Raw genomic sequence first — 72,089 nt, 5'->3', positions numbered from 1 at the left:
CAATACCTTGGCATTTATTTTTCAAAAATTCCAAGATAATTCTGATATGCATCTGGATTTTAAAAAATGATTACAGTTTTTCTATTAAATGGTAGTTTTAGTGACATACACTTCTATTATTTTCTGTTGACCAATCATGATATGATGATATTAGGTGAATAATAGTTACATAATTACAATAGTAAGTGATGTGTATCAGTTCTCACAATTAATAGCCGGACAAGAAATAAAAGATAATTACAACTGCAAGTCATAATGGAAACACAGTTAACCTAACAATATAAAATAATTACATACAATATGGGGTGTTAAGTAGTGATGTGGTAAGTGGAAGTGTATACATGCATATGTTTTCATCTGCTCAGTCAGTCTATGTCTTTTGGTTGGTACATTTAATCCAATTACATTTTAAGGGATTATCAATATGTATGATCCTATTACCATTTTCTTAATCGTTTTGGGTTTATTTTCTTCAGGTAGCATTCTTGCTTCTCTTGTTTCCTGCCTAAAGTTCCTTTAGCACTTGTTGTAAACCTGGTTTGGTGGTACTGAACTCTCTTAACTTCTGCTTGTCTGGAAAGCTGTGGATTTCTCTGTCAAATCTGAATGAGAGTCTTGCTGGATAGAGTATTCTTGGTTGTAGTTTCTTCCATTTTCTCACTTTAAATATAGCAAGCCATTCCCTTCTGGCTTGTAGAGTTTCTATTGATAAATCAATTGATAACCTTATGGGAGTTCCCTTATAAGTGGCATCTTCCCTAGCTGATTTTAATATTTTATCTTTGTCTTTAATTTTGTCAGTTTGATTACTATGAGTCTCTTTGTGTTCCTCTGGGGTTTATCCTGCCTGGGACTCTCTGTGCTGCCAGGATTTGACTGACTCTTTCCTTTCCCGTGTTAAGGAAGTTTTCAGCTATTATCTCTTCAAATATTTTCTCAGGTTCTTTATCTCTCTCTTCTCCTTTAGGGACCCCTATAATGGTGAATGTTGGCACATTCACTTTGGTTCCAGAGGTCTCTAGGGCTGTCTTCATTTGTTTTCTCGATTCTTTTTTCTATATTCTGTTTTGCACCATTTCCACCATTCTGTCTTCCAGGTCACTTATCCATTTTTCTACTTCAGTTATTCTACTACTGATTGTTCATCTCTGTTTTTTGTTTGTTTGTTTGTTTGTTTTCTCTTTAGTTCTTCTAGGTCTCTGGTAAACATTTCTTGCATCGTCTCCATTCTTTGTCCAAGAACCTGGATCATCTTCACTATTCTTATTCTGAATTGTTTTTCTGGAAGGTTGCCTGTCTCCACTTCATTCAGTTGTTTTTCTGGGGGTTTATCTTATTCTTTCACCTAGGAGCTAGTCCTCTGCCTTTCCCTTTCATTTCACTTTCTGTGGCTCGGGCTTTTGTTCTGGAGGCTGTGGGACTGCGGTTCTCGTTACTTCTGTGTGCCCTGTGGTGGGTGAGGCTGGCAGGAGGGACTGGCAGTTGGAAAAACTGCATCCTGCTCTGGTGTGCAGTGCTCAGTAAAACTTTAATCCGGTTCTCTGATGAGTGGGGTTGCCCTCCCTCCCTCTCAGCGGCTGGCCCGAGCTGATCCAGCCTTGGAGCCTGCGGGCTCCATGGTAGTGTCAATGGTGACTTCCGAGAGGGCTCGCTTGCCAACGGACACCTCCCAGGCCTGCTGCCGCCATTGCTTCTCACCCCATCGTGAGCAGCTGCAGACCCTCCGACCCTAGCAGGTAAGTCGGGCTTGGTGTCCTGTGGGGTTATCGCGCGTTCCCCTTGCGTCCTGGTGCACTCAAGATTTTCTCTGGGCCCTCCAAGAGTGGAGTCTCTGTGTCCCCTCATCCTCTGGAAGTCCTGTAATCAAATCCCGCTGGCCTTCAAAGGCAGGTTCCCTGGGGATTCCGAGTCCCTTTGCCAGATCTCCAAGCTGGGAAGCCTGGTGTAGGGCTCCAAGCCTTCACAACAGTGGGAGAACCTCTTTGGTATTACTGTTCTCCAATTTGTGGGTTTCCCACCCAGCAGGTATGGGATCTGATTTTATCATGATTGCACCCCTCCCACCATCTTGTTGCGGCTTCTCCTTTGTCTTTGGATGTGGGATGTCTTTTAGTTTGGTGGGTTCCAGTGTCTGCCTGTTAATGGCCGTTCAGTAAGTAGTTGTGATTTCGGTGCTGTTGCCCGAGGAGATGAGTACATGTCCTTCTACTCCATCATCTTGATTTGATCAAGAGTTATGTTTTATTCAGTGGGGATTTTTAAGACTTCAAGCCCAGGAGACAGCATCTCAAGTAATCATGAGACAACTGCTCTGAGGAGTCAAAGGGAGGAGCCAGGATATAGAGAAGTTTTGTAACAGAAGTCAAGTAGCCTGGACACCAAAAATTTATTGGTAATTAAAGAAAACTAGATATCTCAATTTAAGGAATTCAGAGCTTTTTTATGGTTCCCTGGTGGGAACTGTGGACAGTGACTGTGGCCACAAAATTAAAAGACACCTGCTCCTTGGAAGAAAAGCAACGACAAACCTAGACAGCATATTGAAAAGCAGAGACATTACTTTGCCTACAAAGCTCCAAATAGTCAAAGCTATGGTTTTTCCAGTAGTCACATATGAATGTGAGAGCTAGACAATAAAAAAGGCTGAGCACTGAAGAACTGATGCCTTCGAATTGTGGTGTTGGAGAAGACTCTTCAGGGTCCCTTGGACAGAAAGGAGATCAAACCAGTGAATCCTAAAGGAAATCAACACTAAATATTCATTGGAAGGACTGATGCTGAAGTTCTAATACTTTGGCCACCTGATGCAAAGAGCCTACTCCTTGGAAAAGACCCCGATGTTAGGAAAAACTAGAGGCAGGAGGAGAAGGTGATGACAGAGGATGAGATGGTTGGATGGCATCACCAACTCAATGGATGTGAGTTTGACGAAACTCCAGAAAGGACAGGGAAGGCTGGCGTGCTGCAGTCCATGGAGTCACAAAGAGTCAGACACAGCTGAATGACTGAGCAACAATCGCTGGTTGAGTTACTGTTACTGTGCTTTTGCTTTCATTTAGTATGGAGTGTTTACTCTGTTTAACTGTCAATCACCACAACATCCTCTCCTTTGCTCTCCCTATTTTCATAGGGTTTCCACCGCTTAGCATCCCAATCAGGCTTTGTCACAAGCACTTGGACAGTAATTCACAGCAGGTTTTGCCCTACTTAGCTTTGCAAAATGGCGTGCTAGTGTCCTCAATTTATTACCCAAGTCTCCCACATTGTCTGCCAGCCCTGAATCTAGCAGAGACAAGTGCACATCCTTCTCTAACCTAAAGTCTTTTCCCACTTTTCTAACTTGAGAGTCAGCCTCTTATGAAGCATCAGTGGCCACCACAGACCTGCTCATAGTTAGAGCCACTCACTGTGTAACCATTCATTCCCCCACTTTGCAGAAGTTCCTCAAGCAAACACATCAAACCAGCTGGGTTTTGGGGGTTGTCCCACACTCATTCAGTGGTCCACAAGCATCTGATATATGGGTCACCCCTCCCCACACAGGGATTGATGACCAATTTGGGATTTCTTCCCACCCCATTTGGTCTCCTGGCTGGATTACGAATTGTTTGGTTTGAAACCTTTGGATCTTCCTGGGTGAAATCTGAAACTGACTTCCCTACATGGAAGGCAGGGACAGACTGAAGAAAGAGGCAGATGGTTTCTGATAGGTAGAATAATAAGCAAGGGAATTTACATAGAAAGGTGTTTTTGGTGTCTGTAAGGTAAGTAAATCTTTGCCCTCACCCACTGGAATCTTAAAAGTTTACATAGAGGCCCTAACTGGGCTCAGTTAAGAAAATTGCCCAGATGATCTCAACAACATATTATCTCTCAAGATCGCATCCTTGAAAAAAAATACATTCTAAGGACAAAGAAAGAGATGAGGAATCTCCCATGGCCCAGGTCAATCTCTGGGGTCATCAGACGTCATGTTTTCTTGATGGTTTCCTCTGACAGCCTGTAAACCTGAATTTGGAAAGAAAGGGACAAAGTGAAATCTTCCTTTCTTGACCAAGCACCTGTTGACTAAAAAAGACACCCAACATGAGAGTTGTGAGTTAAATTTTATTTGGGGCCATATGAAGACTGCAGCCCAGGAGAAAGAACCTCTGACAGCTCTGAGAAACCGTTCCAAGAGGCAGGGGGAAAGGAGCAAATATATGTGATTTTGGTAAAGGGGGAGTACCTGCAATTAAGAGCACATTATTATTATTATTTTTGGAGACAGTTTCTGCTGATCTCGTGAAGCTTCTGCAATTGTCACCATGAAGTATTTTAGTGCTTTTCAAGATAGGAGGAGATATAAGAATTGGCTCATAAAACCAGCTCCTGAAAATATCTAGCTCTCTGAAGACCTGTCCTGCTGGTTTCCCAGAGCACAGAATGCCTCATTTCTGCTCTCCACCTTGAACTCATTCAGGCAGTGTTGAAGGTCAGCAGCTAAAGCAGCACATGATTTAATCCTTGCAGAAACAGACAGCAAGCACTCACGGCAAGTGCCGATTTGTGGTCAACACACCACAGAGAGAAACCTGGGAAGCGTTGGTAAGAATTCTCACTCTTTGCCAGCTTCTGCCAGTTTTCCCACCATAGTAGCTCTGGTATTATTGGGGTGTCCCGGTGTCATCTTTGTCACTATAAACCGTAGAGAAAAAATAATTTTCCCTCCATACTTTGTGGTGAGTGCTTCACTGAGACCCCATTTTCTCTAGTGGTGATGGTTCAGTTGCTAAGTCATGTCCAGCTCTTTGCGACCCCATGGACTGTAGCCCACCAGGCTCCTCTGTCCATAGGATTTTCCAGGCAAGAATACTGGAGTGGGTTGAACTCCTATCTCCTGGATTGCCCATGGCTTCTTTATTTTCTCTAGGGCACCTCATAAATGGGTAAGCTTATCTAGGTTAAAATTTCTCCACTGTGGCTATTGTAATTCAAGATTATCTTTGGTAATTATCTTAAGGTTAATTTGCTTGCTCAGCCTTAAAACAAATTTTTATTTGCCCAAGGCCTTACACCGGATCTGGCTCAACTTAAGCTGTACCTAGTCTGGTTTCTAAGTCAAACACAGTTCAACTCTGGCTGATTTCTGGATCCCGTGCAGAGAAAAAACACTCAAAGTTTTAAGCTCCTAATGTAAAATCTATGGACCTAGCACCTGAGAGGGACTTATCACCTCGAGAAAGAAGTAAACTCAAGGGGCTCAACAAGTACCTGCATCTGGTTAACTCATTGCTCCTGGGGACTGTCAGGGTCATCTGTGGTTCCCTCTTCTGACATCAGAGCTGTTACAAGATAAACTGAAGCATATTAAAGCTTCTGAGTTTATCTGGCAGCATGCAGTCTAGCAGATAGAAAGGAGCTCTGAGGAGCTGTCCAGAATGAAAGAATTTTACAGGCAGAAAGGAGCAGAAACAAGGACCTTGCATAGGCGAAAAGGCAGGTTGGTTATTGGAAGGTTAGTTTCCTTTATGGCATGGCCGGAGTCCATCAGGCAGACCACCTAACTAGTGCTGACCAGGGGCCATCCCTGATCAACTGCTTTAGGATATCATCTCTGGAAAACCCGAGCCTGTAATTAAGTTTTTAGTTTGGTGATATAGGGGTTAGCACAAGATGCTCCATTTGAGGCCTGTTTTCTTGCTTTTAACAGTAAACATGCATAACTTTATGTATATTAAAACTTTGACCCAAGTATTTCTTCCTGTCAGTTCCTCACTGTTGTAGTAAAAACACCATTTTCTTACCTTGTTGTTATTATTATTACTTTAATCTTACATGTTAAAAAGCTTATATTTCTTTTCGTACAGTTTTGCCATAAAATACATGCATGTGTTTTGGTTTTGTATGCATATATTCCCATTTTCATTGCTGTGAACTTTACTGAAGAAGCCCTTGTTAAACGTACCTATGATAGCAGTCGGAATCATTTTAATCCAAATAACAAAATTCAAACTTATATTGGATGACTCTTATCGTTAACTCTTCTAGGAACCCATCCATCAAATTAGAGAGAAAATCAACTCCTTTGGCCTGGCTCCAAAAGTTAGTTTCAAAACTTGATGAGGTATGCATTTGAAATTTATGCCTCTTTCATGTATCTCTAAATTTGGAATTCAGAGTCCTTTTTATTTTAATGCAAACTCTCAAATCCAAGCAAGTTGTGCCACTGGCTATATAATCAGGTCTCTGAAGAATACATGTTTATAGAGTGATACCAAAGGAGTACTATTTATGTAAAGAGAAAAGTAAGGACAGAAATGTAGCTTCAGTATTTTCTTGAGTGATAAATCATTGCTATTTGAATTTTCATCAACTCTTTAACCCATGTTCCCCAAACCTCAGGCATCATTTTTCTTACTCTATTTTTTTTTTTTTGTCAACAATAGCTGTGAAAATGTATTTTCCACGGTGAAAATTTAAGTCTGACCCATGAATTTTAATTTCAGTAACTCTCAAACTAATGGTATGGTCTTGAGAACTCATTTCATCTCTCTGTCTCAGTTTCCTTGCCGGTAAGTTGAAGAGGTAATAGACCATTTTTTAATATGTTGACACAGATTAAGGTGCTTGGCAGGTGGTACTGTGGTAAAGGAAACCACCTGCTAACGCAGAAGACATAGGAAACAGAGGTTCGATCCCTGGCTTGAGAAGATCCCCTGGAGAAGGAAATAGCAAACCACTCCAGTATTCTTGCCTGGAAAATTCCATCAACAGAGGAGCCTAGTGGGCTACAGTCCACAGCTTCGCAGAGTCAGACACATTCGAGCACAACAATAACACGTTTTAAATGTATAGGAATTGATGATCCTTGGGCCATAACTGAATCTTTCCAGGAGACAGAAAGTCTATTTTCTAGTTAAAACACATCTTTTCCTATTTTGAGCTTTCCCAATCCTTATTTCAGTGTTTAATGATCTTCATTTAAAATTAATTTTTTTCTTATAAGCAGAATTTAAATCTTTTTTCCTGCTCTTGCTTTATTGGAGAAAATAAATACACAATGTCTCATCCCATTGCTAAAAAGAGAGATGAGTGTCTCATTCCATTGCTTAGAAAAGACTTAATGACTCAAAGTACTATTAAAACTTGGTGATATTTCACTCTCATGGTACCGTTAGAGCCAAGGATGTTTATGTAAATAATTCGAAGTTAGAAATTGCTCAGAAAAAATATATTTAGTGGGTTTTAATTGTTTGCACATATCTTCTAATCTTTAAAAGGCAATTTTCAATAGTCCCTAACACCACTAGTGCAAATTAACAAGTGAGTTTCTCCACCCTGTGATCTCTTATTGATAGGAAAATGTTGAGATTACTTTGCTTATTTGAAAATCGGCAGAGCACTGCAACAGATGTAAACCTGGAATAATATAGGATATAACACTTCTATTCAAGGAGTTCAAAACAAACCAATGTACTAGGAGTAATCACTGTGACATTACTTTGCCAACAAAAGTCCGTCTAGTCAAGGCTATGGTTTTTCCAGGAGTCATGAGTGGATATGAGAGTTGGACTATAAAGAAAGCTGAGCGCAAAGAATTGATGCTTTTGAATTGTGGTTTGGAGAAGACTCTTGAGAGTCCCTTGGACTGCAAGGAGATCCAACCATTCCATCCTAAAGGAAATCAGTCCTGAATATTCATTGGAAGGACTGATGCTGAAGCTGAAACTCCAATACTTTGGCCACCTGATGTGAAGAGCTGACTCATTGGAAAAGACCCTGATGCTGGGAAAGATTGAGGGCAGGAGGAGAAGGGGACAACAGAGGATGAGATGGTTGGATGGCATCACCGACTGGATGGACATGAGTTTGAGCAAGCTCCGGGAGTTGGTGATGGACAGGGAGGCCTGGCATGCTGCAGTCCTTGGGGTCACAAAGAGTTGGACATGACTGAGTGACTGACCTGAACTGAATCACAGTGATAGAAAAATTGTTTCCTCTAACAAGCTGCAATGACTCCTTTATGCACTATCATGCCCGGAAAGAAGTAACTGACTGGGATCCCAGAAGAGTTGTTGAGCCCAGGAGAGAATCAGATAACTTAAAATTACCTTCTCTTCTTTCTTTTTATCAAATTATAGTGACTTTGGGGCAAAACATAAGTTATTTTTATTTTTTAAAAAACTCTTGAGAGGGAGAGATTTTATTTAGGATGTCATAATTTCTCCCAGTTTCTAAGGAGATCTCCTATCTCCTTAGCAAAAAATACAGATAGCAATAAAATACCCAATATCTAGCATCATTTCTTGCTGAGGAAATTGAGTCTGAGACAGACAAAGCAATTTCTCCCAAGCTACCCTGAGGTTAAATCTTATACTGGGGATAGGAAGTTTCATTCTCTTAAAAAAAAACTTTATTGTCACTATAGAGAATTTGAATCATTTATTAGTCGAGTAAGTGTATGGAAGAGGTGGGTCGTTGTTTCCAGATCCAATCCTTAGGTTCCAGTCTGAACTCTGCTTCTTGTTAACCAATCCTCCACCTATGAATACTAGTTGCTTAAAGTGATTCGTGTGTAACATTAAAATAGATCCAGAGATAAAATAAATCCATACTGCTGAAAATGTCTGCTCTGTGCGGACTGGTTTGAGCCTGATGGAAGTAACATGATAAAGAGGAAAAAACCCTAGTTTGAGTTCAGATATTTGGGTTTAAAATTTGAATTCAACATTTATCACCTTTGTGACTTTGGAAAATTTATTGCATTTCTCTTATGCCTGTTTCCTTGTTGGTAATACAGGGATAATAAGGTTTGCCTAAGCTGTTGAAACATTTCAATGAGACAGTACAAGAGCTTCTGTTGTTCTCTTACTTCTCCTCCTATCTTCCTTATCACACTCAACTAAACTAACATTTGCTGTGTGCTTCCATTGCTCCACAGTCTCTCAATAATCCAGTCTAACTAATAACTTTATTCTAAGACAATTATACAAATCTAACAGTGGAAATTTAAGAACACTATTATATGGCTTTTAAAATCAAGTAAGTGTTTGACTATGTTTTTAAAATAAAATTAGCTGCTATTTTCTCTATTTAATTAAAATGAAAGATGGGCACTTTGGTTATTGGGTAGACTGAAGTGTTGGGAATACTGCTTTTGAAAATTGAACTGTAACTTTGGGTTACATCTAGAGATTCATTTACTAAATAGAAATCATCAACCAAACGTTTGTTTATGGAATTGTTTATACAAAGTGAATTCATACACAGTGTCATATCTTCTGGATAACAATATCTCACTTAATATTTCTGCTATTGGAGAAACTGTTATAAATATACCGCTTTAAATATTCATTATATTTTTCACACAAATTGCTTCTGTTAGCCTACTAAAATGAAGCTTGAGATTGATTTCAAGGATAATCATGTAACTATGAACTTCAAAGATTGTCCACAGCAGATAGTCTTGCGTTTGAGGGAGTAAATGTATGTTTAGAATGTGAAAGGCTTTTACCCTGCTAGACTTAGAAAATTTATTTGAAAGATCTACTTGGCCAATTGATATCATTTCATATAATTATACTGTATTTAGGCTAATATACACTGTCAGATGTACTCCTTTGTGTATGAAAAAAATGTGCATATCTTTTTGGCATTTTAGTAAAATTTCAGTATAAGTAAAAATGTTCCAGTACTTTCATAATGTTCATTTGTTTGAGTAGACTAACAAAGAAAATATATTCACTTGGCATAGATGCGTTCTTTCCACTAAAGCTAATGGGTATCTTTGAAAGAAAGATCAATCTAATGAAAATTCATTTTCCTTTAATCTTATAAATGACTTCCTTGAGTAGCTAGAAAATGTAAATGAACAAATAAATTGCTATGCCTAAACTACTTGAGAAGCCTAACATTAAAATCAGTCATTCTGTTACTTATAATATAGTTAGTTACCAATTATATTTTATCTTCCACTGATTTTTGTTCAACATTAACCTTCAGAAAGGAAAGCAATAATGATTATTTTTTCCTTCTTTTATGCAGAGTCTCTTTGGTAAGAATTTCAAATATTTTGGAGTTCTAGATGTTTCCTTGTTAGTAGTAGCCTTTTCTCAAAATTATTAAAACTTAGTTTTATTTTCAATTCAATATCAAAAGTTTGCTTTGCTTTAAATCACAACTTTATTCACAAACTCTAAAAAATAAATCACCTATTTTACTGCTGCTCATGGATAATGTAAATCTTTATTTACACCAACGAATTCATTGAAAAAACATTTAGGGATAAAAATGTGAGTCAAAATGACTCTTTTCCAAATACTAAAATTTAATATTTCTTATTCATTTTTGTTTCAAAATGGAAGATACTTTCCTGATAATACAAATCATGGTAAAAATTAGGAAACAGAAAACTTCAAAGTTCCCTTCTAATCTCACCTTGTAAACCTATTTACTATTAATGTTTCAGTGTACTTCCATCCTTTAACATTGTACACATAACGTGTATGTGTATATATAATCATAATTATACATATACACATAATATATATTTAAGAATATAAGACGTTTGACTTACATGAATTTCATGGACTTCTTTCCAAGTTAATACAAAAGTGATCTTTATGAGAACTTATTTAACATAATTTACACTTAAAACATTCCATTTGTTCTTTCCTATTGTAATGTTTCAATAAATATCTTTGTACATATGCCTTTATCCTATTATTTCTTTGAGTATATTCACAGAAAATAAATTGCTGAATCAAATAGTATTTAAATTTGAAAAGTACTGAGATGGTTCTCCTGGAAGATATTTTCAAAATACATTTCCATCAAAACCATGTCTATTGTCTCACATCCTTGTTAGCACTATACTGCTTATAGTATTAAACTTCGCCAATCTGATAGGTTAAAAGACAATATAGTCTTATTATTTTTATTTGAATTTTAAAAATCATTAACTGAAATGAGCAGTTTTTCAAATTGCTATTTTTTTCTTTTTTAAGTGTAAAAGCTGCTCAGTAGTGTCTGACTCTTTGCAATCCCATGGACTATACAGCCCATGGAATTCTCCAGGCCAGAATACTAGAGAGGGTAGCCTTTCCCTTCTCCAGGGGATCTTCCCAACCCAGGGATCAAACCCAGGTCTCCCACATTGCAGGTGGATTCTTTACCAGCTGAGCCACAAGGGAAGCCCAAGAATACTGGAGCGGGTAGCCTATCCCTTCTCCAGTGGATCTTCCCAACCCAGTAATCAAACTGGGTCTCCTACATTACAGGCAGATTCTTTTCCAACTGAGCCATTTGGATAAAACTGAAATGTAATTAACATATGTGTGTGCTCCCTTGCTCAGTCGTGTCCAACTCTTTGTGACCCATGGACTGTAGTACAAATTTGGCTCTCTATATAGAATGGACATGGAACAATGGACCAGTTCCAAATTGGGAAAGGAGTACATCAAGGCTCTATATTGTTGTCACCCTGCTTATTTAACTTATATGCAGAGCACATCTTGTGAAATGCCAGGCTGGATGAAGCATAAGTTGAAATCAAGATTTCCAGGAGAAGTATCAGTAACCTCAGATATGCAGATGACACCACCCTTATGGCAGAAAGTGAAGAAGAACTAAAGAACCTCTTGATGAAGGTGAAAGAAGAGAGTGGGAAAAGCTGGCTTAAAACTCAACATTCAAAAAAACAAAGATCATGGCATCCTGTTCCATCACTTCATGGCAAATAGATGTGGAAACAATGGAAACAATGACAGATTTTATTTTCTTGGGCTCCAAAATCACTGCAGATGGTGACTGCAGCCATGAAGTTAAGAGATGCTTGCTCCTTGGAAGAAAAGCTATGACCAACCTAGACAGCATATTAAAAAGCAGAGACATTACTTTGCTGACAAAAGTTCATCTAGTCAGAGCTAAGGTTTTTCCAGTAGTCATGTATGGATGTGAGTGTTGGACCATAAAGAAAACTGAGTGCCAAAGAATTGATGCTTTAGAACTGTGGTGTTGGAGAAGACTCTTGAGAGTCCCTTGCACTGCAAGGAGATCCAACCAGTCCATCTTAAAAGAAATCAGTCCTGAATATTCATTGGAAGGACTGATGCTGAAGCTGGGAAGTTCCAATACTTTGGCCACCTGATGCGAAGAACCGATTCATTTGAAAAGACCCTGATGATGGGAAAGATTGAAGGCAGGAGGAGAAGCAGACGACAGAGGATGAGATGATTAAATGGCATCACCGACTCAATGGACATAAGTTTGAACAAGATCTGGGAGTTGGTGATGGACAGGGAAGCCTGGCGTGCTCCAGTCCATGGGATCGCAAAGAGTAGGACACGACTGAGCAACTGAAATGAACTGAACTGAACTGAACAGATAATCTAGGGACTTTACAAGAGTGGAGAATACTTAAAACAGCTATTGAGGGATATATATATATATAATCTGATATATATATATTATATCAGAACATATAAATGAACTGAGACAAGTTGAGAAACTGTTGCTCAATCACAGTGATATCTCAGCTAAGACCAGAATGGATCATAATACAATGGATTGCACAGTGGTTTTGTTCAATCATGCTCAGATGCCATAGGTTTTATTACAGTAGAGGGCAGAAAGTCCTGATGATACTGGAATGCTTGTATAGATCCACTGAAATGGTTGATCATGGAAGATACATAAAGTCAAAGTCATGTAAATGAAATCAGAAGGAGTTCATGGACTGGGAGAATAAGAAATGAGGCTGCAAAAGCAATGAGAGTGAAAAGCAAGCAGGGAAGAAGTAAAGTTATTCAGGGGTGAAAGACTTGGAGCCATGATAGCAAAAAAGCACAAGGTTTTACCTCATAAATTTAGAATATTTCATATGAATAAGACTATCCAAAGCATAACTTTAAAGATCACTGATTAACATGGAGTATATCAGAGATCATTGTAAGCATTTGTTTAATTAAATGCATATTCTTTGAAAAGAAGTTAAAAAAAATTGTGTGTGTTTATGTCTATGTTTCCAAAAATGAATCGAAATAATTAGGATGAAAATGAAGTTTCCCAGAAAGATGATAGTGAAAAAATTCTAATAAAGCACATCAGTATAAAGTGTAAGTAGTTATTTTTATCTCTCAAAAGGAAATTTTCCCATACTGTTACATATGTGATAGATCTATTTCCAGAACATCAATAAATTTTTTAAAAAGAGACAAGACATATGTCTGGTTAATGATTACTAGTAAGGGAAAATTATTTCTGCATAACCAATAAATATTAAAAAGATTAGAAATAAGATATTTGAACAAATGGACAATCTAAGGGCTTATATATTAATCCAGCTACCTGTAATCCATTAAATGGATTAATTTATAAAATGAATATTGTTTGGGTTATCTAATTGTGTATAATAAGCTACTCCAAAACATAGTTGCTTACAACTACAACAATTATTTTTACCTTTCGTGATTCTGTGGATAGACTGGGGTCCACTGTGTAATTTTTTTGCTTCCTGAATATTGGTAAAGGCTGAAGTCAACTGAACTCTCAACTGGGCTGAAATAGCTAGATCAGATCATTTACTTGGCTGACAATTGGAGCTGTGTGTTGGCTGGAAGCTGACTGGGACTATTGATCAAGATGTCTCTTTTTTCCTCCATGTAGTCTTTCCATATGTTTTGACCTTCTTAAAATACTGTAGTTGGTCTTGAATATTAAGTTTTAGGTAGAAGCTGAAGATTTCTCAATGCCCAGATTTGAAAGTCATGTAGAGTCTCTTCTGTTGCATTTTATTTTTCAAAGAAATCTTCAATCTGGTGGTTCAATTTAGACTGGTAGTATTTTGAAGTGTCTTTTTTAATAAGTCAAAGCAACATATACATACAGTTTTAAAAAATCAAATACTGAGAAAATCTTGTATGAGAAGTAATGATTCTCTATGTGCTTTCAGCTCTCTTATGTCTAGGGATTTTGCAAAGCCAATTGTTTGGAATTATTTTCATTAAAATATGGTATTGACTAAAACGGTTCCTGAATCTCATCTTATTTTTTTTTTTTTTTCATTTATTTGTTTAATTTTCTGGGGCACATTTTCAAGTATTATCCAAAAAGAGGGTACATGAGACAGTTTTCACTCCTTGACTATTTAAAAATATTTTATTCTATAACCACATGATTCATTTTTTGTGTGTGATACAGAATTATAGATTGAAAATGACTTGCCCCCAGATTTCTGAAGGTATTTTTCCAATAATTTTCAACACCAAGATTTACTGTCTAGTTCCAGTCCTGTTCTTTTGTATTACCTAGAATATATATGGAGTGATTTGAACTTGAGGCCAGCTGATTTGCTTTGAAAAATCCTATAGATGTCTGGGACTATCACAGTTTTATTATAATGGAGTGTGAGAATAAGTGGTGGGGCTAAAAAGAATGCTTGGTAAGAAGAAAGGCTCTGTTAAAAATGTCCATACCAGAATCCCAGGAATCTATATGTTACATTATGTGGCAAAGGAACTCTGTAGATGTAATTAAGTTTGTGCTCCTTAAGATAAGAAAATTATCATTGATTATCTGGATCCCATAAAATCACAGGAGTCCTTTAAAAGCAGAGAATGTTCTCTGACTAGAGTTAGAGAGATACAGCACTCTATAGGAAAAGATGGAGAAATGCAAAAGAGGAAAGAGACACAATCTGTTGAGACTGAAGGGGTCCACATGGGAAGAATGAAAATGCAGGCAGCTTCTAGGACTGAAGACCTTTCCCTAGCTGATAGACAGCAAGGAAATGGAGACTTCATTCTTAAAATCACATGAAATTGAATTTAGCCAACACACTCAAATAGGCTGGAAGAATATTTTCTCCAAAGTATCCAATAAAGAATGCAGCACCCATAATATGTATTCAAGGCTGACTTCAGCCTTGTGAGTTCCTAAGCAAGAGGACCCAGCTGAGCCCACCTGGACTTCCGATCTACAGAAGCTGTGAGATCATAAATTTGTGTTAAGTGACTACATTTTGGGGGTTTCCCTGGTAGCTCAGCTGATAAAGAATCTGCCCGCAACATAGGAAGCCTGGGTTTGATCCCTGGGTTGGAAGATCCCCTGGAGGAGGGCATGGCAACCCACTCCAGTATTCTGGCCTGGAGAATCCCTATGGACAGAGGTGCCTGGCAGGCTACAGTCCATGGGGTCTCAAAGAGTCAGATATGACTGAATGACTAAGCACAGCACAGACCACATTTTTGGTGACTTGTTACAGCAGCAATAGAGAGCTAATAGAGAAGGTCATTGAATTAAATCAGTATAAAAAAACAACCTATCCTTTTATCCAACTCTCTACTTGACAGATTAATATCTGTCAGCAGGGTTACTCCCCAGCTCAAGCCAAAAATATATATACATATATGCAAGTATTTCTCTGAAGAAATATAACCATCTGCACTGCTAAAAGTTAAGGCAGATTAGGAGCTTTCATGTTTCAGACTTCTATATTGGTGGTTTAGGGACCCTCCAGACGGTTTTCTACTCTGATGTCCTAAAGTGAAATCTTCCAATCAACAAATCCCAATGAATAAAAATGGTCTTTTGTTGTTGTTGTTAAATAAAATCTAGTGGGAAAAAGACAGGCTGTTCTAACTCACAGCACTTCTGATACTTCTCCTGACACCAAATATGTGATGTCTTCCACCATCACTTCTCCAACTCTCCAGACACCAATTGGCTATCCTATAATACATTTTCATTCTGGCACTAACTAAAAGAGTTAGTATTAGACTCCATAGGTTTATGATCTTAATTTCACAAGAAGGCCCACATTTCAGTTGCCAGCCACAAATATCAAGTCCCCAGGTTATCCTCTTGGTTACAAAACTGAGGGGTTCCCACCACACTCCCACTAATGTTTGATACTTTGTTAGGGCAGCTCATAAACTCCATGAAACACTTTACTGTTACTGGCTGATTATAAAGAATAAATTTGAACAGCCAGCTGGAAGGGTACATAGGGCGAAGTATGGAAGGGTCCCTCATGCAGGAGCTTCTGTCCCTGTGGAGTTTGGGTACATATCCAAGCTCTCTGAATCCTATTGTTCAGATGTTTTTATAAAGCTTCTATCACATAGCCATAATAATTGATTAAATTCTTGGTCCACTGGTTGGCTGAAAGTTTCATATGAATAGTATATGGGTGGTTCTGATCTTGGGTGGCCTCAGCCTGCTGTGGCTTGGAACAGGGTTTTGCTTTCTGGCCAGAGACGTGAAGTCAGTGAAAGTGCTGAATCCTAGCCACTAGACCCCCAAGGACCAGTGGCCAGTGACAAGACTGTGATCTATCACCTATACAGAAAGGAATTTGCACATAGAGACAGAAAGTAGTGAAACAAGTGAAGTGTTTAGTGGGAAGAAAAAGAGTCCATGTGGATAGATGCATGTGCAGACTCAGAGAGAGAGTCACACCCTCAGGGTAGTTTGAATCACTTGTATGGGGAATTTCTTCTGGATTTCTTTTGGCCAATCATCTTGCTTTGCCTGGTTCAGAATCTGTATTTGGCGTATCTCAGAGTTCTCCCATGTGTGTGCATGCATTTCTTAGCCAAGAGAGGTTCTAGTGAAAAAGCCTATGGGTAGGTTGGCATCACTTACTCAGAGGTGATGCTGCCTCCCTTTTGACCTCCAAGGAGCCTTTCTGTGCATATGTAGTCAGGGAGGTCTCCTTGACTTCAAGAATGAGGACTATGTGGTCTTTTATCTACCTGGGCAAAGCTTGTCTTTTCCTCTTTCCTAATATTTTGCAACTCCAGCTGTTTAGCCTGGGGCCAGTCTATCTTCTACCTCATTTCCTCTGGCAACCAACCCCATCCTGAAACTGACTAGGAACAATTATGACTCACCCCCTCATTAACATAAAATTAAGTGTAATTGAAATGGATAAGATGCTATTACCCCATCACTTAGGAGATTCCAAGAATTTTAGAAGTTCCGTGTTAGGACAAGGGACAGAAAAATTAAATATATACATTTATAAATATATATAATATATAAACAGCTATGCTGCTTATACAGTATATATTATACTGTTTATATATAAACTAATATATAAACAGAGAGATTAAATATATACTTATTATGACACAAATTAAACACAGATGAATGCAGATAAAATGGGAAATTTAGTAAAAAGAAAGGAACTTTTAAAGAAAATAAAAGAAAATTAAATGGAAATAACTAATAATAAGCTAAGATAAACCTAGATGGTGTATTAAAAAGCAAAGACATCAATTTGCTGACAAAGGTCCATATAGTCAAGACTATGGTCTTTCCATTAGTCATATATGGATGTGAGAGCTGGGCCATAAAGAAGGCAGAGTGTTGAAGAATTGATGATTCTGAACTGTGGTGTTGGAGAAGACTCTTGAGACTTATTTGGCCAGCAATGAGATCAAACCATTCAGTCTTAAAGGAAATCAACCCTGAATATTCATTGGAAAGACTGTCACTTAAGCTGAAGCTCCAATACTTTGGCCACCTGATGCTTCGAGCCGACACATTGGAAAAGATCTTGATGCTGGGAAAGATTGAATGTAGAAGAAGACGGTGACAGAGGATGAGATGGTTGAATGGCATCACCAATTCAATGGACATAAACTTGGGGAATCTCTGGGAGATGGTGAGGGACAGGGAGGCCTGGCACGCTGCCGTCCATGGGATTTCAAAGAGTCAGACATGACTTGGAGACTGAACAGCAACAACAACCAATAATAGAATACTAATTTGTATTCTGGAGCTATTTTAGAAGATTGCATTGACGATACAAGACTCAGATACTAAATGCAATGAAAATGAAAAATGAAATTAGAAAATATTTTTTAAATCCTCAGGAAAGCAAAATATGATAGTCAAAAGAAAAAAAAAATGGACACTTGGGGAGAAAAGTAGTAAAATCTCCCAGAAAGTTGAGAAAACACATATCATTGGAAAATTTATTAGAAAATATTACATATATATAGGATCAAGACAAGAAACTCAAAATCCAGTTAAAGAGTTTGAGAAAGTGAGAACAGAACAAAGGAAATTTTTAAAGAAATAAAACAGACTGCTTTTTAAAAGTTTCACGAAGGATACGTCTCCAGAGTGAAAGGACAAATATAGGCATATAATTTACCCTTTTTCCCACTCACTTAGGTAGAAAGAATTTCTCTTAGAGATGTGTATGCCCATGTTGCCATGCAGTTCTGCATGACTAGGACTGCTTTTGGGGTAAAGTGGTGAGAAAAAGGAGAGAATACAATGATGGGGTTTGCATCATACCCATGGGACCGCAGGGCCCACCCCTCCTAGCTCCTTTGGCCAGAACGCTAGTTTTAAGTGTCTGCACAATTGCTCCCACTTCTGTAGTGAAGCTCTGTAACTGAGGTTCCTCTAGAGGCGGGACTTGGAGAGAAGAGTAATGAAAAAAGAAAAGGAAAAGCCAACAAACAAACATACATATTCTCTGGAATGCAGATGTTGGTTTCGCAAATTGAGAAAGACAAGATTTATCTCTGCATTTTTGCTTTCCGCACCTACTACATTCAGTTCAGTTTAGTCGCTCAGTCGTGTCCGACTCTTTGCAACCCCATGAATCGCAGCACACCAGGCCTCCCTGTCCATCACCAACTCCCGGAGTTTACTCAAACTCATGCCCATCGAGTCAGTGGTGCCATCCAGCCATCTCATCCTCTGTCATCCCCTTCTCCTCCTGCCCCCAATCCCTCCCAGCATCAGGGTCTTTCCAATGAGTCAACTCTTCCCATGAGGTGGCCAAAGGATTGGAGTTTCAGCTTCAGCATCAGTCCTTCCAATGAACACCAGGACTGATCTCCTTCAGGATGGACTGGTGGGATCTCCTTGCTGTCCAAGGGACTCTCAAGAGTCTTCTTCAATCCCACAGTTCTAAAGCATCAATTCTTCGGCGCTCAGCTTTCTTCACAGTCCAACTCTCACATTCATACATGACCACTGGAAAAACCATAGCCTTGACTAGACGGACCTTTGTTGGCAAAGTAATGTCTCTGCTCCTTAATATGCTGTCTAGGTTGGTCATAACTTTCCTTCCAAGGAGTAAGCGTCTTTTAATTTCATGGCTGCAATCACCATCTGCAGTGATTTTGGAGCCCCAAAAAATAAAGTCAGCCACTGTTTCCCCATCTATTTCCCATGAAGTGATGGGACCAGATGCCATGATCTTAGTTTTCTGAATGTTGAGCTTCAAGCCAACTTTTTCACTCTCCTCTTTCACTTTCACCTGCTATATAGTTCTGTACTAAAACTACCCTTGAGCTAAAGCTGGGAGATAGATAATCAATGGGATAGATAAACAGTAGTGGGCTGACTGAAAAGAAAGTGAAAGTGAAATTTGCTCAGTCATGTCTGACTCTGCGACCCCATGGACTATATGGTCCATGGAATTCTCCAGGCCAGAAGCCATGGGATTTTCTAGGCAAGAGTACTGGAGTGGGTAACCTTTCCCTTCTCCAGGGGATCTTCCCAACCCAGGGATCGAACCCAGGTCTCCTGCATTGCAGGTGGATTTGTTACCAACTGAGCTATCAGGGAAGCCCTATGAAAGTCTAAACCAGATTTTGGTGTATAACTTAAGGATAAGAAGAAAAGTCCAGCAGAATATAAGAAATATGAGACTAGAGAAAATGCTATACAATTATGTATAGAAGGTTAATGAACTAATTGATTCAATAATGATTTAGGTTCCACATCATCTATGGATATGACCCTTTACTTTGGGGAGTAACAAATACATACAGAGCAATGAAAGTGAAAGTGTAATGGCTCAGTCGTGCCCAACTCTTTGTGACCTCATGGACTGTAGTCCACCAGGCTCCTCTGTCCATGGAATTCTCTAGGCCAGAATATTGGAGTGGATTGCATTCCCTTATCCAGGGGATCTTCCCAACCCAAGGATTGAACCCTGGTCTCCCACATTGCACCAGGGATTCCTTGATGGCTCAGAGGGTAAAGCATCTGCCTGTAATGAGGGAGACCTGGGTTCGATCCCTGGGTAGGGAAGATCCTTTGGAGAAGGAAATGGCAACCCACTCTGGTACTCTTGCCTAGAAAATCCCATGGATGGAGGAGTCTGGTGGGCTACAGTCCATGGGGTCACAAAGAGTTGGACAGGACTGAGCGACTTCACTTTCTTTCTCCCGCGTTGCAGGCAGATTATTTCCTGTCTGAGCCACAGGGAAGCCAAGAGGCGCACCTGAGACACACTTTGGGTTTGGTCCCAGACGAGGTGAATATTGCGATAAACTGAACCACATGGAGTTTCTGGTTTCTCAGTGTATATAAAAGTTAAGTTTATACTATAGTCTATTAAATATACAATAGCATTGTGTCTAAAACAACTATATACCTACCTTAATTTAAAAATACTTTATTGTTAAAAAATGCTAGCCACCACCTGAGTCTTTAGCAAGCTGTAATCTTTTTGCTGGTAGAGGGTCTTCACTAGATGTTTACGATTGGGGATTGATCAGGATGATGGTTGCCAAGGAGTAGGGTGGCTGTGTGACAGTTTCTTAAAACAACAATGAAGGTTGTTGCATTGGTTGATTCTTCCTTTCATGGAAGATTTCTCTGTAAATATAATGCTACTTGATAGCATTTTGACCACAATAGAACTTCTTTCAGAATTGTAGTCGATATTTTTAAACCCTGCTGCTGCATTATCAACTAAGTTTATATAACATTCTGATTTCTCTGCTGTTGTTTCACCAATCTTCACAGCATTTTCAACCAGGAGTAGTTTCCATCTCAAGAAACCACTTTTTTTGCACATCCATAAGAAGCAACTCCTCATCCATTCAAGTTTTATCATGGGATTACCGCCATTCAGTCACAGCCTCAGGTTCTACTTCTAATTCTCTTGCTATTTCTACCATATCTGCAGTTACTTCCCCCACTGAAGTCTTGAAACTCTTAATGCCATCCACAAAGGTTGGAAGTAGTTTCTTCAAAACTCCTGTTAATATTGATATTTTGACCTCATTCCATGAATCACAATTGTTCTTAATCATGTCTAGAAAGGTGAATCCTTTCCAGAAGGTTTTCGATTTACTCTGTCCTGCCCCATTTGAGGAGTCACTATCGATGGCAACTATAGCCTTATAAACTGCACTACTTAAATAATAAGACATGAAAGCTGAAATTTCTCCTTGGCCCATGGGCTTCAGAATGGATGTTGAGTTAGGAGACATGAAGACAACATTAACCTTGGAGTACAGTACCTCCCCATCAGAACTCGGGTGACCAGGTACATTGTCAGTGGGCAGTAGTAATTTTAAAGGATTTTTTTTTTTTCTGGGCCATTAGTCTCAGCAGCAGGCTTAAAGTAAAGCAGACCATGTTGTAAGAGGCGTGCTGTTATCTAGGCTTTGTTTCTCCACTTAAAGGGCACAAGTGGAGTAAATTCAGCATAATTCTGAAGGACCGTCACACTTTTGGAATGGTAAATGAGCATTGGCTTTAACGAAAGGTGCCACTGCATTAGCCCCTAACATGAAAGTTAGACTGTCCTTTGAAGCTTTGGAGCCAGGCATTGACTTCTCCTCTCCAGTTATGAAAATCTGAGATGGCATCGTCTTCCAATACAAGGCTATTTTATCTACTTTGAAAACATGCTGCTTAGTGTAGCCACCTTCATTAGTGATCTTGGCTGGATCTTCTGGATCACTTGCTGCAGCTCCTACATCATCAGCACTCGCTGCTTCACCTGGCACTTCTGTAATTTGAAGATGTTTTCTGCCTTAACCTCCATGAATCAGTCTATGCTAGCTTCAAGCTTTGATTCTTAGCCTTCACAGAAGTGAAGAGAGTTAGGACCTTGCTCTGGATTAAGCTTTGACTTAAGAGAATGTTGTGACTGACTTGATCTCCTACCGTAACCAATACAACTTTCTCCATCTGCGCCATAAGGCTGTTTCCCTTCCTTATCATTTGTGTGTTCACTGGAGTGGCACTTTCCATTTCCCCCAAGAACTTTTCCATGACATTCACAGCTTGGTTAGCCATGTGGTGCAAAAAGGCTAAGCTTTCAGCCTGTCTCATGCCTTCCTCACACAAAGCTTAATCATTTCCAACTTTTTATTTAAAGTGAGAGACCTGCAACTCTTCCTTTCACTTGAAGATTAACAGGCCACTGTAGGGTTGTAGAATTGGTCTAATTTCAGTATTGGTGTGACTCAAGGAATAGGAATGCCCGAGGAGAGGGAGAGAGATGGAGAAAGGCCAGTTTGCAGGTCAGTCAGAACTCAAACAACACTGAGTAAGTTCACCATCGTATATGGGTGTGGTTCACGGCTCTCCAAAATAATTACAGTAGTAATATCAAAGTTCATTGATCACAGATCTCCACAAAACATATAATAACAATAAAAATATTTGAAATATTGCAAGGATCACCAAAATGTGATAGAGAGATACAAAGTGAAAAAATGTTGGGAAAATGGTGCCCATAGATTTTCTCAATGCAGGGTTGCCACAAACTTCAATTTTTAAAAAATGCAATATCTGTGAAGCACAGTAAAGTGAAAAGAATTTAAATATGGTATGCCTATAAAAGAATATGATTGAAGAGATATTAACCTTAACATTTAGGATAAGGCAGAGACCGCAAAAGGGACAGGGGCTTGAGAAGATGCAAAAAGATGTAGGATTCTGACCTTTAGATTTTAAAGTGTTAAGGAAAAGAGTTGTCATACGAATGTTGCTGTCAAATATATTTGCCTCCTAAAGCGTGTTTACTATAGTGTCTCAGGCACAGTACAAATGCTGTAAATGCTCAAAGGTTCAACTGATGGCAGCTGAGATGATTAGTCTGGTATGAAAAGAATCAAGAGTGAATCCTGTCATAACCTCCTTTAGTCAGATGATAAGCATTTTGCAGAGTATTAGCTGGAATAGATGAAGACAAAATGGACACATCTTGTTGAGGGTGTTAATTTTGAAAAAGAAGAGAGAGAATTAAGGAAACTAGCAAGGAACAATGATAGAACGACAACCAAAGAAACTATTTTGTTAAAAGAAAACAAATAAAATTTGAACATTATTAGTGGGGTGTTTTCAGGAACTGCCATTTCCAGTTATCAAGTTTTGCTCATTGTTTCATTGCATTAAATAGCAACATAGAAACATCTTAATGAATTTGTTAACTTTTATACTGAAGAATTATTTTAGGTTAACATATACAAGAAATTTTAAGTACAGAAAACCATTTGCATAATCATTTTCATAAAAGAAATTTTCATTATATCTTTGCTACAACTGTGTGTGTGTGTGCTCAGTCATGTCCGACTCTTTGTGACCCTCTGGACTGTAGCCCACCAGGCTCCTCTGTCCATGGAATTCTCCAGACAGAAATACTGGAGTAGATTGCCATTTCCTCCTCCAGGGGATCTTCCCAACCCAGGGATAGAACCTGAGTCTCCTGCATTGCAGGCAGATTTTTTTTATCACTGAGCCACCTGGGAAGGACTTATTAAAACTAGACTATGTATAAAAACTTGTCAAAAGAAAGAGTTCTTAACAGGAATCAAAAGAGCACTAACTCTCAGAAAATATGATTGAATAGACGACATTAATTTTAAAAGCATCTGTCTGTGACAAGCCACCCTTAAGAGCAATAAGGCAAGTAGAGTGACCAACCAGTCATTTGCTCAGAACTGAAGGTGTTTCCCAAAATGTGAGATTTTCAGAGCTAAAACTAGGAGAGTCCTGGCAGATTAGAATGGTGACTCCAAAGGCAAGCAATAAAAGCTGTAACTCTACTCGTAACATCTCTTGGACAAGGGGCTTGGAAACTGAGGCCATTTACCTCCACTTGCTTTAAGTCTCAGGACTGAAAACAAACTGTTTACAATTTCTTCCGGGAAAACATTTGCCAAGAAAGAAAAATATTTTAAACCAACAAATAAGTTCACAGTTTGCTTCAGGAAATTAATAAAAACTAAATAAGGTCAAACAGTAGACTGTCTGGGAAAGCAAGCTCCTTTTCAGGATAATAGGTTGCTCACCTGGTCAAAAATCTCACATGAAACAAGTGAAGAAGGGTTGCCTCAAGATTGTTGCATTTTGTGTCCACCAATCCTAAACTCTTATATCATAAGGTTTTCCCAGTCCCAATCATATACTTATATTGAAAGATTTTCCTTAAATTACTTGATCCCAGATATAAAATCCCAGGGGCAGCCACTCCTGCCGTCTCCTTTCAGAAACTTCAAACTATCAAAGCAGTGTTCTCCATTACTGCTGAAGTTTAGTAAACTTGGTTTTGCTTGATCATCAAATTGTTCTAGCAGCCTCTTAGAAGAGTTAGCAGTTGACAAGTCACTTATATAATATAAATAATCTCCTAAAAATATAAGCAAAAGATAAGACCAGTAAGTAAAAAATTGGCAGAAGCTTGAGCAGTTTATGAGAAAATAAGCAAATAGCTAAGAGAAAAAGGGCTCACCTTCCCTAGACATCAGGAAAATGTACATGAAGATCATCCAGCAGAATGACTCAAATTAAAAAGTTTTGGGGTGGAACGTCTATGTACTGGTGATGGAAAGGCAAATTGGTACAACCACACTCAAAAGATAATTTTGTATTATAAATAAAGGTGAATATCTGTATATGCTATGATTCAGAATTTTCACTCCTAGGTATAAATCCCAAAGAAATGATGACTATGTACACTAAAAGACATGCACAAGGGTATTAATAGCAGTACCATTTGTCACATCCCTAAACACTCACCAGTGGTAGAAGAGAAAAAGTATTGTCTTCATACAACAGAATAGCAATAAGAATGAATGAATCACAGCTACGTGCAACAATATGGATTAACTGCACAAAACATATCAAGAGAGAAACTACAAACTTAGTCGCACGAAGAAGAAAAATCATTTATTTTTTCCGTGAAGGTGCAACTTAGGCAAGGTTTAGCAGGGTCAACGTGCCTCTGTTCCTTGCTGTAGGCTGGGTTGAAGAGTGAGGGTCACTTGGAATTATCAGAGTTTTCTCAATCATCTGTCTAGCAGTTAATGCTGGATATTGGTTTGAGCCGCATGTAGGGCTCTAGACTAGGACATCTGTAAGTGGCCTTTCCATAAAGCTTCTTGACTTTCTCATAGCATGGTGACTGGGTTGTGAGAGGAAGCATACTAATTGAGCAGAGCAGATAAGCCTACGATTTTAATGACCTGACACAACGTTACTCTTACCATATTTCAATAGGGGAATTACAGAAGCCAATTCTGATCTAAAAGAAGGGGCACAGGCACCTTTGCTCAATGGGAGGAATGTAAATGTCACTTGTGAGAAGAATATGTGAGATAAAATATGTTATTCTGGCTCTCTTTGGAAAGGACAATTTTCAGTAGTATGCCAGTTTTTAAAAGCATCATAATACAGACTTGGGAAGTTAAAAAATATAAAATAGCAACCTCTAGTGGTTATTTGTAAGTACAGAGAGTCCATATGATAAGCACACATCAAAGGTAAAATGTAATCATCTGAAGCTATTAACTTCCACAAGTTAGCTCATTTATTTATATGTTAATAACGAATTAAGCATTCAGTGTTTGCCAAGTCCTGGGGTCTGTACAAATGAGTAAGATAAAGTCTGGTTCTAATAAGGAAAATTACTTCACCATGATTTTAACGCTATTGCCTAGATTTTGGGGCATGCAGGATGCTGGCATGGTAAACTCTTAGAAATGGTCTCTGTTTCAAGACACCTTCTAGAATATTTCATATCTCATTATTTCCCAGTGGGTGTGGCCTACTCTTCCTGTGACCTATAGTCAACGTGTATTCATTGTCCCTTTGAATCTGGTATGCAAATCTACCACTTGTTTCTGGTAAGCCCTGGTATTGCGATTCACTTTATCATTGATTTAAATAACCATGGTGCTTGCTTCTCAAGGATACCACTCTGGAGGGTATACAGATTTAGCCAGAATTAAAGTAAATTGGGGCACTGTATTTAGTTACAGAATATAGCAGTGTGTCCTACTAAGGACAGCTTCTTCACCAGGGGAAAGCTATAATTAACCAACTCTTTTTTAATTGCTTTGATGTAGTTCTAAGAGCACTGAAATTTAGTCTCATAGGAACCCTCCCCTTTTTTAGATCACTGGCCTTTCTTGGGTTTAAAAAATGCATTTACCTCATTTTAGCAAAGAACAGATACTCCATCATGCAAAATAATGTTAATAGGAAATATACTTCCTGTTTAAAATGATGCATGTTTCAATAACATCTAAGACATGAAATAGACAAGTGAATAAACCTTAATAAGATTGTGTTTTTGTGCGCTTAATTTCTAGCTTATAAACTCATATGAAGATGGGGCACAAAGCAAATTTGTATAAAATTGGGGCAGTAGCTACTATGGTACCACAAATAAAGTGGGTCATGAAGACTTCAGAATATATCTATATTTCTATATTTATATTCATGACATAGACAATATGAATACGATGGCCCACTCATTCTATTTGCACAGTACAGGAGCATATTCAGTTGAGCTGGTGTGGCATTTTTCTGGCATATCTGAGAATCTTTAGAAATCATGAAGAATAATCTGCACAATGGAATAGTCTTGCAGAGTGACATGCTGGAGCGTACTTGGTAATATATAAGGCGGTTTGTCCCACTAAAGGAAACCTATCTTCTACTCTGCTTCTAATCTGACAGGCATTTCACACTTCACTACAAAGCACTCTACCCACTCCCTCAGTTCTTTCCATTGCCAAAATTTTTATCTCTGTGCTGAATCCAAATCTCCCTCCTAAATTATTTCTTTTTAGATGTATAAACAAAAGTCCATTTTAAGATGGATTAAGGAACTTTTTTAAAAAAATGCCTGAAAATTCAAATATGTCTACTTATCCAGAAGAAAATACTTCTATATTTTTAGCCATTTTCCATATAGTGTTTTTAGGCCTTTCTATTGCTTCTTCATCATAGGGGACTTGAATGCAAAAGTAGGAGTCAAGAGATACCTGGAGTAACAGGAAACCTTGGCCTTGGAGCGGAAAATGAAGCAGTAACAGAATTTTGTCAAAAGAAAATTGATCATAGCAAACACCCTCTTCCAACAACACAAGAGAAGACTCTATATATAGGCATCACCAGATGGTCAATACTGAAATCAGATTGATTCAGTTCTTTTCAGCCAAAGATGGAGAAGCTCTATACAGTCAGCAAAAACAAGACTGGGAGCTGACTGTGGCTCAGATCATGAACTCTTTATTGCAAAATTCAGATCTAAATAGAAGAAAGCAGGGAAAACCACTAGGCCATTCAGGTATGACCTAAATAAAATCCCTTATGATTATACAGTACAAGTGACAAATAGATTCGAGGGTATAGATCTGATAGACAGAGTGCCTGAAGAACTATGGACAGAAGATTGTAACATTGTACAGAAGGCTGTGATCAAAACTATCCCAAAAAAAAAGAAATGCAAAAAGGCAAAATGGTTGTCTGAGGAGGCCTTAAAAATAGCTGAGAAAAGGAGAGAAGCAAAAAACAAAGGAGAAAAGGAAAGATATACCCATTTGAATGCAGAGTTCCAAAGAGCAAGAAGAGATAAGAAAGCCTTCATCAGTGATGCAAAGAAATAGAGGAAAACAATAGAATGGAAAAGACTAGAGATCTCTTCAAGAAAATTAGAGATACCAAAAGAAGATTTCATGCAAAGATGGGCTCAATAAAGGGCAGAAATGGTAGGGACCTAACAGAAGCAGAAGGTATTAAGAAAAGGTAGGAAGAATACACAGAACTATACAAAAGAGATCTTTATGACCCAGATAATCACGATGATATGATCACTCAACTAGAGCTAGACATTCTGGAGTGTGAAGTCAAGTGGGTCTTAGGAAGGGTCCCTACAAACAAAGCTAATGGAGGTGATGGAATTCCAGCTGAGCTATTACAAATTGTAAAAGATGATGCTGTGAAAGTGCTGCACTCAATATGTCAGCAAACTTGGACAACTCTGCAGTGGTCACAGGACTGGAAAAGGTCAGTTTTCATTCTAATTCCAAATAAAGGCAAAGCCAAAGAATGTTCAAGCTACACACAATTGCACTCACACACTAGCAAAGTAATACTCAAAATTCCCCATGCTGGGCTTCAACCGTTTGTGAACTGAGAACTTCCAGATGTTCAAGCTGGATTTAGAAAAGGCAGAGGAACCGGAAATCAAATTGCCATGGATCATAGAAAAAGCAAGAGAATTCCATGAAAATATCTACTTCTGTTTCATTGACTACACTAAAGCCTTTGACTGTGCAGATCACAACAAACTGTGAAAAATTCTTAAAGAGATAGGAACACCAGACCACCTTATTTCCCTCTTAAGAAATCTGTATGCAGGTCAAGAGGCAACAGTTAGAACTGGACATGGAACAACAGACTGGTTCCAAATTGGGAAAGGAGTACGTCAAGGCTGTATATTCTCACCCTGCTTATTTAACATATATGCAGAGTACATCATGAGAAATGCTGGACTGGATGAAGCACAAGCTGGAATGAAGATTGCCAGGAGAAATATCAATAAACTTAGATATGCAGATGACACCACCCTTATGGCACAAAGTGAAGAAGAACTAAAGAGCCTCTTGATGAAGTGAAAGAGAGTGAAAAAAGCTGGCATAAAACTCAACATTCAAACAACTAAGATCATTGCATCCGGTTCCACCACTTCATGGCAAATAGATGGGGGAAACAACAAAAATAGTGACAGCCTTTATTTCCTTGGACTCCAAAGTCACTGCAGATGGTGACTGCAGCCATGAAATTAAAAGACATTTGCTCCTTGGAAGGAAACTATGACAAACGTAGACAGCATATTAAAAAGCAAAGGTGTCACTTTGCTGACAAAGGTCTGTATAGTCAATGCTATAGTTTTTCCAGTAGACATACTGCAAAGAGGAAGTCAATTCTGACCCCTTGTTGGAAACTGTTTCTTTGACTTGCTTTTATTATTATAATCATACTCAATGGCCTGCCTGGAGGACCCTGCGTCTTCTGCTTGTGTATAACTAAAGGGCCTTTGCTCAGCTGATGGATAGTTTGTCCCTGCCCACGTGTGAATAGAAGAGATTAACACTGGCCTTCTGAAGGCTGGCCATTCCCTTGGAGACGTTTTGCAGGACGAAGACCCTTTCACTTTAGTTCCCCACTGCATCTCCCTCTCTATTCTGCCTTTTGTCTTAGTTCCTCACTGCTTCTTTCTCTTTGATCTATAAAAGAATTTGGCATCCAGACTCCCATAAGATGGTTATTTTGAGGCGCTAGCCTGCCATCTTCTCAGTTGGCTGACTCCTCACTTAAAGTCTCTTCCTTGCCTCAGCACCTTGTCTCTCAGATTCACTGGCCTGTTGTGTGGTGAGCAGAGCAAGCTTGGACTCGGTAACAGTCCTGTACGGATGTGAGAGCTGGACCATAAGGAAGGCTGAGTGAGAAAGAATTGATGCTTTCGAACTGGGGTTTTGAAGACTCTGGAGAGTCCCTTGGACTGCATGGAGATCAAACCAGTCAGCCCTAAAGATAACCAACCTATTCATTGGAAGGACTGATTTTGAAGCTGAAGGTCCAATACTTTGGCCACTTGATGAGAAAAACGGACTCATTGGAAGAGACTCTGATGCTGGGCAAGACTGAAGGGAGGACAGAGGATGGAATGGTTGGATCTCATCATTGACTCAATGGAAGTGCGTTTGAGCAAACTCTGGGACATTAGGACAGACAGGGAGTCCTGGCGTGCTCCAGTCCATGGGGTTGCAAAGAGTCAGATATGACTGAGCAACTGAGCTATAACAATACACTATATGAAATTTAAATCTTGTTTTAATCATATAAAATCTTTTAGTTATCCCATTTAAAATGATCATAAAGATTTATTTATTCATTTGAGATAATTCTTTACATTTCTAGTTGTTAGAAACAGTAGGTAGACTTCCCTTACAAGTTTTTCTGTTAACATTAATTATTCTAATACTGTTAGCATCCGTAAGACCCATTGAGGGAAGCACAGACCACAGATAAAGCTTCCCAAACTAGTTTTTCTTGTTTTAGACAACAGAAGTTCTTAAGTTAATTATCATATTTTTCTCATGTTTAATTTGATTTTTATTTTATGTGTATGTGTGTGCTCAGTCATGTCTGACTCTTTTGCAATCCATGGACTGTAGCCCACAAGGCTCCTCTGTCCATGGGATTTTCAAAGCAAGAATACTGGAGTGGGTCACCATTTCCTACTCTAGGAGATCTTCCACACCCGGGGATCAAACCCACATCTCTGTGTCTCCTGCATTGGCAGGCAGTTTCTTTACCACTGTGCCACCTGGGAAGCCCAGTACTTTTATTTTATATGTACCGGTAAAACAGTTGTTTATAATGAGTGCTTTAGATTCACCAGTATGTTAGTTTTTCCAATTTAAAAAGCATCAAAATAAATAAATAAATAAATAAAAATTAAAAAATAAAAAGGATCCATCATTTGGCCATTAATAAAAGATATGTATTAATAATGATTCACTAGGACTCAAGAGGCCTCCCCATAAGATAGTGGGGTTGGATGTAACCTAAATCTGGAGAGTTTACTCTGGGAAATAGTATGGCAAAGGCCAAGTTTTCAAATACATGAACAAACAAAATACACAAAAACAGAACCTTGGAAGATCAGATGGAATTACATCTGAAAGACAGAAATGCTAGTTTCTCCCTAAAAGCCTTTGTTTAAAGTCTGAAAAGACATCTTTATTAAGGTAACTTTTAACCTTAGTATAACTTAACTGCATATGCAATGAAAGAGCCCCCTCAATTTTTAGGGCAAATTTTCCTTTAATTTCTAATGAAGCAAATACTTGTAAGTTTTGTACATACATTTTCACAGCTGGGGTTTTGGCAATCTGTTCTTCCTTTTTATTTTGAAACCTTTCTCATTTTGAAGTCAGTTTGTTGAGACAAAATTGCTAGTGATGATCGTGTAGTGGGCCAATGTGTGCTACTTGAGAGCTTAACTTTTTGTCAATTAAAAAAGTAAAGTCACAACTTCAAAGTAGAGAGTTATTTTATGTGGTGAGAATGTTTAGGACTGAGAGCCTGAGAAACAGCATCTCAGTAGCTCTGAGAAAACTGCTCCAAGGAGGCAGGAGGGGAAGTCAGACTATATTCAAGTTTCCAGCGAAGTGAGCAGGCAGTCTGAACATCAAAGATCGGGCATCAAGTTAAGGAATTTAGCATTCTGTGTACGGGAAGATACAAGCCTCTGGGGCCAATCCTGTTTCCTTGTTAACCTTGCTTCTTGCAATTCCCCAGCTCCTCAGCAATCCCTGTGAGGGGTGGCAGCATCTGCTGGATCGCAGTTTGGGGAGTGCTCATTCATATTTGGAGGCCAGAAATCGCTGATGGCTGTGACATTTCATGCTTATTAATATGGCAGGAGATACTTTCATTTCACAGATTTCCCCCCAGAATTGTTTCAGCCCCCTCTTAGGTGTCTTGGGTAATGCCTGTGGAGTATCAGGCTCCCATGGGTGCTCAGAGGGAAGAAGGGCCAGTTCGGATGTGTGTCCCGGTTGAGCAGTCTGTTAATTACATGCGTGCGTTTCCCTGTGCTGACAGGCTGCAGCGCGTCCACTCCCGCAGGTTTCCGTCGCCTGAGAAAGCCATTGCTGGTCAGGAGGAGAGAGTTCCTTCTTGGGAGCTCAGAAGCTCTCATAAGATTTTGGCTTTTTTTTTTTAACAAACTCGATTAAGGCAACCAATTCAAGGGAAAACGACAGGGCAGTCTTCCCTCCCGACTATCTCAGTCCCAACTTAGTGTTTAACCGAGCTAAGTTTTCCGTCTCTAAACTGAGCATAACCAACCGCTCAGTATCCAAAGCAAGTCTTCCCAGAGCCTTTTACAATGAGAAGAAGCCACTCAGGCCTAAACTGAGCAAAATCTTCCCAGTCCTTCCACTGAGGATGTCCCACCCTGTGTCTAAAAGGAGCAACCCAGCTCTCCTTGAACCTCTTCCCCCCACCAAATAAAACTTAGCATTATCAATCAATAATGGGAAATCCTAGAAGCGGTAGAGACTCACTCAAATTTGTCTGGACTTTCTGAGGAGGGGGGCAGGCACAAGGGGCTTCTGCTAGTATGGAGGCTCTGGGTCCTCAGAGGTGAGGAATCTGCCCTGGTCCCTTCATCAGTCATCTTAACTGTTGACTTGAGAAATAGTCACATGGATGCATGAGACAAGTGCTCGGGCCTGGTGCACTGGGAAGACCCAGAGGAATCCGGTGGAGAGGGAGGTGGGAGGGGGGATCGGGATGGGGAATACATGTAAATCCATGGCTGATTCATGTCAATGTAGGGCAAAAACCACAATATTGTAAAGTAATTAGCCTCCAACTAATAAAAATTGATGAAAACAAAACAAAATGAAGTAGTCACAACCTAAAAGTTGAGTAGGTCTTATTTGGCGGGATTTTTTAGGATTTCAAGACTGGAAGACGGCATCTCAAGTAACCCTGAGAGAACTGCTCTGAGGAAGGGAAGGGAGGAAGGGAAGGGAGGAAGGGAAGGGAGGACGCAGCTAGTCTGAACACCAAAAGATTATTATTATTAAAGAAAATCAGATATCTCCAGCTAAGGAGTTTAGTGCTTTTCTATGTATGAAAAGAGTCAGGGCTCACTGAAATCATTTCTTTTCTATGCATCTCAGCTATCCTGGGCCAGGACCCTGTTGTTTTTTGGTTTGTTTGTTTTTCACATCCTGAGCTCCCTTGGGGCTCACTTAGGGAGTGGCTGCAGCCACTTGCTGAGGGCTCTTAGGACGCATGCATGCTGGAGGGCTGCAAATTGCTCATGACTGTGACATTCTTGTTTACTGACATGGCAGAAAATACTTCATTTCTCAGCCATTTCGTTTAGATTAAAAACTAGAAATAGCAGACTGTCAGACTTGCTCTCAGGAAAGCAGAAGGTAGAGTCCTGAGTGCCCAGGGTATGGATGAGATAAACAGAATTAAGTCAGAAAGGCAATGATTTCAGCCTGCAGTCTTAGCTTATGTTAGGACAAGCCTTGCTAGTGGAAGGACAAATCAAGTGAAAAATCTCAGTTCCTAAAAACTAGAGCAAGAAGCTCTGAGAGGGCTGTAAGGAGAGAAATGAGAAACAGTCTCATGGAAAAGAGGGCTGGAAAATAAAACATACACAACCACATGCTTCTTTCCTAAAACTAATACTTGCCTGTGTGTCTTACTACATGCCACAAACCATTCACAAATAGTCTTTATCTGCCTATTTTGCAGATGAAATACTAAAGCTCAGAGATTATAAATTACTTGCCCAAGATTATTCAATGAAAATAGAAATTACAATGAGATGGCTCCTGTAGTGTGTAGTGATGATTATCAACATTAGAAATACCAGGCTCAAAGGATCAGAGCTATGGAGAAAGAGTCTGCCCCCACATTTTTTTTTTTTTTTTGCTTCCAGGTTTTTAAGCAGCAATTTTAGGACGTTCCACTTGACTGATAATAGCCAAATTTGCATTGAAAAATCACTGAAGTAAGGAAGTAAAAAGCCAAGCGATTTCATGTAGATGATTTATTGCTACAGAAACAACTTGCTTGATACTTGATGGTTACAGGCTGAACAGATCTTGCTTTTTGTCCAGGAAATGCAATACAGAAGGAGTGCAAATTTGCCAGGCAGGGAACAACACATTAAGTTCATAAAATGAAAAAATGAAACCAATTGTGAGAGAAATTTTTTAGAGTTTTTTTTTTTTTTCTTTTCTGAGCAATCTTCTTTAGGCCTACATCTGGTTTAATGATAAATGTTATACCTTGTTGTCATCTATTTTGCTTACTGGCACCCTGAGGCTGACTACTAAAATGCTATGAAATCTTTTATTCTCATCCATAGTTAAAGCGCTCACGCATTTGAGCTAACTTTAAGAACCATTTTCGGATTCTATGGTCACCAAAGAAACCTGCTTCTGTGATGCTATGGAAATAGATTGGGCATCTAAAGTCCGTAACTGTGAAACTGTTTCTTATCTACTAAGATTGTGCCTAGAATTAGTAGATACTATCAACAAGATGGTGGAATTTAGGCCCTTTGGGCTTCCCTGGTAGCTTAGCTGGTAAGGAATCCTTCTGCAATGCAGGAGACCCTGGTCCGTTCCTGGGTTGGGAAGATCCATCCGCTGGGGAAGGGATAGGCCACCCACCCCAGTATTCTTGGGTTTCCCTGATGTCTCAGACAGTGAAGAATCCACCTGCAATGTGGGAGACCTGGGCTCAATCCCTGCATTGGGAAGATCCCCTGGAGAAGGGAATGGCTACCCACTCCAGTATTCTGGCCTGGAGAATCCCATGGACTGTAGGGTCACAAAGAGTGGGATACGACTGAGTGACTTTCACTTTCACATTGGGGCCTTTGAATTTACCTGGTGGCGCAATGGTAAAGAACACACCTGCAATGCAGGAGACATGAGTTTGATCTCTGGGTCAGGAAGATCCCCTGGAGGAGGAAATGACAACCCACTCCACTATTCTTGCCTGTGAAATCCAATGGACAGGGGATCTTTGTGGGCTATAGTCCGTGGGTTTGCAAAGAGTCAGACATGACTTAGCAACTGAGCAAGCCCATGCACATTGGGGCCTATGTAGTAAAGGAACTCCAGGAATCAATGACTAAAAAGTCAGGATTTACCTTTATTAATTAAAAAAAAAATCTTAATTAAACCAGACACAATAGGATAAATGTTGTCTGATTCTACTTATATGAGGAACCCAGAATAGGAAAACTCAGGGAGACAGAAAGTATGGTACCTATCAGAGTCTGGGGGGAGAGGAGAGATGGGGAATTATTGTTTAATAGATACAGAGTTCCAGTTGGAAGGATGAAAAAAATCTGAAGGTGGATATTGGTAATGGTTGTACAACAATGTGAATGTACATTTTTGCCTCTTTGTTGCATACTTACAAATGGTTAAAATGGTATGTATCGTGTATATTTACCACAATAAAAAAGTCTTAAGCCACAACAGTAATGCAGTACCTGAGAAATGAAATATTTCCTGCCATGTCAGTAAACACGGATATCACATCAGCAGCAGCTCCAGCCCTCTGACTTGAGCTCCTGAGTCCCACGGGCACTCAGGAAGGGGGACAGCTGTGATCTAACAGCCATCAGGAAGGAGTTTAAGCTTTGAGGGCTTCTGTGTGTGATAAATTACTCTGGGGAAGTTAAAACCTGTGAGAGATTTTTTCTTGCCGTGTCAGTAAACAAGGATGTCACACTCATCAGTGGTTGCAGTCCTCCAGTGTGAGCTGTGAGTCCTATGGGCTCTCGGGAAGAAGTGCCTGCGATCCAGCAGCCATCAGGACGGCAGCCACTCCTCACCATGAGCTCCAACCGGGCCAAAATGTGAAAACACACACAGGATACTGGCCCAGGATAGCCGAAGTGCATATAATAGGGGAGGCTTCAATGAGCCGACTCTTGCATCTTCCTGCAGACAGAAAAGCACTCAATTTCTTGAGATACCTGATTTTAATTAACAATAATTTTGATGTTCAGACTACCTGCCCTTTGTTGCAAAACTTCCATATAACCTGGCTCCTCCCCTCACCCCCTTGGAGCAGTTCTCTCAAGGTTACTTGAGATGCTGTCTCTTGGGTTTGACGTCCTAAAAATCGCCACCAAATAAAACCTCTCAACTTTTAGATTGTGACTATGTTTTGAAGTCAACATAAAAATGTATAGTGTTGACAACTGCACTGGACAATGTGCTAAATGCTTTTCATGCATTCTCTTAGCTAACTCTTAAAGTAAGTACCAGAGAATGAAACATAAAAACTTAAATCATCTATCTGGACTTCACACAGATAGTAAATGGTATAGGAGGCTTTGAACCTGGGCCTGTTTACAAAGCTCATGCTATACCTACAGTATTATATATATGATATTTTGGAGAACTTTTAAAAGTTTTTATAAAACTTTTATATTAGATGTATATTTCCATATACAAAGGTGTATACAATATACAAATTGTATACAAAATATATTGTATGCAATATACAAAGATGTATATTTCCATATACAAAGGCAAGGTTTAAACAAATAAAAACACGGAAGCTCAGTGTTCTAACTCTGACAAGCGGCTTTATTCTCAGGTGATGCTTTTTCAACTCTCCTTCATTTACAGAACCTCACACACACAACAAAAGCAACCTCGGGGCCGGCATTCATCTTTCTGACAGTATAGCGTGGAGTTTTGGCAGTAAGATGGAGGAGGGGCAGAATGCATTTCTTCCTTCCGTTTCTGTTTCCTACTGTTGTTTCTGATAATAGTGCTAGTTGATGGCCTCTTTTATGATTTCAAGAATGGACTTCTTACTTTTCGATTTTGCCCTCATACCATACTCTGCTCTCAAAACCATTCCCATCTCTACCTGGATAACCCATCGGGGCCCAACCTGCACCTAGAGGGGGGCAAATGACTGCAGCAGAGACAGAATCATTTTGAAGGCGTGCTGACTTTGCTGCTACTTAACAAAAACCTGCCTGAAGATGAGGCCAGGACTTAGAAAACCAGAACCAAGAAATGGAGAGTTTTCTTGACACTGTTTTTAAAATGTCTGGCTTTTGTTCCAGGAATGCCTGGCACACAATGAGTTCCGGGTTATATTCTCCTTGTAGTAACATTTTCTGACCAACATATGAGAACTCCAAGATCTTGATTTCTGAAATGTGGCACTGAACACAGTCTCTTTTTAACCCACTTCTCCCATTCATTCATTCAATCACTAAATATTTATTAGGTAGCAGGTGAGACATGATCAGATGTCATAATCTATGGTGAATGTAGCATCAGAAACATTCACAGTATATTATAGGCCACAAAGGAAGCAACTCTACCTCTGTGGGAAGAGAATTCCAGGTAAGGATGGAAGGCACAAGCTCTCAGGGGGCTATGCTGGGTGGGTTCAAGGGCATCATGGAGACCAGTGTGGACTGTCTGTTTTTTTGCCTGCCTTTCTCCTGTGAAGGTTGGTTATGCAGGCAACCTGTCCTTTAGTTTACCTTTTTCCCTTTATTCCTTGGAGAGGTCTCTTTCATGCCTAAGGCTAAAAATAGATGGCCCTTAACGCAAATCTTCCATCCAGATCTTTCCACACAACCCCAGGCAAGCATTTTCAATTGCTTTCTCTGGCAGCTCTTGTGAATCACATACCCAGCTGTTCGGTCGCTCAGCTGTGTCCAGCTCTTTTGTGACCCCATGGACTATAGCCTGCCAGGTTCCTCTGTCCATGGGATTTTATGGGCAAGATAACCGGAGTGGGTTGCCATTTTCTTCTCCAGGGGATTTTCCAGACCCAAGGATAGGTGGATTCTTTTACTGCTGAGTTTTGGGAAAGCCCAGCAAAGCACACAATACCCTCAGCACTGAACTCACAGTTCCTGCAGCAACAAACAGTTATAAAGTTCCCAGGATGGCACCCGCCAAGGTTCTAAAGCAGAGTAACATGTGTAACTGGGCAATCTTTCTCTGGCCATTGCAACCAAGGGGAAGTTTTATTTTCCTTTTTGTCTCACCTGCCACATTTATCTTTACCTGAAAAGTTGTACTGAGGTAAAATCTGGAAAGCCCAAACCACACTTTCAGATGAGCTTCCATGCTTAATGCATTGTGAGCAAATAATTTTAAACACAGTGGAAACACTTGTGTGGAAGTGTTTATGCATCACTACACTTTGATTTAAACCAGTTAGGACTGCCAGTTGTGTTCCTCTGTGCTGTTTCTAAGGGGCCCAGGGATTCTAAACTATTCAGCTTAGAATATTTTATCCTGGCATTGAAGTGATGTGAAATCCCCAAATTCACTTCAGTTCTGTGCAAAGGCTTCTAAACAGCCTAAGTTTTTCCTTATTAAGACAGCATTCTTATTCTCTCCATATTTTTAAACTTTTTATTTTATATTAGAGCATAGTTGATGTGTGGTGATAGTTTCAACTATACAGCAAAGTGGTTTAACTATACATATACGTGTATCTGGGCTTCCTTGGTGGCACAGATGGTAAAAAATCCTCCTGAAATGTGGGAGACCCAGGTTCAATCCCTGTGTTGGGAAGATCCCCTGGAGGAAGGCATGGCAATCCACTCCAGTATTCTTGCCTGGAGAATCCCCATGGACAGAGAAGCCTGGTGGGCTACAGTCCATGGGGTTGCAAAGAGTTGGACATGACTGAACGACTAATACATGTATCTATTCTTTTTCATTCCAATGAAACCAGTTTTCATTCCAATCCCAAAGAGTCAATGCCAAAGACTGTTCAAACTACCACACAATTATACTCACTTCACATTCTAGTAGGTAATGCCCCAAATCCTTCATGCTAGGCTAGAACAGTACGTGAACTGAGAACTTCCAGATGTACAAGCTGAATTTAGAAAAGGCAGAGGAACCAGAGCTCAAACTGTCAATATCCATTGGATCATAGAGAAAGCAAGGGAATTCCAGAAAAACTTCTGCTTCACTGACTATGCAAAAACCTTTGACTCTGTGAAGCAAATAAACTGAGGAAAATTCTTAAAGAGGTGGGAATACCAGACCACCATACCTGCCCCGAGAAACCTGTATGCAGGACAAGAAACAATAGTTAGAATCGGACATGAAACGACAGACAGGTTCCAAACTGGGAAAGGCGTATGTCAAGGCTGTTTACTGTCACCTTGTTTATTTAAATTATATGCAGATTCAGTTCATTCACTCAGTCGTGTCCAACTCTTTGTGACCCCATGAACTGCAACACACCCGGCTTCCCTGTCCTTCACCAACTCCCATAGCTTACTCAAACTCATGTCTATTGAGTCAGTGATGCCATCCAACCATTTCATCCTCTGTCATCCCCTTCTCCTCCTGCCTTCAATCTTCCCCAGCATCAGGGTCTCTTCCTGATGAGTCAGCACTTCGCATCAGGTGGTCAAAGTATTGGAGTTTCAGCTTCAGCATCAGTCATTTCAATGAATATTCAGGATTCACTTCCTTTAGGAGGGACTGGTTGGATCTCCTTGGGAGTCCTAGGGACTCTCGAGAGTCTTCTCCATTGAATCAGTTCTAATGAGATGGATGAAACTGGAGCCCATTATACAGAGTGAAGTAAGCCAGAAAGATAAAGACCAATACAGCATACTAACGCATATATATGGAATTTAAAAAGATGGTAATGATAACCCTATATGCAAAACAGAAAAAGGACACAGATGTACAGAACAGACTTTTGGACTCTGTGGGAGAAGGCGAGGGTGGGATGTTTCTGAGAGAATAGCATTGAAACAAGTATACTATCAAGGGTGAAACAGATCACCAGCCCAGGTTGAATGCATGAGACAAGTGCTCAGGGCTGGTGCACTGGGAAGACCCAGAGGGATGGGATGGAGAGGGAGGCAGGAGGGGGGATCGGGATGGGGAACACATGTAAACCCATGGCTGATTCATGTCAATGTATGGCAAAAACCACTATAATATTGTAAAGTAATTAGCCTCCAACTAATAAAAATAAATGGAAAAAAAAACAAAACAAAAAAAGCAAATGAAAATAAAAACATAAAAAAAATTACAAAAAAAAAAAAAAGAGTCTTCTCCAACACCACAGTTCAAAAGCATCAATTCTTCAGCACTCAGCTTTCTTTATAGTCCAAATCTCACATCCATACGTGACCACTGGAAAAACCATAGCTTTGACTAGACGGACCTTTGTTGGGAAGGTAATGTCTCTGCTTTTTAATACGCTGTCTAGGTTAGTCATAGCTTTTCTTCCAATGAGCAAACATCTTTTAATTTTATGGCTGATTATATGCAGATTACACCATGCAAAATGCTGGGCTGGATGAATGACAAGCTGGAATCAAGACTACTGGGAGAAATACCAACAACCTCAGATAGGCAAATGATACCACTCTAATGGCAGAAAGTGAAGATGAACTCAAGAGCTTCTTGATGAGGGTAAAAGAGGAGACTGAAAAAGCTAGCTTAAAACTCAACATTCAAAAAACCAAGATCATGGCATATGGTGCCATTACTTCATGCAAATAGATGGGAAGAAAGTGGAAACAGTGACAGATTTCTTTTTTCTTGGGCTCCAAAATCACCACGGATGGTGACTGCAGCCATGAAATTAAAAGACGCTTGCTCCTTGGAAAAAAGTTATGACAAACCTAGATAGCATATTAAAAATAGAGACATCACTTGGCCAACAAAGGTCTGTTTAGTCAAAGCTATTATTTTTCAGTAGCCATGTACAGATGTGAAAGTTGGACTATAACGAATGTTGAGCACTGAAGAACTGATGCTTTCAAACTGTGGTGCTTGAGAAGACTCTCAGAGTCCCTTGGATAGCAAGGAGATCAAATGAGTTAATCCTAAAGGAAATCAACCCTGAATATTCATTGGAAGGACTGATGCTGAAACTGAAGCTCCAATATTTTGGCCACTTCATGCCAACAGTGACTCATTGGAAAAGACCCTAATGCTGGGAAAGATTGAAGCGGGGAGAAGAGGGAGAGAGAGGATGAGATGGTTGGATGGCATCACTGAGTCAATGGACATCAGTTTGTGCAAACTCTGGGAGACAGTAAAGGACAGGGAAGTCTGGTGTGCTGCAGTTCATGCAACCAGAAAGAGCTGGACACAGCTTAGTGATTGAACAAATGAACTGAAAAAACAGTGGAAAACTACTCAGGTTCCCTGTCCTCCCAGCTTTGGTCAACTCTGGATCAGGATTATAAGAAATAATGAGTATGAAACAGACCATGTCTCAAAACATTTCTACTGAAAATGGCTTTATAACTATGAAAGGCAGAATAAACAAATCCACTCAAGGTTTCTACTTTATGGTGGTTAAGAGTTTTATGCCATCCTAGGATAAAAAATACTTTTATTAAAATATACCACTCTAAATGTATACCTACTTTTAGAACAATGTAATTCTCAAATTGTTCTTTTTTTGGTTCAATATATTATATATTCTACTCACTGTTTTCTATCCCACTTCATGCATATTTTGTAATTTTTAAGCCTTTCAAATAGGTTAACCCACAGAATATTAGTCACTTTTAAGGCAGTAATATCAGTAATTACTTAATCTGGATAATCAACTTCATTGAAACATGACAGAATTACTCAATACAAATTTACCATATGTACACCCTGTTTTAATACTACCACACCTATAATGCTTTCCCTAAAAATGTTCAATATTTAACTCATAGTACAGTTAGTATTAAGATATGTTTTCCCTACACTCTGAGTACGGATAGGCACCCTCGACCAAGGAAGGTGAGCATGGCAGAAAGTACTGTTCAGTCTTGGGTAACAAATACACACACACTGCCCACGTATTTACTCAATTACTGCGCCACTGCACCACCCCCAGACGAAGGCAGCCTGCAACGTATGGTAGCCTATTTGTGCTCTAGCAAGCAATCCTGGTCTAAAATGTCTAGGAAAAGTGTACATGCAAAAGTATGGGATCAGCTACAAACCAACAAGGACAATGTCATTCCAAGTACTAAGAAGAAAGTTTTATGGTGGCTGGAACAGGCCCTTAGGAAATAGTCATAGAAACAGGGTAGACATCAATAGGAAATTAAGATTGGTAAAAGTCATTTAACATTATGAAAGGCATCATAAACATTTCCATAGCCTGGGCAAATGACTAACTGCTATTTGACTGGCAGGTAGCATTTCATGATTTGGGGATGTTAGGAAAAAAACACACTGAAGATTGAGTGCCAATGTAAGACACCAAAATCATTTCTCCACAGGGCCTCTGCCACAGCCATAACCACCCTCATCTAGGGTCATTTATGAGCATTATCATTTTTAGAAACATGTCTCACCATTCCTCCTGAATTGCTCCCTCCCCTTGCAAATGACCCTAAATTCATTAAATTATAGAAGGGAAGAAAGAGAAGAGAAAAGGAAAATAAAACATAACCTTTTATTTTCTCAGGCACGCATGTGATTTAGGATACCAACTATCAACAGATTTTACTGATTTACCTTTAGAATTACCTATCTTAAACCTTCAGCTACCTTAGAAAATAGTTTGCAGTGATCACTTTGCCATTCAGAAGTACCAAGTTATAATTCAGTTGCTGAATCAGTTAACAGTTTATGTTCAACATATGAGAGGTTATTGGAATTCCTTAGTTTTAAATATCCTGTGGAGCAAGTATTCCACTTCTTTTAAGTTTTTCAGGTTAAAGACATGACCATTAAAAAAGTATATCCTAAGCAGTTTATTATTAACAGAATCAGCAATGTAAAATTTAAAAACCAACTAGCGTTATTCTGACCATCATTCTGGTACACTAAGTGGCTTGTGTTTGAAACAAAATTCCATCACTGAAGTCATCAACTTAGTATCATTATTCGTGAGGTCCTCATTAAACCTCTCATTTTCTCTGCACAGGGTGACTGGTTTTGAACAGCAAGGATTTACCATGTACCTCAGAATTTACCTGTATCAACCTAACAGATACTTAGCAACTTTCAGCATTCTAAAGACAGATCTACAAATGTAGATGTATATAAGCCATATCACCTTTCCTAAGAATAGTTCCAATCAGTATTGCACGTTAACATATGCATACTGGTATACGCTAATAGCCTCCACCACTCAGCTCAGTTACAGCAATGGTAAATAAGAGTAGATACTGAATTATATAGCTTCTCAAGGAAGGAAATGCTTTATAGTCATAAGCTTGATCCTACCATGGGAAAGTCTTCTTAGAAAGGTTTGCAACTGGTTACAAAGTACATACAAGGAGAGTATGGTGGCTCTGAACAAATCCACAAACTCACTTCTGAACATAAACTCAAAATATACATTCTAATGACAGAGATTTGGTTCTATTATTTTCACAAACCAAAGTACAGATTTCAATGTATTTCACAAATCACATGATCAAATGAAAATGGACATGAAAACATTTAGTAAATTATTACGTACATGTTTTTAAAAGGGGGTGTGTTGCTGTTTAAAAATAATTCATGAGACAAAACTTGGCAAAGAGTAAACAAAATCATTAATAATAAATCATAAAATGTGGAAAACTAAGAAAATGGTCCAAAGAATTAAAAACAGCACATATCTTTCAAAAGGTTTGAAATAACTGTATTGCATGCTTTTAAAAATATGCATAAAGCAACTTTAACTATACTTAAATGATTTGAGAAATAAAAAAATCCAATATATATATTATTTATATATATATGTAAATATATATATTTAAGAAATCCAACATGTAATATATATATTAATATATACTCTATGACTGGAGGTGATATTAGGGCAACATAAAAAGGATCCCATAGAAATTTGTTGCTGCCAGAAATCTGGCATGTGGAGTTAAAATGGAATGAATATAACATTGTACACTTTTTGTACAATACAGCATGTTTTGTACAATTTATAGACAGCACATATGTTAATAAAAAACCAGCAACCAAATGCAGCTGTCAAATAGCATGACTATAAGGGATAGCAGTTTATGTGGAGGCTGGAAATGATGAACAAAAGGAAAACTGCAGTTTTAGATTAATGTTTTAAAAATAGTAAATCCATACTATTTAAAGTAAAAATGGATGATTTTATTATATAAAATCATGTTGGCAGAATATAGAAAAATTACGTCTCTTTTACCTTTACATATTTAAGTACTAGGCAAAATGCAACAGTTGGAACTCATGACAAACTACCAAAAGTTTTTCATTTGGCAAAATTATTCAAGTTACAAAATGCCAAAGTAAGTAAATGCACTTCAAAATACATGGAGTGTAATACAAGTGTATGAAAGTAGTGATCTTAAATTATTAATTTCTTTATAAAAAAGCTAAACAAACAGCACAAGATAAATATTTTCAAGTTAGACAAGAATAAATCAAATCATTGTTTATTAGGATAATTATTAAAGAACCTAAACAAGTAATTAGGATTTAAAAAAGAATAATAACATTTCAATGGTATTTTTCTATCAATAAAAGAAGGAAAGATTTGTAGGTCAGTTGACTGCTATAGACCCAGGTCCCTACAAAATCATCTGGACTATACCAAGAAGAACTTGGTATAGACATAAAAACAAACTTCACTGTTATTCAAAGGTGAGAAAACTTATACATTATGAAGGAAAGGGAAATAATTATACCTGCAACAGGGCAAAAATTTATATACTAAAATGATTAAATGCATCCTTAGCATAAAATTAAAATAACTGCTTCTAAATAATTCTTTTGCACTTTAGTAAATCAGGGCAAAGAATTTACCCTAATGAAAAGGCAAATGGGAGGTCTCTGATAAAGTGGCACCTTCATAGCTAAAAAACAGATACCTACCAGAAAATCTGCATTCATATCGATAATCTCCACTGTAAAATAAACTATTAAGATCACAATTAAGCTACTTTAAAAATATAAGGTGATAAATGAATGTCATATGAATCGTATACCAAATTATTATATTCTATACACATAAGTACTATTAATAAATACACTCAATTCATTCTACAGGAAAAAGAACTGAGACTTAATTTCACATTTCAGAATTCCTGAGTCTTATCAGAGGAAAACAAGTAGCAAAAAACAAACAAAATAAGCCTACTCTATAGTAGGGCAAATATATAATACAAATCTGGGCATCAAGTTAACATTACTTACAGTTTTAAAGCTGAAGACTATGGGGACAAATATATGTGTACTTCAACAGAATTATAAACCTGATTTTAAAGCTTAATTTTTTAGATAGGCATATTTTGATCAAACAAGGCCACCAGAGTGACATCTTCAGTGATTGCAAGCCCACCACTTTAAAGGAATAACATCTTTATTTCAAAGCCTAATAATGAATACAAAAAGAAAAGAAGTTTATTTTAATAAAATTTTCAGTAAGACTGTAATAGGACAGCCCTTTGATGGAAGACCTAAGGAGGCTAAAACCAATGACGTGAAATTAGAACACAAGTTCTAATTTGAGCCACTACGCATTAAATAATTTCCCTTTTGCTTTGCATATTACACAGCAAAAATAAAAAAGGTATCTTAAGAGCACTTCAGTCCCACAATGTAGGATTTAAACTTGTGTGTATAGGTGTAACAATTTGATCCTTGCAAAAATACATTTAAACAAAAGTTCATGTCTATTTTCTAACTAGTAAGGAAAAGGACAGCAAAGTGGTTCCAACTAAAACATTAAAAAAAACAAAACAAGACATCATCTATCCTTTCTGGGAACACTACAAAAGGAAAGAGCATCCAATAATATACATTAAAATTGCATACTTTTACTCATCTTTATAAGCAGGAAAGACACATACAGCTATTCATAGTCTTTATAAATAAAGACACTAAGCAGAAAAATATTTGGATTATTTTTCTGTTCATAAGTACTCATAAAGAAAATAATGAAGAAAAAAAAAAAACAAAACCTAAAGTGCAGACTTATAGGCCACTAAGGGCATAATAAATGATAAAGAACTGCAGCCGAAATTGCATCTACATTTACACTTACATATCCAGAAAATGATTCCTGTTTTTAAAAAATGTGCAATTTAAAAACTAGTCATTTGTGTGTGTGCGTGTCTGTTTGTGTGTGCGTGTGCCATAATACAATTAAAACTTGCATCTCTGCCCACGAGTAAGGGAACTAACTGCCAGATCTCGGACAGGCTCTTGACAATCACACATTTCATTAGAATCATACAATATTGACTCCATCTCCAGAAAATGTCAGGGTCCTCTTGTAGAAAGGAGAGCCGCTGATATTTGGTTGATTGCCTTTGACCAGAGAGCTTTTCAGTTCCATTTCGCAAGCTACGATAGCGGCATTCAATTCCACTTGGGCTCGATGAACTACATAAAACATGAGGCCTATACTTATAATAATCTGTGGATGAAAATAAAAATTACAGTTAACAATGCTTTACATAGTAAAAGGGGAGAACTTTCTAAGTCAATAAATAGTCTTAGAAATGTTTCAAACAGGATATTTATAATAATCTGTGAATAAAAATAAAACATTACAGTTAATAATGTTTTACATAGTAGAAAGGCAGAACATTTATTTCTAAGCCAATAAATATCGTCAGAAATGTTTCAAACAGGACAGTTTTCAAATACAGTAAGGTAATATTTTTAAGTAGTTTACACAAAGGTGTCACTCATTCCTTCTTTTGTCTTGGGTGTGGAGGGCCAAAACCTACAGGGTGTTCATAACACAGTGTCAGGTTAACACAAAGCAAGCATATGTCCCTTTTAGTCCATATTAAATGATGTTTGTTTGATACATGTCAAGCTTCTTTCTTTGTATCCAAAAGTTTCCTTCAAGGAATAAAAAAAAATATTTCTACAATAGAGATAAAGTTGGCTAAACTTTGTTAATGTAATTAATGTAGTATTACTTCTGTGCAAAACTATAAATGTCTGTAGGTATTTTTAAGTTGACTTAGAAACACTACTATTTGCAAATGAGCTACCTGGTGCAGCTGAAATTAAAAATATTAAAACACTTGAAAAATGAAATGCCAATAAGCTTCAAAAGAAATTAACAAGAGACTGTGAACATGAAATTGTCTACATTTTTCAAAACAAAAACACAGGAACATGGTAAGGGGGAAAATTCCAGTAAAAGGAGTAGAAAAGCGTCACAGGCGCCAGCCTCAGTTCAGCCTCTGACTCAGTGACCTGACTCCAAGCGAGCCCCTTGAGGCCACGTGGGCTCCGCCGCCGCCCAGAAGCTGCGCTCCCTCTGCGCTTAAAGGCCCTGCACACGTTCAGCACAGTGACTGTGCGAGCAGTCTACGTCTTCTACGCAGCATTTATTCCACAGTTCATTTGTAAAGCAGTACTTCAGGGTTTGGAGCAAAATATTCTCAGTAGATGTTGTTTAATGTTTCAGCATGCTTTTAAAAGCTGCTCTAAGCATAGTGATCCTGAAATACAATACTGCTTCAATTAAGCCTATCTATATTTTTATGGGCGAAATACTCCAGGTACAAATGTTGAGGGTGGAGGGGGAAGGTGGTGACCTACCTCACACCGATGGTGAGGTAGGTTAAGGAGATGAGGGAACCTGGAACTTGTACAAGGGATGTACATTAAGTGAGTACCCATTAATACAATTCTAAGCAAAGTAGTTATTTTATCTTATTTTTTATGCTATAGGAGACAAAGATAATTAATTTTTCACCCTTATTTAAAATTTTTAAAAATATTTTGATTATAGTTGATTTACAGTGTTGCATTAGTTTCAGGTGTATATTCATTCTTTTTTAGATTCTTTTCTCACATAGGTGATCACAGAATACTGAGTAGAGTTTTCCGTGCTGTACCGTAGGTCCTGTTGGTTATCTACTTTTCTTGTTTGTTTGTGTATTCATCCCAAGCTCCTGATTTATCCCCTACTCATTTCCTCTTTTCTAACGGTAAGCTTGCTTTCAATGTCTGTAAGTCTGCTTCTGTTTCATAAATAAGTTTATTTCTATCTTTTTTAAAAAATTAAATTCCACATATGACTAATATATATTTGTCTCTGACTTACTTCACTTAGTACAATCATCTCTAGGTCCACTTATGTTGTTGAACACAGCATTATTTCATTCTTTGTATGGCTGAATAATACTTCAAGGTATATATGTACCACATTTTCTTTATCCAGCCCTCTGTCAATGGACATCTGGGTTGCTTCCATGTCTTGGCTATTGTAAAGAGTGCTGCAATGAATGGGTGCATGTATACTTTTGGATTATGGTTTTCTCTGTACATATGGCCAGGAATGGGATTGCTAGAGCATATGGTAGTTTTAAGTTTTTTAAGAAACCTCTATACTGTTTTCTGGGCTTTCCAGATGGCGCTAGTGGTAAAGAACTTGCCTGCCAATGCAGGAGACGTTAAGAGATTTGAGTTCAACCTCTGTGTCTGGAAGATCCCCTGGAGGAGGGCATGGCAACCCACTCCAGCATTCTTGCCTGGAGAATCCCATGGACAGCGGAGCCTGGTGGGCCATGGTCCACAGGGTCACAAAGAGTCAGACATGATGGAAGTGACTTAGCACGCATGTTGTTCTCCACAGTGGTTAGCAATTTACACTGCCAGCAACACTGGAGAAGGGTTCCCTTCAAATCAGTTATTTTAAACGTAGGCCTTTAAATCTTGTCTTTGTTCTCTAACATGTTATCTCTCTGAAAAAGGTAAGTTTTACTTATTGAACACCCTAAGTCTGATACTATGTGGATAGTAATACCACAAAAAGAGATGGAATAATGTTAGTTACCTAGTTGGAGAAGGGTGTGTATGAGATGCTAAGTTCTGCTCTGGATATGGTGAATTTGAGGTGCCAATTAGATATACGAAGCAATTTAGTGAATGGGTCTAAAGCTATGGAAAGAAGACTAAGCTGAAGATGCATATCAGGGAGCCCGCATAATGTCCTTAATAACGGTAGCCACCACAGTAACTGCATTTTCCAAGAAGAAAAGTTTTCAGAGTGAGACTGAAACGCTTTGGCTAGAGTCTTGAAGAGGACCAAGTTAGGAGTGAAAGGAGGAGGTACTGATAAATGAGCCAGGAAAACAGTGAAAAAGCTCAAGATAGTGGTATCAAAGAAGCTAAGAGAAGAAAATGCTTTTAAAAAGCATAGTCAAGAGTCTTAGCTTGCTAAGATGAGACCTGGAAAGTGTATCTGATTTAGAGAAGGTTAGTGATGAAAGCTTGAGGGAAGGATTTGGCAAGGCCACAGAAAGTAATTTTAGAACTAGTGAAAAAGTTTTCCAGGTTCCCCGCAAGGGTGAGTTGGCTACATCTTTACATGGCATTTTCTCCACATGCCTTTCTGGAGCCCAGGGCTTGGAAATTTGTACTGACTCTTCCCAACAGCCCAGTGAAGTGTTAAAATAATACAAAACAAAAACTTTTTACAAAGTTTCCCTACTAAAACAAAAGAATCACACAGAAGTAGAAAGACGGTCTTATACAAGAAGGCACACAGAAAGTGATTTCTTCCACTGTTAACTGAAAAGCAGGCTGGGAGTATGAGCAGAACATAAGAAGGTTAGGAGATTTCGTAGCTGTAAATTGAGGGGTCTCCCATTTGAAGGCTTTTGATTTTTCTGTTAAGCAAGAAAGGTAATCTGTTGCGAATGAAGAAGGAAGTTGGGGCAGGAGGAAAAATTTGTGAGGGGAGTGTGGATAAGTTTGAAATATCATCAAGGAAAATGGGGAAATGGGAAGACAAAGGGAAGAGAGCATACAGCAGTGTTGAGAAACCAGCTGAAGGCTTGCAACCATGAATTAAATATCACCAGTCTGCTGGGGTGCGTTACTTCCCCAAAGGAGCAGGTGCAGTCAGATCAAAACTCCGATTTACCTAGGACTAGGTTTTGGTTGATGAATACATACAAAAACATACAGAAAAGACTAAGCTGACAAACCATGGAATCTGTGTTGGATTTCAATACAATAGAGTTGGGCCCTCCTCTGAATATCTACGTGGTACTGCTCTAATGTTATGGACACTTTGGATTCCCTTTGGGTGCCTTAGGTGGCTATACTGGGAGGCAAATTTGTGGCTTACTTCTACCAAGTATGAGGAACCTGATGATACTTACCCCTTCACACATCATAGCTCTGTCATGTCAAAGGGGCCTGCGTAACTCAATAAAGCCACGAGCCACGCCATGCGGGGTCTCTCAAGATGACAGGTGACAGTGAAGAGCTCTACCTGATGGTCCACTGGAGCAGGAAATAGCAAACCACTCCAGTATTCTTGCCAGGAGAACCCCATAAACAGTATGAAAAGACAAAAAGATATGAGATGAAAGATGAGCTCCCTGGGTTTGAAGGTGTCCAGTATGCTACTGGGAAGAGTAAAGGGCAATGAAATAGCTCCAGAAAGACTGAAGAGGCTAGCCAAAGCAGAAATGATGCTCAGCTGTGAATGTGTCTGGTGGTGAAAGTAAAGTCCAACACTACAAAGAACAATATTGCACAGAAACCTGGAATGCTTTATGACCCCATGAACTGTAGGCCATCAAGCTCCTCTGTCCATGGAAGTCTTCAGGCAAGAATCCTGGAGTAGGCAGACATTCCCTTCTGAAGGTGACCTACTTGACCCAAGGATTAAGCCTGGGTCACGTGCTCAGATTTTTTACCATCTGAGCCACCAGGGAAGCCCATTAGGTCAATGAATTAAGGTAAATTGGACATGGTCAAGTAGGAGATGACAAGAGTGAACATCACAACTTCGGAATCAGTGAACTAAAATGGAGGGGCATGGGCAAATTTAACTCAGGTGACCATTATATCTACTACTGTGAGCAGGAATTCCTTAGAAGAAATGGAGTGGCCCTCATAGTCAACAAAATAGTCCAAAATGCAGTACTGGGGTACAGTTTCAAAAACAACAGAATGATCTCAGTTTCCCAAGGCAAGCCATTCAACATCACAGCAATCAAAGTCTGTGCCCCAATCACTGAGGCTGAAGAAGCTGAAGCTGACCAATTCTATGAACACCTACTACACCTAGAATTAACACTAAAAAAGATGTCCTTTTCACCATAAGGGATTAGAATGCAAAAGTATGAAGTTAAGGCATATCTGGACAAACAGGCAAGGTTAAGGTTGGCCGTGGAGTACAAAATGAAGTAGGACAAAGGCGACCAGTCCTGTGAAGAGAACCTGCTGGTCACAGCACACACACTTTACATTCTATGTCTGGACATCATGAGATGGTCAATATCAGAATCAGACTAAGTATGTTTTTTGCAGCCAAAGATGCAGAGGCTCTATACAGTCAGCAAAAACAGGACCTGGAGCTGACTATGGCTCAGATCATGAGTTCCTTATTGCAAAATTCAGGCTTGAATTGAAGAAAAGTAGGGAAAACCACTAGGCCATTCAAGTATGACCTAAATCAAACCCCTCATGATTATACAGTGGTGGTAGTGAATAGATTCAAGGCATTAGATTTGGTAGACAGAGTACCTGAAGAATTATAGACAGAGGTTGGTGATACTGTATAGGAGGCAGCATCCAAAACCACCCCAAAGAAAAAGAAATGCAAGAAGGCAAAGTGGTTGTCTGGGGAGGCTTTACAAATTGCTGAGGAAATAACGGAAGGAAAAGCAACAGGAGAAAGGGAAAGATATCCCAGTGAATGCAGAGTTCCAGATAATAGCAGGGAGAGATAAGACCTCCTTAAATGAAGAGTGCAAAGAAACAGAGGAAAATAATAGTATCAGAAAGATTAGAGATCTCTTCAAGAAAATTAGAGAAACCCAGGGAACATTTCATGCACAGATGGGCACAATAAAGGACAGAAATGGTATGGACCTAAAAGAAGCAGAAGATATTAAGAAGAGGTGGCAAGAATACACAGAAGAACTGTACAGAAAAGATCTTCATGATCCATTTAACCACGATGGTGTGATCCTCACCTAGAGCCAGACATCCTGGAATGCGAAGTCAAGTGGGTCTTAGGATGCATCGCTATGAACAAAGCTAGTGGAGACGATGGAATTCCAGTTGAGCTATTTCACATCCTAAAAGATGAGGCTGTGAAAGTGCTGCACTCAATATGCCAGCAAACCTGGAAAACTCAGCAGTGGCCACAGGACAGGAAAAGTCAGTTTTCATTCCAATCCCAAAGAAGGGCAATGTCAAAGAATGTTCAAACTACCGCACAATTGCACTCATCTCACATGCGAGCCAAGTAATGCTCAAAGTTCTCCAAGCCAGGCTTCAATAGTACATGAACTGTGAACCTCCAGATGTTCAAGCAGAGGAACTAGAGATCAAATTGCCAACATCCACTGCATCATCAAAAAAGCAAGAGAATTCCAGAAAAACATCTACTTCTGCTTTATTGATTACACCAAAGCCTTTGACTGTGTAGATCACAACAAACTGTGGAAAATTCTTCAAGAGAAGATCAGAATACCAGACCACCTTACCTGCCTCCTGAGAAATCTCTATGCAGGTCAAAAAGCAACAGTTAGAACCAGACATGGAACAACGGACTGGTTCCAAATTAGGAAAGGAGTAGATCAAGGCTGTATATTGTCACCCTGCTTATTTAACTTACATGCTGAGTACACCATATGAAATGCTGGGCTGAGTGAAGCACAAGCTGGAATCAAGATTGCCAGGAGATATGTCAATAACCTCAGATATGCAGATGACACCACCCTATGGCACAAAGCGAAGAAAAACTAAAGAGCCTCTTGATGAAAGTGAAAGAGGAGAGTGAAAATGTTGGCTTAAAACTCAACATTAAAAAAACTACGATCATGGCATCTGGTCCGGTCACTTCATGGCAAATAGATGGGGAAACAGTGGAAACAGTGGCAGACTATTTTTTTGGGCTCCAAAAGCACTGCAGATGGTGACTGCAGCCATAAAATTAAAAGTTGCTTGCTCCTTGGAAGAAAAGCTCTGACCAGCCTAGACAGCATATTAAAAAGCAGAGACATTACTTTGCCGACAAAAGTCCATCTAGTCAAAGCTACAGCTTTTCCAGTAGTCATGTATGGATGTTGACAGTTGGACTATAAAGAAAGCTGAGCACCGAAGAATTGATACTTATGAACTGTGGTGTTGGAGAAGACTCTTGAGAGTACCTTGGACTGCAAGGAGATCCAGTCAATCCTAAAGGAAATCAGTCCTGAATATTCATTGAAAGGACTGATGCTGCAGCTGAAACTCCAATACTTGGGCCACCTGATGTAAAGGACTGACTCATTGGAAAAGACCCTGACGCTGGGAAAGATGGAAGGCAGGAGGAGAAGAGGATGACAGAGGATGAGATGGTTGGATGGCATCACCGATTCAATGGACGTGAGTTTGAGCAAGCTCTGGGAGTTGGTGATGGACAGGGAGGCCTGGTGTGCTGCAGTCCATGGAGTCGCAAAGAGTCAGACACGACTGAGCAACTGAACTGACTGACTGACATAACACACAGAAAGTTTAATATGTGATTAGCATGCTACATTAATAAAAATAAACCAACTATAACAAACACTCTAAACCTAGAGCAGGTTATCTTTTAGAAAATGTAGCTGTGAAGAAAAAAACAGTAAAGGAAAATAAAAACTGATTTCCTGAATATCATAAATATTACAAAATTTATGTTAAAGCAAGTCTTCTGACAAGCTTATTTATAGTTTAATGTAAATATTCCTGGGCTCATTTTGTTTACTAAATTTGTACTGCATAAGCACAAAGAAAATTAACTCTAACTTTATCATGGTATTTTTGAAACAATATAGTGCCTCAAAAATTTGAGAATAATAGCATTAACAGTAAATTTGTAATGTGATACCATACACTCAAAGACAGTATAAATTAAAACTCACAGTTCAGGAGATCACTAAGTCAGCTATCTACCTGGTATTATTTGCTCAGTAGACTTATGAGCATGGTCTCTAGAACCAACTGCCTTTGTTCAAATCCTGATTCTACCCCCTGCACAAATTACTATCTAATGGTGTGCTGGTAAACACACACCTCTTATCTTAGGGATCAGAGATGGCAGGCTTGATTTAGAACACTTGCCATTTCCATAATTGTAAATACCCTCTGTCATGACCAATTTCAAGCTACCAATGTAACATTACTGAATACAAAATTGGCTCGTGGTAATAGATAATAAAAGTATATACCTACTAAGCTTTTGGTAGGCATTAAATGAGCTTAAACATGTGGCATATAAAGCATTCAATAAATATTAGCTATCATCATCATCACCATCTTACTAAATGATCAAAAATATAATTTTATATTTTGGCAAATCCTAGGAATGAAATGTATTACAAGCAAATGAAGTTTTAACTCTTCCGGCATGTAATTTAAGGCACTGAATAAATCTGCCTACGTAGCAGGATTTTCCTCTTTTATCAATCTCTTATATGAAATTATATGTACCTCAAACTACATTATAATTTGCATACTAGTACTAATCTACTTACAAATATTATTTAAACTTGCAATAGAATAATATTTTTACTTTATATAAAGAAATAGTTTCTAAAAAAATCTGTTTATAGCAAATTGTACTAGAAAGAAATTTACACTGCCAGTATAATAATTAAAAAATTTCAATAGAATAGTTCAGTATCTTCAAAATTTAAAGATATACAGTAACTAAGATTAAAAACCCAACTTCATCAAATCTCATTAAAATTACCTTTGGAAACACAGTATTAACAGTCAGTCAGTTCAGTCGCTCAGTCGTGTCTGACTCTTTGCAACCCCATGAACCGCAGTACGCTGGGCCTCCCTGTCCATCACCAACTCCCAGAGTTTACTAAACTCATGCCCATCAAGTCAGTGATGCCATCCAGCCATCTCACCCTCTGTCGTCCCCTTCTCCTCCTGCCCCCAATCCCTCCCAGCATCAGGGTCTTTTCCAATGAATCAACTTTTCGCATGAGGTGGCCAAAGGACTGGAGTTTCAGCTTCAGCATCAGTCCTTCCAGTGAACACCCAGGACTTATCTCCTTTAGGATGGACTGGTGGGATCTCCTTGCAGTCCAAGGAACTCTCAAGAGTCTTCTCCAACACCACAGTTCAAAAGCATCAATTCTTCGGACTCAGCTTTCTTCACAGTCCAACTCTCACATCCATACATGACCATTGAAAAAACCATAGCCTTGACTAGATGGACCTTTGTTGGCAGAGTAATGTCTCTGCTTTTTAATATGCTGTCTAGGTTGGTCATAACTTTCCTTCCAAGGAGTAAGTGTCTTTTAATTTCATGGCTGCAGCCACCATCTGCAGTGATTTTGGAGCCCAAAAAAATAAAGTCAGCCACTGTTTCTCCATCTATTTCCCATGAAGTGATGGGACCAGATGCCATGATCTTAGTTTTCTGAATGTTGAGCTTTAAGCCAACTTTTTCACTCTCCTCCTTCACTTTTATCAAGAGGCTTTTTAGTTCCTCTTCACTTTCTGCCATAAGGGTGGTGTCATCTGCATATCTGAGGTTACTGATATTTCTCCTGGCAATCTTGATTCCAGCTTGTGCTTCTTCCAGCCCAGCGTTTCTCATGATGTACTCTGCATATAAGTTAAATAAGCAGGGTGACAATATACAGCCTTGATGTATTCCTTTTCCTATTTGTATTAACAATAGTTCATATAAATTCAGAATATTTGATTTAGTCATGATTTTAAAAATAATCACTGCAAAAAGAACCCTATTTCTGTCATTCCCTGTTTTGTGCTTAGAAAATTTTCAGTAAGTGTCAACTCAGTTTTATGTATTTCTTATATATTCACAAGATTAAAAATGTAAATATTGTTAAAATATGAAGTAGTATTGAAAGAACAAGAAAAGATGTGAAAAAGGAAAAAATCAAATTATTTTCAGTGAAATTTCTTAGATTTAAATCAAGAAACAACAAAAAAAAGACAAGCCTTGTCCTTAAACTCACCTGTAAACAAAAAACAAAATATCCACTAATGCTCTGCTCTGCAATGACATCTTCCATGGTCCTCAGGGTGGTACCCAGGTAAGAATTCAGGAGCTGGGTAGGAAGCAGTCCAACTGAAGATGCCACCAGATAGTTGGGTAAGGAAAGATCAGTAATCTAGAGAAATATTAAACGGAATTATTCATTACCAAGTAAAATTTCAGTTTCACATAAAACTGTGTATACAAGTCTTGTTAGCAGTTTTACCTCAAAGTAGAGAGAGCTGAACTACTTTTCAAAGCATTCTGATTTTTAAACATGGTTATTCATGGAATATATACAGAATGAAAAGATCTACAATGAAATAAAAGTTTAAAGAAAAATTTTAATATTCTATTGCTCTGTCACTGAAAGCTGACATTTGTGACTATTGTTTTTTTCTTACACATAAATAAAAGGTGCAGACACATACATATCACTTTGTAAAAACAGTTTTTAAAGTCTTCCTCATGTCATTAAATATTCCTCATGCTTGTTTTTGTGCTTAGTCGCTCAGTCATTTCAGACTCTTTGTGACCCCATGGACTCTAGCCCGCCAGGCTCCTCTGTCCACGAGGATTTCTCCAGGCCAGAATACTGGAGTGGGTTGCCATGCCCTCCTCCAGTGGATCTCCCCAACCCAGGGATTGAACGCAGGTCTCTCACATTGCAGGCAGATTCTTTACCATCTGAGCCACCAGGAAAGCCCAAGAACACCGGAGTGGGTACCCTAACCCTTCTCCAGGGGATGTTACTGACCCAGCAATCAAACTGGTCTCCTGCACTGCAGGCAGATTCTTTACAAGCTGAGTTACCAGAAAAGCCCCTAAATATTCTTCATGAGTGAGTGAGTGAAGTCGCTCAGTCGTGTCGGACTCTTTGCGACCCCATGGACAGTAGCCTGCACCAGGCTCCTCCGTCCATGGGATTTTCTAGGCAAGAGTACTGGAGTGGGTTGCCATTTCCTTCTCCAGGGAATCTTCCCAACCCAGGGATCGAACCCAGGTCTCCCGCATTGTAGACAGCGCTTTACTGTCTGAGCCACCAGGGAAGTCAAATATACTTCATAAGCATACCTAAATAGCAATGTGGTCACTGGGTTTTGAAGCCAGGTAACTCCTGAAAAACTGTAAAATAACATTTAAGTACAAAGTCTTTGAATATCAGTTTTTTCATCTGTAAAATGAGGATAATAACCACTACCTTCCATGAAATTTTTTACAGAGATATGTGTAAATCTTAACAAATGCGTAGCATATGATCAGCACTCAAAAAGGTACAAATTATTATTATACATTTTTACTACATAGCACAATTTAACCATTCTTTTGCTGTGGAACATTTAAGCTGCTTCCTTAATTGTTTCTTTGTGTACATGTGACTATGTATTTTTTGGCTATTACAAATTTTTTAAAACCTGTATGAAAATCTTTGTGTATTAACCTGTATGGGAGACAGTATCTAAAATATTTCCAGTAAATCCATCTCATGGTATTCATGCCCTTGTGTGGTCCTCTCCCCTAGAGTGTGGGCTAGACCTAGCGCTTTCTTCTGGCAAATAGACTATAGCATAAGGGATGAGATGTTAGTTCCAAGATTAGGTTACAAAAATAACAAGACTTCCATCTCTCCGTCAGGAAGGTAAGTTACCCTGCTGTAAGCAGCTCTCTGGAGAGGCGCCTGCTCTAGCAAGGAGCTGTCGTCTTCAGCCAACGCGAGCACTGCCTGAGTGCGGCCCAGGGCCACCTGAGAGCCTGGAGGCAGACTCCTCCTCAGTTGTGTAACCAGGTGGCTGAGGCTCCGGTCAACACCTTGAGTTGTGAGACAACCTGAATTAGAGGTGATTCTGTGGGCGCCCCTGGTGGCTCAGTTAGTAAGGAATCTGCCTGCAATGCAGGAGACCTGGGTTCGATCCCTGGGTTGGGAAGATCCCCTGGAGAAGGAAATGGCAACCCCCTCCAGTATCCTTGCCTAGAAAATCTCATGGACAGAGGAGCCTGGTGGGCTACAGTCCACGGGGTCACAAAGAGTCGGGCACGACTGAGCGACTAACACTTACTATAATTTTAAGTTACATTAGTTTTAAATATACACTTTTCTATTTACATTTCTTTCATGGCTTTATCTGTTCACATTTGTTCATTTTTATTGAAATGTTGTGTTTTTCTTATTTATTCATGATATTTATTCTTTGTATAGTAAGGGCAACCTTTGTCCACGCTGTGTGCTAAGTCACTTCTGTCGTGTTAGACTCTTTGCGACCCTATGGACCGCAGCCTGCTAGGCTCCTCTGTCCATGGGATGCTCCAGGCAGGAAAGAATACTGGAGTGGGTTGCCATGCCCTCCTCCAGGGGATCTTCCTGACCCAGGGATCGAACCCACATCTCTTATGTCTCCCGCATTGGCAGGTAGGTTCTTTATCACTAGCACCAACTGAGAAGCCCATAGTTGTTACTACAGCCATTAATTTTGAGAATAACTTTCATATCCTTATCTGGGTATTGCTGTTATATAAGAAAGCTAGTGGCTACTTTATTTTTATTTTTATTAATATTAAAATCTGGTGTTTTAATGAGTTATACGTTATTCTACAACTACAGGCTAACCTAAAATTATGTAAAGCTACATTCATCTCTACTCACAGGTGATTAATTGGAGACGCACCACTGCTGATTTAGAAAGAATACTGCACTGTGACTGGTTGTTAAGATTCCCCTAAACACTGAGTGACTCAGTGACTGCAAGATGCTTTGGAAGGTGTCAGCCAGAGACAGACATAATGACACAACTTTTACCTTGAAGAATTCACACACTGACAAGCACACACATGCAGAAGGGGGGCCTTGAGAAGAACTGCATGAAAAGTATTAAAGAGTTAACAGGGATTAAAATCTCTGTAGGCGTGGGGGCCAAAGGGCAGCACTGTGGGACTAGAGGGATTTGAAAGGAGCTCCACAAGCCCAGGGCTTCACAGGGGAAGATGGTGGGAAGGAGAAGGGAAGCGGTTCCAAGAAGGGAATGAATGAGGTCCATGTGGCACACAGGTGAGGGCAATGAGAACATGCAGGGTTTATCAGTAAAGTCAGCAGTGCAGTCTGGACTGTTTAAAGTGCAAGGGACTCCTGCAAAACAAAGACAGGGCGAGTATCTGAGAGGATACGTGTGAGGGCTCTGGGTGAAAGGGGAATGAGTTTGTACTCGGCAGAAAAGCTCTGAGGAATCTAACCAAAGAATGACATGAACGGGGCTAAGTTTTAGGAAGGTTCCTCTATCAGTTTGGAGCACTTCCAGTAACGGAAAAACTTTCTTTAGAATTAAACATGTCAAATGTATAAAATATGTAAATATGACAAAAATGAATGTCATAAAAAATATTACAGTTGTAGTAATATTATATTATGCAAGTTATTTTCTAAGTAAGTATTTAAAATGTCAGAATGTAAAGCTTCAGTTCATAATCTTTAAATGTAATTAAAATTTCCCTAAAAAGAATATATATTTGATACTTATGGATGACAGCAATAATATCTAAATGGCTATTTTAAGAACAAATATCATAAATCTGAAATAACTCTGCCACTTAACTCTTTTAACAAGACCTTTGTCCAAAGCATACATGAAAGTTTACTAAATCTTTCATTACCAAATCTCATCCTGCAGAAAAAGGAAGTATTATGATTTACATATAGTTCCTTTTTGAAAAGCTGCGTAGCTAAATAAAGCAAAGAAACTAATTTCAGTTAATCACAGTAAAACTGTTTTGCTAGCATGTCAAATAATTTAGCCAAAGTATCAAAATAAAATGTACACAGGCACACACAGTTTTTCAACTAAGTGTATTAAAGATAAACAGATTCTATTCTAATATGGCATTTCCTATAAGCCAAGATCCTACTCAGAATCTGCATCCAATATTGGACAAACATAATGTACAACACTCGATCTCACAAAGAGATCCATTCAACCTTCTTTCCCTAGAAAGCCTTTACCCATGGACGTTCTGTAAAATCATTTATTGTTTTTTTGGCGGCACTGATCTTCGCTACCCTGCACTGGCTCTCTCTAGCTGTGGTGAGGTGGGGGCTCCTCCTGTTGGGAAGCACGGGCTCTCGGGTGCGGGGGCTGCCGCAGTCGCTGCCCGTGCGCTCTGAGCACAGGCTCGTTAGCGGTGGCACGTGGGCTTAGCTGCCCCCCCAGCACGTGGGGTCTTCCAGGACCAAGGATCGAACCTGTGTCCCCTGCACTGGCAGGCAGATTCTTAACCACTGGTCCAGCAGGGAAGTCCTACCCACTGACTTTAAAAAAATATGTCTCCTTTTCCTACTTCCCCAAAAGACATTAAATGTGAACCCAGAGTAATCCTACTAGGAACCCTTGCCTGTAATACCCTGGGATCTTGACTCAAGACTGTCTTCCTACTCCAGACTCAGGAATCTCAATCTAGGATGTCAGTGTTATCCTGCTGCTTAGGTTCTATGATCAGAAATACCTCAGTGTGGGCTTCAGGATGGTGAATGCTACCTGACTGCCATCCTCCCATGCTTTCAGAACTCCAGAAGCACCATGAAAGTACTGTGATTTACTTGGAGATGTAATTCACGTGCCTGGGTGGGTAAGGGTTACTTTAGAATATTACCATATTCAGATACATCCTGAAAACAAAGTGCCCATCTGAAGGGAAGAAAAAAGAGAGGAAAAAAAAAAAACCTTAATCTTAAAGAGTAAGAACTGATTCTTCACTGAACACACATTTTTGAAGCTGATAACAAGAGAACTCTGTGTACAGACGATCACTTGAATGCGCGCTGAACCTCAGACACGGTACAAAGCGCAGCTCCTTTGGCAACACTGCCTACAGTTCCTCTACCTTCTCCACTTACAAGTGTTTACACAGTGGCTTTACAGGCCTTAACAAACTAAAAAAGTTTATCATTTTTACACAGAATATCTTGACATAGATCAAATGAAGAATATAAAGGTGATCTGTGTATGGAAGACCTCAAATATTATCCATAGTTTTGTGAAACAACATTAGTTTCGGCAAATCACACCTTCCTGTAGAGGTGTGTTTCCTAGTTTATATAAAAGCAATGTTGTTTACTGACAAAGTTATAGTATAAATTTCAATTAAAACATATATCTAGAAATATTATACAGAAGAAATCATGAATATCCATAATAATTTTTAAGGAATGGTCAAAAGAAGTTAAAGTGACTACAGTTCGACCTTTTCATCTACTTATTATTGATAAATTATATTTTATAATATATATCCTCAAAATACTATCAGTATTTCAGAAACAAAGGAGGGAGAAAGAGTTAACAAATGGCAACCAGCTTTCACTTCCACATGAAATTTTAAAAACTGCCTTAAGGAAAAACACTTAACTACATTATCTTCCCTCCTCAAAATACTTCTTTTCATGTTTTCAATCTCAGTTGCCCTATCTAGACAAACAGCACTCTCCTCTTATCCCCACATCCAATCATCTACTCTTTTGTACAGAGTCTACCTTCTACGTCTATAAGAAATCTCCCCGTCATCTGTTCCTATTCCCATTCAGTCTCCTCCTCTCTAGTCCTGATACGTTAGATCTACCCACCACTCACAACCTATGTGAAATTTTGCAGAAATCTTTAAAAAAATGGAAAATCCAATCCCGCTTAAACTTTTTCCTACTGCCATCAGAATGAGGTTCAGATTCATCAACATGCAAAGTACAAAATGACTGTGTGGTCATGAAAGTCATTCTGTACTATACTTAATGACCAAAATGTTCATTACATGCAGTAAAAAGTCTCAGAAATCATTCACAACATTCACTCACAATGTTATATAAAGAAAAGACTAGAAAACACTAAGATGTTGAATGTTTTCCTCCTTATACTTACTATACTTCTCAAACTTTTTACAATGAATATTTATTCATAGGCAGAAAAAACACTTTTAAAATAAGTTTTAATAAGACTCTCTGCCTCTAAAGACATTTTAATCTAGGAAGGGGTAATAAGGTATACTCTATTTGTTACTATGATACAATAGGCTAGATATACAGGTTTGTGAATTCTAACGCCGTATATGACACATGAAAACCACAGAAGCTGGTGAGATGACTGAAGAGCCACAAAGAGAACAGTTTTAAGGAAGTAACAGCCAGCGACACTCAGTGGTTCTGTGAGGTCTACGGATGAGGTGGCACAACACTGCTCAAAGTGGTCATTATATCTCAACCTTCAGACTTAGAGACTCCAAGCTCCTTCAAAACAGGCTGTGTCTCTGTAATCTATTCCATCTGAACTGGACCAATGGCAATGAATCAGTATACTTTAATAGAAAGAAGAACTAATCATAAGTTAAGCTGGCACAGTGTGTATTATGACTCATAATTGGTATATGAATGAACATCGATAACACAGAATAAGAATTTAAAAAGATGAAAAAAGTTTTTATAAAACATACCATCACCAAACTGTTACATACAAAGTAATGTTAAATAGTTACTCAGAACATCTGTCTTTTTAAGAGTAAACTCTGAACCCTGTCTAACCTCTCTAATTTTACAAATAATGATAATTGGAGGCCAGATCATTAAATGACTTCACCAAGGTCACACAGGAGCTGAGACAGAACTAAACGTCCCCAAACAGTCCATGAGAACAAGATTTTACCATTTTTCTGGTCTCATAGTCACTAGCCAATAAAATATTTTTATTTAACTGCAGTAAATTTCAGTTCAATTGTGAATTAAATTATTAGAAGCAATTTATCTTTTTCTTGATTACTCAAGGCAAATTCTAGGAAAATACAATACAGTTTAGTTATATTTGCTTCAATTTTGTCTTTAATCTTATTTTGCCATTATTATTTTAGTCAGTACAGCAGTTTAACAGCTCCCTGCCCCTCCACCCAAACAAGCAAAAACACTCTCTGTTGCTGTTTCTAACCTACTCGGGGTTAATAAAAATAGCCAAAGTAACTAACAGTTTGGTAACATAAAATTCTTTAAAATGGTTCTACTGAGAAGTGAGCCAGGCTGATGGGTCAGGCCTTCCACTTTTAAATTTACTCATTTTTTTCCCCCTTTTATTTTTTCATTTTACCCACAATACCTATATATATATTTTTTAAAGGCTTTTGTTAAATACAAAGGTAAAAAGACATATACGGGAGCTTACGGGCCTCTTCCTACAGTTTCAGGGGCTGGACTTGGTGGGTATTTTACTACAGTGACTGTCATAGCTCTAATGCAAACCAGTCAAGTCCCAGGCTAGGAAACATTTCAGGCTTTGCACGCCATAGGGTTTTTGTCACAACTACTCAACCTTGATGTTTTAGCTTAAAAGGAGCTACAAATGGTACATCCACAAGTAAGCATGGCTGTATTCCAGTAACATTATTTACAGATGCTGAAATTTGAATTTCATGTAATTCTCACACACACACAAAACATTATTCTTTTGATATTTTTTTCAGTCATCTCCCTAGCATGATGCCTGATTCAACTGTGGAGAACCTGGCCTGGTGCCTGACACATGGGCGGTCCCAGGGCTACTGCTCTGCAATTAGAACCGGAGGTCTCTGGGAAACCGGGCAGTTCTCTGCTGATCTTCTCAGATCAACAGCACAACCTCAGGTAAGTTCACGGCTCTACCATTTACCAACTGTATGTTCCTAGGCTAGTTATTTCACCACTCTGCCTCAACTGCCTTAGCTTAGTATGAGAATTAGGGTTCAAATGAACATTAAGTAAGTAATGTGTACATGTTAGAAGAACAGTGCCCAGCAGTTACCAAGTACAATATAAAAAAATGGTTACATTAAAAAGAAAAAAAAAGTCTCCAAGTTTCATTATGTCCTTATTTTGGAATGCAGAGGATGGAGAGAAGGAAATAGTAAGTAATGAGCAAGCTATACATTTTATCACAGCTATGTGGTAGGTAATGGTAAACACATTTCACAACAGAAAGCACGGCTCAAAGAATAGCTCAAGATGTCAGAGTAAATGTTAGAACTAAGTCTGACTTCAAGTGTGTGATATTTTGTCCTCTATGTAACTGCCTATGAGTCACTGATAACTCCTCAAAGGACTGTTGTGATGATTAAGGAATAGTATACATGTAAATTTTCTCTCCATACTGTAAAGTGGTATACAACATATGATCAAGAGATCTTACATGCTATGTTTTATGCTTTTATTTGAGGTTTCAAAGATTCAACCATGAAAACATTTCCCATGTGGAATTAAGTTTTTCTATGACCAAAGTGAAAAGAGAGAATAATTTTTAGGCTCTCCTGTGGAACAGCTGTAACAACATCAAACCCCTTTGGAAGCTGCAAGCACCAATATGAATACTGTTACTCATAAGAACCAATTATTATGTAATACATTCGGATTAACAAAGGCTTCTCTCCAGGCTCAGTCAGTGAAGAATCTGCCTGCAATACAAGAGACCCAGGTTCAATTCCTGGGTCAGGAAGATTACCTGGAGAAGGAAATGGCAACCCACTCCAGTATTCCTGCCTCAAGAATCCCATGGATAGAGAAGCCTGGCAGGCTACAGTTCATGGGGTTGCAAGAGTCAGACAAGACTTAATTAGCAACTAAACCGCCACCAAACCATCGTATTTGGATTAAAGTTGTTATTTCACAGGTGGTAGCTTTAAGCCATTGAAGTCCAGATATCTCCATGGGAGTATCTTACAAGAGACCTTACAAGAATGCATTAATGTTTTCTAAATACAGTTATTTTTATGAATGCTTACAGTTTTCAACTTTATCAACAAAAAGGAATCCTGAAGTTTTGAGCCTACAGACAAGATCTGCTATGTTTAAGTCAGAAATAATCATGTTTACCTCTTAGAATGTTGAGGATGAAATATGTTAACATATTAAGGGGTACTTACTAATTGTGGAATGGTAAGAGAGAGGCTAGAGGTAAGCTGAGGGTTGGGACAATGTCCCGAGGGGAAAAGAAAACCCACTTGAGGGTTTCCCTTACAGGGAGTACCAAGATTAGATGTGCATTCTAGAAAGATCATTCTGGAGGGAGAAAAAACTGAAAATCCTTTCCTATGAGGCAAGGAGACTAGATAGGAGGCTGAAACGCTGCCAGGGTAGTGGCAGTGGACTGGACTGAAGGGTCTGGGAGGCAGGATCCAGCAGTCAAGGGCCAGAGTCCAAGACTACTGCCAAACACTCAAGTTCTCGCTCCTTCCCGGCACACACATTGCCCCTGCGAAGTTAGCTGTGGCCATGTCACTTGTTCAGGCTAGTAAAAAGTGAGATTACTTCCAGGTGAAAGCATTAACAATCAGTAGAATTTACTATGTCACATGAACCAAGTGAAAGATGGTGGCTCTGTAAACCTGGATCCCACAGTAAAAATAACATAAAGCAGACTCCCTGCTCCTTCCCTGACAGAGCTGAACCTACATCTGCGTCAAGTGAGGAAACACACCTTTGCTTTTTTTTTCTAATACCTAAGGAACATATATTTATGAGAAATCACGAGGAAAAATATGGCATATATGCAATATAGAGTCTATTTAATTAAAACATTTTAAAAAGGATATATTATAAATGCTAGGAGCATATATTATAGTCCCCCAAATCATAAAAGTGGAATTCAAAATACAAATTATATCTCCCTTCACTATAAATAATAATACAAGCTGCAGTTTCTACAAATCTTTGCCGTTCAACCCAATGAGGTTTGCGCGTTGTTGTTGTAGCACAATTTAGCCTATCCTGAGTGAAGCAATAAGGAACAGTCATTCTAGATATGTGCCCAGATAAGAACAGTACTTAGAAACACACACAGACAACACATCTAGAAATCTGTCTTAATGTACAATAATACCTACAGATGCAAGACTACATCAAAAACATTGGTAGGTGGGGCCTTTATTTCCCACAGGAAAGATGAGTATATTTTTAAAAGTAGAAATGATTCTAAAATGTACCTGGGAAATTGTATTTCTTATGATCTAAGTATTCGTACTATAAAGTGTTATGTACTTAGTTTCCACTGCAAAAGTGAAGTGTCAATTTGTCCATCCCTTTTTAAGCACATGTGGGAGAAGGAAAGAAAGTTAAGAACAGAGAGCAAGCAAGGGAGAGCCTTTTCCCTTCTATATATTCTTCTTGTACAATCAGCTCCTGCCTCTAAAATATAAAAACTAGCTCCACCATAATAATAATTGCTATTAATTTTTGAGAAATGAGTATGTGCCAGGCAAATGCTCACTGTCTTCAGTGCATTAGCTTATTTGAGCCTCATAGCTCAGCATAGACTAATCAACGACTATTTCCAAAGCCTGTGCCTCTCGTGACCACTACCTTTCCTCGTTGAAGTAGGCCCAAATCATGAGCATTGATTAAAGGTCAATCAATCATGGACATGGAAGATGAGTTTTAACAGGAATGGAGAGGAGGAAAGATAATTTTAAAAAACAGGTAGGGAAGAAGAAAAAGAAATACGCCTGGAAAGGGGGCAGCTTTGGGTAGCCAGAGGGGTATGAGGGTAGAGAGGATAAAATCAGAAAGAAGTTCTAGAAGGCAGAAGGGAAACCCAAGCTAAAACAAAAATCAGCATTATCTAAGCTTTCTTTTCACTCACATATCCTGGGTGAATTCAGTATACAGTTTCAGTTGTAGGAGCTATTATGTAGATAGTTAAAAAGAGAAATGAACAAGATGTAATAGACTATATCCAATGGCTCCACAAGCCACGTTGCTTAAGGCCAAGAGTGAGAGTTTGACACAGTACCATGAACTTTTTCAGATCATCTGGGGTTTATAACTCAGCTCCACCACTCGGTCCTTCGAGAGCCTTCACGGATCACACTCTTGTCAAGGCCAAGGGGCCTGTGTAACTCAATGAGGCTGTGAGCCGTGCTGTGCAGGGCCGCCCACGATGGACGGGTTGCAGTGAAGAGTTCTGACAAAACGTGGCCCACCGAAGGAGGAAACAGCAAACCACTCCAATATTTTTGCTGCAAGAACCCCATAACAGTATGAAAACTCAAAAAGGTAGGATAATGGAAGACGAGTGCCCCAGGTCAGAAAGAAAAGAAAGAAAGTGAAGTCACTCAGTTGTGTCCAACTCTTTGTGACCCCATCGACTGTAGTCTACCAGCCTCATCCATCCATGGGATTTTTCAGGCAAGAGTACTGGAGTGGGTTGCCATTTAAGGAGTCCAGTAAGCTACTGGGAAGAGAGGAGGGCAATTACTCATAACTCCAGAAAGAATAAAGCGTTGAAGTGGAAACGATGCTCAGTGGTGGATGTGTCTGGTGGTGAAAGTAAAGACCAGTGCTGTAAAGAACAGCATTACATAGGAATCTGGATTGTAGTGTTGGAGAAGACTGTTGAGAGTCCTCTGGACTGCAAGGAGATCAAACTGTCAGTCCTAAGGGAAATCAACCTTGAACATCCACTGGCAGGACTGATGCTGAAGCTGAAACTTCCATACTTTGGCCACCTGATGTGAAAAGCCAACTCATTGGAAAAGACCTTGATGCTGGGAAAGATTGAAGGCAAAAGGAGAAGGGGATGGGAGAAGATGATATGGTTAGAGAGCACCACTGACTCAATGGACAGGAATGTGAGCAAACTCCAGGAGATAGTGAAGGACAGAGGAGCCTGGCATGCTGCAGTCCATGGGGTCACAAAGAGTCGGATATGACTTAGCTACTGAACCACCACCACCACCACCACTTGGTAGCTGGGTGATCCTGAACAAGCTCCTGGATGCCTCCATGTCTTCCTCAGTTAAACTACACCAATAATACCTATTTCAAGACGTCAGTTTTCTTTTTTCCTTCTTTTCTCTTGACCCTACAAGGCCAAACTGAGAGCTGCCTCTTGTCAAGTTCGTTTTCAATTAATTACCTTAAATTATTTCCAAGTACAAAGTATAAATTACATGTTTAATATATTTATTTTAAAAAACTTATTTAATTAACAAATTATAATGAGCTCACATTATATACCCAGGACAAAATATAAAATGAAGAAATGGAGTCAAGGGTTAAGACTCTATCTGCAAACCATTATTTAGTACCTAGGTGATCCTGGATAACAACAGTAATGACGCCATGAAATTAAAAGACACTTACTCCTTGGAAGGAAAGTTATGACCAACCTAGACAGCATATTAAAAAGCAGAGACATTACTTTGTCAACAAAGGTCTGTCTAGTCAAGGCAATGGTTTTTCCAGCAGTCATGTATGGATGTGAGAGTTGGACTATAAAGAAAGCTGAGAGCCAAAGAACTGATGCTTTTGAACTGTGGTGTTGGAGAAGGCTCTTGAGAGTCCCTTGGACTGCAAGGAGATTCCACCAGTCCATCCTAAAGGAGATCAGTCCTGGGTATTCATTGGAAGGACTGATGTTGAAGCTGAAACTCCAATACTTTGGCCACCTGATGCGAAGAGCTGACTCATTTGAAAAGACCCTGATGCTGGGAAAGACTGAGAGCAGGAGAAGGGGATGACAGAGGATGAGATGGTTGGATAGCATCACCAACTCAATGGACATGAGTTTGGGTAAACTCCGGGAGTTGGTGATGGACAGGGAGGCCTGGCGTGCTGTGATTTATGGGGTCGCAAAGAGTTGGACATGACTGAGCAACTGAACTGAACTGAATGATGACAAAAGCCAGAGTGTTTGTTATTCCAGGCTTAGTAGCATTTATTTATGCAATCGTCTCAATAATCCTATGAAGTAGCTAACATTACTTTCCCATTTTGCATATACGAAAGTGAACCATAAAGAGGATAAGCAACTTGACTGAGGGTCAACAGATTCAGATTCTATGGCGAATTCTATGGGGACAGCAGAATTTCAGATCATCAGCCCTGTGTTCTGGACTATTAGATAATAATCTATAATATATGTATAATCACTTTCCATAGAGCTAGTTTAAAGATTAGAAATAATATGTGGAAGCAGTTCAGGACAGTAGGCACACAGTTGGTAGACAAGAAAATGCACAAGGAAATAAGCTATACTGGAGAGGATGCAAACTAACAGAAATTCAGTTTCCTTAGTTCCAACCCTCTTTCAAAGTTTAAGGATACTTGAGCCAAGGCTGGGTCAAAATTCAAGCTTATAGGAATCTGTGAAAAGGTAAGAATTTAAGGAAGAGAACATACTAAATACCTGTAAACATCAAACTTTCTGTTGATAAGGAGAAAACTCCTTATCTATTTCCATGTCGCCACAAGCCTCACTCTAGTCATTGCTGCAGTTGGCTAGAATCAACATGAGATTTGCAAAAGGCATTTAAAAAGAAAAGGGTAGGTTGGGTAGAAAGAGAAAGAAAAGGGTAGAAAAGGTTAGAAATATTCTTAACGTAAAACAAAATGAGAAAGTTTCTAGAGATAACTATTTTTGAAACAAATTTGTCAGGTTCACTAATATATATTGATTCCTGTGGACTTGAGTGATAAAACTCTTTCTTCATACAGTTTTTTTAGGTCTAGTGGAAGGGTTGAGTTTCTGAGCATCTATATGAAAATTCTTTGAACTTCAGAATCACTGAATTTGAAGAACACAGTAACTAGTTTAACCCCTTGACCTTAAAAAAGAGGAAAGCAAGGGCACATAGCCAGTGGTAAAGAACCTGCCCGCCAATGCAGGAGACATAAGAGACACAGGATCGATCCCTGGGTCAGGAAGATACCCTGGAGAAGGGAATGGCAACCCACTCTAGCATTTTTGCCTGGAGAATCCCATGGACAGAGGAACCTGGTAGGCTATAGTCCATGGACACGACAGAAGTGACTTAGCATACAGCATGCGCTGAAGACACTAAGTCTGTAAATACTGGATCCTTTTTTTCCCCATGGGATGGTCCTCAGTAACAGAGTTCCATTGTTCAATCATTTACTAGCAGTGTTTCCATTACTCAATCATTTACAAAGTGATGTACGTTAGTTAGAAACACCTTAACTGAATAAGCAAAGCACATGAATACAAGACCAAAAAAAAAAGTGTATAAGGTGTATAAAAAGACAAATATATTCTCAATTGGGAAAAAGATTACCTGTCCAATTTTGTTTTACCCACTACCAAGTTATTTTAAAATGAAGTTCCTCCAAAGAAAGGTTATAAAGGAGGCTTCCCCCCTTATTACACTGTATTAAAAAAGCAAATTACTTGATGAAAAAAAAATCCTATTAAAAATTTTAGGAAACTCCAAAATAGAGTCTACTTTCTCCTCTATTTACCCAAACTCTTCCTTTAGCCCCACACTGTTAAAAACTTGAGCTAAAATACTGGATGCATTTTGGCAGGTTAGAGGGAAAGCCAGCCTTTATTTACTCCCTGACTGGTGCGACAGCTGCTACAGAATAAGATGACAAATGTTTAAAATAGATTCTACTCCTCTCCTCTCTTAATTAAGAGGGCTCATTTTTAACTAAACTCATATGCCAAAAGAGGAGTAGTTCTTTCTCTACCAAATCTCCTACTGAGGGGGCCAGACACAGATTGGCTTTATCTGTTTGAAATTTCTCAGGGCACGTCAGAAAGTAATTTCCACTTCTGTTGTTAATGTCACTCCTCTGCCGGCATTCCACAGGACGGAGCGCCCTCCCAGGGCCGCCCCAAGATCGCTCAAAAAAAAAAAAAAAAAAAAAACTTGGGAGAGAGAACGGCCCAGCGGCACGCCACTTACCGAGAACACTGCGTTCTGCAGCCCGAAAGGTATGGGGGTGAGCCTGGCCAGCGCCACCACTTTGAGGCCGCTGCCCCCCTCCACGACGCGGATGACGGCGCTGAGCTTCTCGCTGCTCTGGATCCTGGCGGCCACCCAGGCGGTGAGCAGCCGTTTGCAGACCACGTGGGCGATGAAGGTGCCAATGAGGACGCCCACCACCATCAGCCCCATGCCCAGCACGAAGCCATACAGGTAGCCGGCCGCCACGTTGAGCACGATGTAGCCCCAGCCGCAGGGGAACGAGACCACGATGAAGCCCACGACGAAGAGCAGGACCCCCAGCAGCGAGTCGAGGCTCTCGGCCCAGAGCAGGAGGTGCTGCAGGTAGCGGCGGACCAGGGCCAGGGAAGCGAAGCACACGGCGGCCAGCACGCAGACCAGCACCAGGCTCCGGCACCAACAGGTGCTGCCGAGGCAGCAGCAGCGCCAGCTTCTCACCTCGGCCACGCCGACCACCACGCCGCCGCCCCCCGGGCCGCCCGCTAACGCCCCGCCCGGCCCCGGCAGATCTGAGGCGTCGAGCGGAGCGTGGCGCTCCAGACAGGCGCTGAGCAGGGCCCCCGGGGCCGCCGCCGCCGCCGCGCTCGCCCCGCCCCCGCGCGGGGGCAGGCGCTCAGCCGGGCCGTCCCCGCCTGCCGCCCGAGGCAGGGCCCAGCCGGCCGGCGGCGGCGGCTCGGCGTGGCCCGGGAGGGCGGCGGTGTACTGCAGAAGCCGGGGCAGCGACTGGAGCAGGCTGCCGCCGGCGCTCCACATGCCTCGGCCCAGCGCCGGGCCCTCCTCAACCGGCCTGCGCTTCCGCTGCCGCAGCGGCCGCGCTCGTCAAGCGGCGGGCCTTCATGGCGCCCCGCGCGCGTGGCCTGACTCGCCGCGTTCTCTCGAGGGGCAGGAGAGGGCCTCAGGGAAAAAAACCTGAGGGCTCGCTGACGGAAGGATGACGCCGTGAAGCGGGAGAAAACTCCCGACGCCACACAGGCGGAGCCCGCCTCTCCGGGGGCCGAGGGGGCGGGGCGTCGGGAGCGCGGGGCGGGGCGTCAGCGCGCGGGGGGGGGGGGGCCTGACGCGAGCTATAGTTGGCCCCGCCCCCGTGACGGACAGCACCCCGCCCCCGCCAGGGTAACGAGGAGGCTGGGTAGCGGCGGCGTCCGGAGGGCTGAGTCGCTGAGGAGGCCGCTGGGAGGAGAGAAACAGTAGAGACTATGGGGGCGCCAGAGAAGGAGAGGGGCTTCAGTGAGGTGGAGAGTTGGGTGACGCGCGAGGAACCCTGCAGTGGCCTTCCCGGCCTTCCTAGGAGGCGCATGCGTGCCTGCCTGTCAGGGCGCGCTCTCTCCCTTGGGCCCGGTCCCAGTCAGCTAGCCGCTTGGATTCTCGCCCAATACCTGTTGGCTGTTTTTGCAGTAACCTCTGATCGTTTATATCCACAGCTATTGTGGTGATATTGGAGGAAAAAGAGTTCTTCATCTGCTTTAAGGAGGATTTGCTCATTTTTACCTCCCCAGGTAGTGAAATCTCCGTGCAGGTTTCAGGTCGTCGTTTGGTACTTAAAGAACTTAAGGAATTAGGTATAAAAGCCCAACCTCGACAGAATGCCACTTCTGACCCCAGAAGTCTTTTATTAAGCGCCAGATACCTGGGCTAGCGACTTCTCGAAAAGATACACCGAAGAACATTCTTTTTTTTTTTTTTTTTTTTATTATTTTTTTTTTCGAGTGGGTTTTGTCATACATTGATATGAATCAGCCATGGATTTACATGTATTCCCAATCCCGATCCCCCCTCCCACCTCCCTCTCCACCCGATTCCTCTGGGTCTTCCCA

The 72,089-nt window shown here is 39.7% G+C and overlaps 1 protein-coding gene across 1 annotated transcript; it reads right to left on the bottom strand.

Annotated features, from left to right (window-relative positions):
• Nucleotides 1-42,031: 42,031 nt before the first annotated feature.
• Nucleotides 42,032-71,175, bottom strand: TMEM64 (transmembrane protein 64). Its single transcript, XM_043483698.1, has 3 exons — nt 70,234-71,175; nt 55,529-55,684; nt 42,032-45,987 (listed from the first exon to the last, which is right to left on the bottom strand). The coding sequence occupies exons 1-3, from the start codon at nt 71,026-71,028 to the stop codon at nt 45,799-45,801; spliced, it is 1,140 nt and encodes a 379-aa protein (XP_043339633.1). The 5' UTR covers nt 71,029-71,175; the 3' UTR covers nt 42,032-45,798.
• Between the last annotated feature and the right edge of the window lie 914 nt (nt 71,176-72,089).

Source organism: Cervus canadensis, chromosome 12 (assembly GCF_019320065.1).
Source record: "Cervus canadensis isolate Bull #8, Minnesota chromosome 12, ASM1932006v1, whole genome shotgun sequence".
In the NCBI taxonomy this organism is placed as follows: domain Eukaryota; kingdom Metazoa; phylum Chordata; class Mammalia; order Artiodactyla; family Cervidae; genus Cervus; species Cervus canadensis.
Note: the sequence above shows the minus strand (reverse complement) of the source record. Positions and strands in the feature narration are given on the sequence as shown.

Bases quoted from the DNA above. Each gene is read 5' to 3' on its own strand.
- TMEM64 (XM_043483698.1), bottom strand. From the start codon at position 71,028: ATGTGGAGCGCCGGCGGCAGCCTGCTCCAGTCGCTGCCCCGGCTTCTG. The intron at 55,685-70,233 runs GTAAGTGGCGTG...ATATTTCTCTAG, and splicing joins TGCAGAACGCAGTGTTCTCG to ATTACTGATCTTTCCTTACC. The intron at 45,988-55,528 runs GTGAGTTTAAGG...TTTCATCCACAG, and splicing joins ATTTTGTTTTTTGTTTACAG to ATTATTATAAGTATAGGCCT.